The sequence below is a fragment of the Seriola aureovittata genome, chromosome 9, assembly GCF_021018895.1.
Source record: "Seriola aureovittata isolate HTS-2021-v1 ecotype China chromosome 9, ASM2101889v1, whole genome shotgun sequence".
Taxonomy (NCBI): Eukaryota; Metazoa; Chordata; class Actinopteri; order Carangiformes; family Carangidae; genus Seriola; species Seriola aureovittata.
Window position 1 is genome coordinate 17173190 of NC_079372.1, and position 72089 is coordinate 17245278.

A 72089-nucleotide genomic window follows, 5' to 3' on the forward strand; every position below is an offset into this window, starting at 1 on the left:
AAACGGTCTCATGCTGAGATGATTGAGAGTAATTCTACAAATTCCCATGGCTCTCTCTGGTGGTATGAGAAACTCGTTCTTATGAGCATTATGGACAATTAGGGAGAGTGCCGGGGGACCATATGTTAGTGAGTAAAATCACAGGCTAATCTAAATGCACTTCAGCCAAAGAAAACTGGGCTCATGTTGAAACCACAGGTAATACATCTGGTAATTTATGAAATGTCTGAAGTGGGATTCCCAGCTTAACCCATACCCAAATATAATATATGTACATATATTGAGTTTCCATATGTCAAATATATTGTGTGTGTTGTCTGTGTTTGTACTATGCACCCATGGTTTGTACAGACTATGTCTAGGTGAGCTACTGGTGGCTAGCGAGCCACCTGTTGGAGACCCCTGCCTGTCCAACATATGCCACATGCAACAGTGACATCTGGTGGTCGAACTCTGGTGACACTGTGACGTTAAACATTTTTACCTGAGCGTCACTAGGGAGCAGTGCAGGAGAAGCTATGAGCAGGATGAAGGTTTTCCTTCAGTATGTTTGAGCCTCTGTTCATCAGTCACTATATGAAATGAATGAATTCATTATGTCGTGGTAATTATACCTGCATTGACCAAGAAATAAATAATTTACATAGTTGAATGAGCTCCAGGAGTTGCACTTTTCAGCCACTTGACTTAATTAACATTTATTATATTAAAAGTTACTTTAAACTATATCAATAAGTGATAAGTATTTATTTGTGTGTATTAGCTAATGTTTGGATTCTTAAAACTATTGCTCTTGCTACAGAAAGAAAGTGATACTGGGCTGATATGATACCAGCAGCTCAGTGTCACAAGGTTGTCATGTTATTTCATATTAATTTTCACATGATTAAGTTTGTGTCTGTGTGCACACCTGTACCAGCATATTAACACATCAGTCACACGCCTGTTTCATGTGCCACTGTCACACATCCACTGCCAAACCCAACCGGTTCAATGACTTCTCTGTTTTGCCCAAAACTTCAGCTTTATCTCTTTGTTTGCCGGCATTTCTGAAGGACAGGGTGTGTGTGTGTGTGTGTGTGTGTTTGTGTGCACGCAAACGTCTGAATGGGGATGTCCACATGATTGTGTTTATAGGGGCCCAAATGTGTATGAATAAGAGGGTAAATGTGAAAGAAGAGGCCGAGAGAGCAAAGAAAAAGTAGACCGGCTGAGGAGGATTTTCTTTCTCCTTCACAGATTTTTTCCTGCTGGTCATCAAAACCAAAGCCTGAAAGTCTTAGTAACTCCCAAACAGTTCAATCATTGTTTTGACAACAGTGACTCCCCCAGACATTCCAGCAGTAGCTGCAGGACCTGAACTACTGTAGACTTGATAGTTTGATATGTCTTTCATTAATATACCACCCAGGATTTTCTTTCTTCTCTTTATTTTTTTTGACAGGACCTGACTTTGTTCAGTCCTCCCTCCTGACCATTACACTTTCTGTTTGGCTGGTCATACACTGCGCCCATTATCAGCCGTCAGAAAAAGAGAAAAAGGGGAAGTCAATTTAACTGTGACAGAAAAAACGTTACTGTAATGAGAAAGCGATCCATTATCCACCCAGTCGACGAATCTGTTTTGCAACCGTAGTCAAGACGGTCACATGTACAGCACTTCCCATTCATTTTTCATTGTCATGACAACGCTTGAAAGCACAATGCACATCAGAGTTACATATCAGCACCAGACAGGAAATAAGAGATTTATTCTTGGAGTTTTGACATTTGTGTAAAGGAAACCTAAAGACAGAGAGAGAGGGTGAGAGCTTTGACACTAACACAGTTGAAAGTGTGTTTTAACAGCTCTTTAACTCGTTAAAGGTCCCATACTTTAAACTTTCCAGTGTTTCATTTGAAGTATTGATCCACATAAGAAAATATATTTGTGGTTTTAAGCACCAACAACCATCTCAATGTAGTTTTATACCTCCTCTCTCGGGCTTCTCTCTGGAGCTCTACTAACAACAGGTCGGTGAGTCAACTATCTGTATCTAAGTGCTTAAAGCTTTTGTTATCATTTCTGGTGATAAAAGACACTTCCTTCAGTACTGTGATCACTCAGATGACTGTTAGATCTTTACTCTTTTTCTGTAACACCTGAAAAACAAATTATCTGTACATTGTGAGAAAGTTAAGTGAAGTTGAGAGAGTGTACTTACATACTGTAAATATGTAGATGTATGTGTCATCTGGTCAATTTAGAGCTTTTAACTAACAACAGAGAGGCTCTTTCATGTGCCTTTATCTCTCATCTGCTTGTAAGAGTTATGACTAACCAAAAGACACATGGAGCCTGGAAATGAGATTGACACACATAAATTATTGTGCTATGAATAGACTACATGTGTGTATGGAGGCTATGTGTCTACCTCTCTGTGGAAAATTTCCCAGAGTGGTTTTGACTCTGTCATTTTTTCCCCCACTACTCTGTTTCCAACATTGAACTTCCAATTGCAGAAACCTTACTTATATGAAGCTAGACTAAACTAGAGACTGAAGTCTTCTTTTAATGAGTAGTAATATATAAAATGAAGCCATGTTGTGATAGTGATGAAGCTCCAGTCATCGCCTTCCAAATAAATTCTACCCTTGACTATTTCAACAACAGCTCATAATTAAGCTCATATCGGACCTATTAAGTTTCCATCATCAGCTCATTCTATATTTAGATATTCTCATAAAAGCTACACAGTAAATGACAGTGTATAATACCTGATGTTATGATGATGGGAATAAAAAATGATCATGTGTTGAGGTGTGTTAGAGGTTGAATGGAGGTGCAACAGCTGCCCTCTCGTCAGCTTCGGCACTGTGTACTCTTGGTAAATAAACTTATATAACACTGAAGCAATTGTTGGATAATATGACATGATATAATGTGAGAGGGTCTGATCTCGCAACTAGCTGGTGAACATCAGTGGAGCATTTAGCAGCTAAAGATATATATACATATATATAATATTAACGCCACATTACGTTCAATGATAATGATGTTTTTTTTATTCTCCAATATCTGCACATTGCAGTTGCAATATAGTCGAGGGTTATAGTTACAGATGATGGTTCCAGTTAATAAAAAGGCCAACATCAACAGCACGATGGGAAATTAACTCTGTGTCCAGCTAAAGCACACACTACCTCCTGCACTGGCACAGTATGTTGCTGTTGGATGTAAATCAAGAGGTGCTGAATCATCCAATATGGACATAATTCCTACGGATACTCAGCTCCCAGAGACACGACTCCATGTTAAGGCTAATGTTGCTCCATGTGTGTTTTCGCATGTTTAAGTAGCAATTGTTAGTCATGTTAAAGATGTGTCTAGTTTATTCCACTGTCACCAAGTGGCCAAATGAATATCTGTCATTCCTGCATCAAGTCATTGTGCAATTTTCCACATGATTTCTTTTACAACTTCTCTCTTAATCATAATTCTTTTGCCTCCAAGGGAAAACAAGTTGAATGCATTGAACGTTTTGTCAAGGCGCTACGTCCAGTGGTGACTGGCTGCAGATGCTAGTGTAATTATCCCTCTGGACTGGAACAGGTTTGATTTGAGTAGGATCACTGTGTGGTTTCTGGCAGGATCTTCTCTTATCTTCCTCATCGTGGAGACACTCTGAAAGACTCCTAGCTGAACTCAAACTGAAGGGCTTTCAGAAATCCACATTCCCCCGACCACATTACCCCCTCTGTGAAAGCCAGGCTGCGCTCTGGCCAAGCAGTGAAAGAACCATATTGTCTGCATCTTTTTAGAGTCCGTACAGAACAAATGAATTTGCTAAATTGTTGTAAATGTTTTATAAAATATCCTGGTGTTAGAGTTTGGTTTGAAGGATACAGTATGATCTTTGTAGTATTTGAATTATATGAGTCAAATTTAAGTAAACACTATTAATCTTGCCCTTGGAACGCTCTTAATGCCATACTAGTAATCCACTCAGACAACTGCCTGTGAAATGGTAGAATTCATGTGTTTATCAGTATATCAAACTTGCAGGTGTCAAACATTCTTACATGTTATTTTCTGTAGCGTCATTGTGTGAGACCCCACAGAAAACACCTCGGTTAGAATTACATAAGAAGTTCATAATTGGTGCACAATTGAGAGAGGATTTGTCATTTTTCACAGAAAGACCAGACAATGCTGAATTATCACCACATTGAGATGCCAGACAGAGGCACTCATTAGTTTTGCAGTCATAAACCTTTAAGACTTATAAATGCAAGAAGATGAGTTACTACAAGCTGTGACAGGATTACAAACAGAACGATTAAGGTAACGACTTGGCTACTGCATGATAGGAGGGGATGATCTCATACTTGATCTGCGTCGCTGCACAGACATTTGCTTTGATACTGTAAGATAAAACTGGGTTAAAATAAGGTTACAATGCCAAGGACAGCTGCTTGAAATAACGTCTGTGTGCTTATTTACTGTAGTAATAGTTTAACTTTTTGGGAATTCTTTTTATTTGTGAGTCAAATGAGAAGATCTCTATAGCTCTAACTAGAGCGAGTGATTAGCTTAACCTAATATAAAGACTGGATATGGGGAGATAGCTAGCCTTTTACGTGCTAGAACTATTTTTCTTTGGGCTGTGTGAGTGAAATTAAGTTTTTAAGGTGAGTCATTTCACCGGGAGAGAAAAAAATCCAGCACATAACACCATGACAATAATACACAAATTGTTGTTTTCAGATTTTCAGTTTGTGTACAAATTAAAACAGGGCCAAAAGTCTACAGTCATGCTAGCTGCACTTTGAAGCTGCCCTCTTGGTGCTTTGAGCCAAATGCTAACATCCTCATGCTAAAATGCTGACAATAACAAACATGCTGATGGTTTAATTTTTACCATACCAACACCTTAGTGTGTTAGCATACCAACATTGTCTGATTTGCAATAAAGAAAAAATAGAGCCGGTAAGCTGATGGGTATGTCATTAGTTTTGCAGGTATTTGGTTTTCAAAATATTTGACGAAGTGAAATTCTGATCTGAATGTACCAAATATAAAGAATCTAACACCAAACAGCAGGCAGACACAGTTAGCGACTCGCTGGTTAATATGGTGGAGCACTTAGCAGCTAAAGAGCCAGATATTTTTCTCAGGAGTTGGGCGAGACCAAGAACAGAGCTAAAAGATAGTGAACTGGACTTAGATTTGCCAGGTAGCCAGAAATACGACTCCAAATGAATGATAATGTTGCTCCGTAACTGCTGGATGTGTAAATAGGCAACAGTTTGCTAACACGTTTGCCATATCAACTTAAAAGGTGATGATATGTGTCAATGTTGTGTTCACAACTTGTTTCCACTGTCCACACTTGACCAAAAAAAATCTGTTATTGCAGGTTTAATGTGCAATCCATGACATTATCATCCTTAGCGGTATTAGCATAGCTGAAAAACAAGATAATGAGCTCCAGAGATGCTGTTTCTATACAACTGTACGGTGAAAAACAAGCATGTGGACTTCCACATGCTCTGACAGCATATTACTATAATGCTGGCTGTTGCTTTACGATGATTCCCTGCAGAGGTACAACTTGTTTGTCGTCTCATTCCGCACCATATGAAGCGATTCAACTGAAAGGCTTACGTTGGCACTAAGTCATTTTAATTAGCAGCTACCATAATCATACCTTCCCTTATCTCAACACTTTCTGAAACACTCCTACCTCTCTTCCATCTCCCCTCTCCCATCTCTGTCTTCCACTCCTCTCCCCTTTCTTGAACCTGTTTTTTTCCACAAACCTGGCAAGCAAACAGGTCTCATGAGGTTTTCCAGAGGTCCGGCTCACGGAAATGTCAGTTTGGTTCTTATTCTGCTTGAAGTGACGAAAGACATGCATAAGAGCATGGAGGAATTAGATGTCCTTTTTATAGCCTTGCATTTATTTATCCGTGATTTGAGTCTTAATATCGACTACCCCAAATATACTCCAAAGCCAGATAAAACCATCTATTATCCCCTGAAAAGTTCAAGTTAAAAGTGGTAAGTCTAAATATTTTTGCAGCTGATGAGACTATTGCCGTGTTTATGGATTACATCACCTGTGAACACACACATACCGTGTGAACCCCCACGTCAAGAAAAGCTCGTAGGATTATAGTATCATACACTGATGTCAGAGGGAGAAAGGTGCTGGGTTGTACAAACTGACATCATCGTCTCGGAAAGATTAGCCAAACATTCCTGTTAGTATTTCATTTGAGTGGCAAACTAACACTCTCTTTGAGACAACGTCTACGTCATGCAATCCTAACTAACCTATTAACTGTGGGTACAGATAATCAAACCACTTAGAAATTTCAGTGGGGAACACAGTGTTTATTTTTCCACCTCAGTCCTTCCATCGTTATGAAAAGACACAGTAGTAAGACCTGTATGATTCTGTCTGATATCTCTTATTTATTTGACTTGTCACTATGTTGTTGTCTGACATGCCCAGGCTTTTTGTTGCGTCGGGACACAGCAGACAGTGATCTCAGTTTAAGGCTGGGTTGGCTTTATCCAGCTCTTAGCCTCCAGATTATTTTGAGATTGGCTGGATTGTCAGTTTGAGTTTGGGTGAGGTCCCATAAGACGGTGTGTGACTTAGCTTTATACAAATGTCCTTTTGTGTGTGCAGCTCATAGTATAAGGGAAAGCTGTGGGTGCCAATTTGGGGATTCAAAGGATTTCCATGTCTCTATGTTGGAGTCTACAATTTAAAGCAAATGTTTTCAGGATAATCTTGTCCAGTAATGATGATGAATGAATAAAAACACAATAAAACATAGGGATAATACCTTTACCATAGTTAATAACAGACAATGCAGCCTGAGGCAAGCAGCCAGAAAGGCTTCAAATGGGTCTTCACTCTTCTCTGTGGGGTTGTACTAAAAGCTATTGTAATCAGTAATTTACCGGATCAAATGCCTACATGTAATGTGGAAGGTGTCACTAATAGTGACGAACCCACAGAATCATCACGCTCAGCACTTTCGTCTCTGGCAAACCTGACTGTCCTCTACTTGTTCAGTACTAAACAGCAGATAAGACAAAGTTAGTGACTAGCTTGTTGGAACATTTTGCTGCTAAAGAGCCAGATATTTCCCTCAGGAGTTGGTCGAAACCAAAGCAGAGCTGAAAGAAGAGATCCATTTGGTAGAAAGACAGAAAAACAACTCCAAATATATGTTGGTTTTTTGTCTCGGATGTGAAAACTGAATTATTTAACTTTATATGGGGAAAATATGTCACGGTTGTGTTTACGGCTTGTTTCCACTGTACCCATATAACCAAAACAGTCTATGAATGAGGGTTTGAGCCCAGTGGTGCTGGGAACTAAAAGCTAAAGTCAGTGTGCTACTGCACAATGTTTACATTTTTAATTTAGCATGTAATTGTGGTAACATTTGTTTTTATGCCATAGTTGTTGAGATACAGAAACTCAAAATATCAAACTCATGTTGGCACCAGATGAAAAATCAGAGGATCAACAAAGTAATTAGGATTCATCCTCTGGGGATCATGAATGTTTGTACAACATTTCCTGTAGTTATTAAGATATATCAGTTTGGATCAAGTAGTGGACCAACAGACTAAGGCTGAAAACAGAGGCAGAATTACTATGCTGTGTTGTCTTTCTTCTTCTTCTTCTTCTTCTTTATTGTCTGTTTTTGTATCACATTGCGTCTGGTTCCAGATTTCGGAGGTTTGAAATGTGTCTGTCGCTTTTCTTCGAACCAGAAAATTGAAGTGTTAATGCTCCCATTTCTGTTTTCATATTTTGCGTCAGAAGTGAACTAAACACAGGTTTATTCCTCTCACTCGATCATTGGAACGCACCGCAGAGCTGGACTCTCCTCTCTGCTCTTATAAGGTAGGCTTGTCGTCAACTTAGGCAGTGTAAATTGAGCGTTGACGAGGATGAAAAGCTGTGTGTATGTAGAGATGAGCCAGCTCCAAAGAGTTTTGTCCTGACTTCACCTAATCTGGTGAAGTCAGGACAAAACGTTTTTTTAAAACATTAAAGGGTCAACTTAGTGTGCTCACTTCACCAAAATAAAAGATACCTTTAAAATGAGATCACTGCGGGAGTCTCCCTTACATAGCCTCAGTCCTGTCTGTGTTCAGAAGCACAAAGTTGGCCCCAAATACCACAGGAAGACCAGAGCGCTCTTTAGCCTGCTTACGTAAGAACACAGTATCTGGGCCAAGACTGAAAGTTTGATGCTCTTTAAGAAGCTGTGATCAAGCTGTCCGCTGTAATTTAAATTCATTTCCTCTCCCTCTCTCACACTCTTTTGAAGTTGTTCCTCATTATTTTAAGGATTTGTTTGCACAGTGCGATTAGAGAGGGCATCGACCAGAGGAAAAGATCAGTGCTCGGTCTTGAAATTACCTCAGCTAAGACTGTTACTCTTCATATGTTACTGCTATATCTAACATAGCTGTCATGTCAAGGTCCAGGACTGTAAATGTTTGCCAGGACAGATAAAATAACTCTCTTTGCAGTGTTTTCCCACATGCCTACAATGCATCAGGTAGACAGATCGATAGATATGTTAATAATTACATGTGTTTAACAGATCCAAAAGGTCTCATCATCTAGCTAAAGGTCACATGCTCACATGTACATACACTACCTATCCGACCCATCCCATCTCCCTCATTTGTCACAGTTTTTTTCGTTCCAAAGCTCCCGTGTTGACCTTTAGCAGCATTTTGCAACAGTCCAACCCCACGTGGGTGAGAGATAAAGGCCGGATTCCCAGTAGCAGTGAACAGTGAAAGGCCTTTTTTGGTCATATCACAGCAATCGGAGGCCAAATAAGCCAGCTGCTGGGAAGAACTCTGTAGACTCAGCACTGAACTGCATTATTGCTGCTTGACCTAACACCAGCAAAATTTTGTCGGCATGCACTGGCTGTCTTAGTGGGGTTGTTTTGGAGATTTGGATCAAGGGAATAGTTTAGATCCTGATCATTAAGTTAAGATTTATAAAACAGTAGAGTTTTTTTTTTTTTTTCCTCCAGGCCATGACATCTTAATCTTGAATTTTGTTTGCCGTCTTGTGTCTTGTGTCTTGTGTAATGTCTCTGGCAAATACTGTGAAATAGATATGACTGGACATTTTTGGTCTTCTCTGGAACCACTCAGGCACAAGGGGGAGTGAAGTGCTAATATTTGCAACACATAAGTAGCTCTGTAAGCTAGCCTTTCCCAGCAGAATCCTAATATTCACTTATAATCTGTCTGTCATCTGTCACAGAAATGAAAGTCAAGTCAGAGAATAGTGTTGAAATCCAGCAGCACGTCCTGTATAGCACTTACTGGAGGAAGGAACAGACTGTGGCACTTCCTGTCTCTTAGTCACTGCTAATAGTGACCCCCTTGGGAACAACCCCACCACAGCAGAGGATGTGCTAAAGAATAGGGGAGCAGGGTGGAAGTTTACCACCCTGGCTGATTGATGTTAATATTTGAGCTAAGTCAGGTTTTCCAACGCAAATCACACAAATCTAAATTACAATCCCAGATTAAACATTCAGATATCTGTTAACACCCAGCAACACCCAAGAATTCAGGAAAAATTAGTAATATGAGGAGTTTTAATGTGTGTGTGTGTGTGTGTGTGTGTGTGTCTACGTCAGGGGTTAAGACGGTGTCCTGCATGACTGGCCTGCAGAGGACTGTGACAGTGTTGTCACCGCCCTGTACTTAGTGAGGTTATGGTGAGGTGTTGTTGTGATGATAGACACTGGTTGACCTCTGTTAACACTGTAGATGGATCGTCATGCACAATTGGATGCACATACAGACACAAAAAGACAAGATAGGACACACACATGTCAAGGATGCATTTGGAGGAGACTTTATGACACACAAACAAAAGTCCATCCACTTCTACATCTGCTGTTCGGCAGCTGGCTTATGATTTTTCTCTCCGTAAAAACTAAATAAACTTCAAAAGCTATTATCTACTGCAAGGTTTTGCAACCTTTCTAAGCGTTTCTAATCTCTCTCTTGTCACTGGGTTACCGTGACAACTCGGTAAACACAGTGCAACAGGATCCCTGAATGAACCTGACCTTTGACCCACGACTGTACAACACACCAGCCAGCAGGATTAATAGTTTTCTCTGTGTTTTCTCTCTGACATCCGAACCCCCCCAAAAACATCCTGAGTCAACAGTGATGTCAGGTGAGCCTCCGACTGCTTTCTCTTCTCAGAGAATATATAGGCAAGTAAAAGGTTTCGAAGAGAATACATCCTCCTGAAAGGAATGCTGAGGGTGTTTTTTTTTTTTTTTTAAGACCGAGGACTTTCTCAAAGAACAGATTTAATGGTGGGAATAAGATGCCGAACCTACTCTCTAATCTCTCTCGACCACCAACAGCAGCAAAGCCTCATAATGATGCTCAGGTTTACAGTGTGCTTTAAAAGTCTGACATGGGAACTGACTTTCCGTTGTCTGTAGGTCAGGTGCAGGACAGGTTCATATAAGACTAAAAGACAAAGGAGAGAGACAGCAAATCTAGTATACAGCATGTTATTTACACATATATACTGTATTTACATAAACTGTTTGATGTCCAACTGTCACTTTTACATGTAGGTTTTTATTTTATACCTACAGTTTGTGTGTATATGTATGTGTTTCTGTGTTTCTTACCTTTATTTATCTATCAGACTGAGCTATCCCAACAACTACTGGAAAGTTTACCATGATACTTTGTGCGCTCATGGTCCCCAGAGGATGAACCCTACTGACTGTTTCAACATAACTGGCCTGAGAGAAAGTGTGTAGAAGTTTTTAACTTTTGAGTCTTTCACTTAACTTTCATCATACAATGGCAGATTTGTTAACACATGTCCAGGGGGCAGATAACCCCACTGTCCTAACCTGCCATGTGGAAGCGAAATGCAGAGTGAGTAGCACAGTGTGTGGAAATGAATAGAAATTGAATCATGAAGGTAGCATACCTTTTAAGATGAAAGACTCCGCTGGGTAACAGAGAAAAAGATTTTTTTACCCAAAGGTTTGGCTAAGGAACATGTAGCTGAGTTATGGAGTAAAGTATAGAGGTCCTGAGGCCACAAATGGAGCTAGAAAGGAAATACAGCACTGATCAGCTTATGATATTGTTTGGACTAATGTGTTAGCAAAAAGAAAATCTAGCAAAAAAATCAATATTATCTTCTTACATCTACCTCGGATGAATGGAAGTTCAATATTCTCTCTCCATGTGGCTCTGGGTTGGTCTTCACCAACTCCTGAGAAATAAAATCTTGGTCTTTCGTTTGCTCACAAACAACATTATTCACCAGCCACTCAGATTATTTGTATACAAATTGGTATCACTTCATGCAGGTTTAAGTAAAGTCTGGTTTGTGTAACAGTTATAACACTTTTACAGTTGTAGACCAAGGACTTAAATTAAAGGAGTCTTGATAGAAAAGACCTCCAGAAAAACAACATTACGTTTTCATACTGTTTAAAATTCCACATGTGCCAAAGCAGGAAGTTGCCTGATGTTCTCAGTGCAGTACAAACTAGTAAAGTGAGGGTGTGGAGGAGGTGATGGATGGATGAACAAGAGCCGTGTCCCATTTCACAAGGAAGGTGGTCCTTCACTTATCATTACCCATGACCATGATGTTCCCCTTATCTTGACAGAATTTTAGTTGCAAACAGTCACCCTACCCTTAATGGATCATGAAATGTCATTTTGGAATGCAAACATCCTGGAGTCCCGGAAAATTGTTTAGTAGATGCCCATTTCTAACTTTTATAACACGTCCCCTATAAAGGCAGAACAGGGGAAAGCATACTCCCATCCAATCCTGTTGGGGGATGTAATAAACTAACAAAAACACAAATATAGTTTTCATTTACTATGTGGGAAACCATTAGATATTAAGTGATGAATCATTCTGGGTCTCCATTGAGATCTCAACCCACTCTTAAATCCCCCTAGTTTTAGTGATCATTAGAGAGAAGCCTCAATTGTGTAGTTCCCAGAATCACACTCTTCATGTTCCCTCTTCTCACTCTCTGTTTAGATTTAGATTTCACATGGGGAAACAAGCCAAAGCTCTGTCAAGATCATGTTACATAGGACTTTTTGTATCCTAGCAAAGGGCTTGAAAATTGAATATGCAGGTGTGCACCTGTGTGTGTCTTTTAACCATGTGTGTGTTACTGTGTGTCTGTATTTGTGTTTGTCTGGGCATGCTGTTATGACAGAGGGTCATTCCAACCTTTGGAGCTCTTTAAATGCGGACTCTCCCTTCCTGTGATGGAATTCCTCCCGTCAAAAAAATTCTCCCAAACAATCTCTATAATTAGAGTTCCTTGTCCGACAGCATTCTGCGGTAAGTGGATTACCTGGGGTTAAATAAAGAGAATTAATAAGGAAACAAAGAGGTCTCTGTACAAAGCATCATGGCTGTCAAGAAAAACTCATCAAAATCTGATGGTGGATTTAATTCCTTTTTTTTTTTTTTTTTATTCAACAAAACTTTTTTTAATGTCCTGAGTTGACAAAGTTGTGAGCGTGTTTCCAAAACAACAGCAGAACTGCCTGTCACATTAAAAAAGCTACAATTCATTTTTTTTTAGTTTCAAAGAGGATATGGGAGTGAGGGGGTATTTTGTATTTTGTCCTGCCAGGTTCACATTCACATATTTTGCGCTTAAGCCAAATTTACTCCCAGATTGTCCCAAAATGACCCCACTTTTATTTGCCACTCTTTGTAAATGATTAGTCTCTTCCTGCCTTAAGTCAGAGACAAACATCAACAACAAAACACAACATATTTTGACCAAAAGTCAAAAGTATTTTCTTTGTTATTTACATTTTTACTCTTTTCCATGCCACATATCACCGCTAAGAACCAGGGAAATGCAACCAAACTACAACCTGTGTTTTGTCTACAGCTATTTCTTGCAAAGCTTAAGCTAGCTCCCACACTTGTGCAGCAAAGGTGGGTGATTTTATCCGTATTTCTATTTATTTTTTTGACATAAGTAGCCAACTGTAGCTAGTAGCATACGCTGTAGCGAACTCTGATTGTTGTTAGCTAGCTGATTGAAAATCTATGGTTGGCCCACTGCTTCCACTTCATATATATATATAAGTAAAATAATAAGTTTTACTATCGCTACATAGCCATGGTTAGCATATAATCTGTTTATTCACCAGTATAGAAGAAACGTTGCAAGTTCAGCATCAAACTTCATTCCTTTACTCGCCAAGAACTGTCTCCAGCTCCAACTAGAAAGCAACCCTCTGGTCTTTCTTCTATTTCTATCACTTATTTTCTTGTACTTAAGTTAGCATGCTAACCAGCTAGTCTGCACGACAGGGTGGGCTGTCTCATCACTTTCCGATACCGTGTCACTGTTGCGTCAAGGTTGCACTGAGGATGTAGCACTGCTCAGAGGACATATTATTACCCTTATCTTGTAAACGCAACGATGGCTGAAGCTCTTGCCAAGACTGGTAATTAAACAGCTGTTAATGCTAACGCTGACTATGTAGGAATTACACATTTAGCTTAAACATATTCTGTATCATGTTAGCTATAAAGTATATTGTAATATTGTATGCATTAATGCACGTTTGCCATCAACAGGCTCGTAGTAAACAGCTAAAGTGTTTTTACTGGGAGAAGTCAGGAAGTGATAGCAGCTTGACAAGCTAGACCTTTGGCTTAGCTTATATCTAAGCTTTGCTAGCTTTTTATTTCATATTTTAGGCTTGTGGCATATTACAATATGATGTTATTAACATGTAGTTAGTAGTGGGATAAATACAGTATATTTCTCAATGGTCATCATAGCTTCTTAGCTTATTATTCATGTTTCTTTTGAAAATGTAGGATGGTACGTTCTGTCACTCACTCCACAAAGCTATGGGCCACCATGGAGCCTGTGGACAGGAGGGTGTGTGAGCGAGGTTGGAGAGAAAAGTTAGGGTGGAGTTGGGTCTGTGGCCTTGAGGAGTTTATAGGTCCTTCTTGCCACTGAGTGTTGCTAAAAACTCCACATGGCTTATTTTTACACCTCACACTTGTAATAGCCTATACTTTGCTTAATCTTCATTTTTAAAAAAAACTTTCTAAACACTGTATTTTTAAAAATTCATAATAACAATAGCTTACAGTGAGTCCAGCATTGATGTTTTTGGAAACAAAATTTATATTTTGGTAGAATCTATTTGAGATTGTTTTATCCTTTTGCCTTCTGCACAGATTATGATGATTATAAAACCATGAAAATGTCATATAGCACACCTTTATGATACATTTGTTTTAGTAAACTATATCTTTTAAACTTTTACAACTTTTACCTCAGAACAGAGTGACACAATCCCACTTGCAGTTTTAATTATTTACCACTTGCTCTGGAATGTGAGTTAGTTACTCATTCAAAGAATGTCAAGGTTACTGAAACTGCTTCAGATAACAAGATTTAAGTGTTCGTGAATCCAAGAAGGTCACTTGTCTGGAAGGGAAGAATCGACTCTGCTACTTCGTGAAGCCAAAGTATTTGCTTTTAAATAGTTAAACTCAGCGACGTCTTTCATTTCAGGCGGGATTCATCCACACCAGAGAGCTGCACTGCTGTATTTTTAGCAGAGGATAGGCGGCAATCATCTTACTCCTCTGGGTGTACAGCTTGCAACTTTCTGGTCACCAAGTTCTTTTGGTTAGTTTCCACGGAAACCAGACGAATGAGTCACTTAAAGAGTTCAGCCAATTCAGTTGAGGAGGCGAGCCCTGAATTTCCAGCTCTTTCCCCACGCGGCACGACTGGAAAATGAAAATGAAGGGAGAGAAAACGGTGGCTGGAAGGTGGCACCCTGCCCAGCTCTGTTCTTACTTAATCTGCCCTCTGCACCCCCTCCTTCTCTGCCTCCTTCACATGTCTGCTCTCCCACACTCCTGTTTTCCCTCTAACTTTTCACTTTCTTCCATTTTTCCTCAGATTCACTTTTTTTCCCACCCTCCCTTGCACCTTTTTCATCTGTGCCCTCAATGTGCACCACTCTGAGCACATTTTTACTCTTGCAACACTTACAGTAACTTAAAAAATAATCTGTTTTCAGGGTTTTTTTTAAAGGTGACATTTATATGTTTACCCATGTGTCATGCCTGTGATGGTGTGAGAGGCCAAACATCTCATTTTGGTTAATCATTGGAGCATTTACTCTCCACTGTTTGGATTTTGATTGCAGGTTTTGATTATGAACACTTCCTGTGGGCAGTCTTTATCTAGAACAGTGTTTACTTTGCTAATTAGAGTAAATCCACTGCAGCTTCAATTCTTGGATTGTTTTCCCACCATCATCTCCTCTCTCCTGTCACTGCTCTTATTATTACTCTCCCTTTTATCTCATGACTTTATTCCACCCCTTTAAACCTGTTTTCCTCATGTTTCCCAAATGTGTCGTGCACAAACACAAAATGCACGCAAACACACATGGACACACACCACACCCTTCAACTTCCACCACCAGTCCCTAACTTTTCCCCCTGTTTCGCTCCCACTGGGAGGAGGTCCGCTGCCTTGGGAGCACTGCATGACTGACTGACTCACACCCGACACACCCAGCAGATGTGTGGGGCAGAGGGAGAGATCAAGAATGTGTGTGCGCGCGTGTGTGCATGTGACAGACAGAGCGAGAGATGATTCACGGTCCATCTATGTAAACTGTTTTTCTACAGAAAAGGGAGAAAGAGGTGAAGCAGTGGTTGTTTATATTAGAGGCCTTTGACCTGTCATGACTAACACATACACGACTTGGAGAAAGTTCTGAATGAACTCCGAGGTTCCAGCTAAAACAGTTTATCTTAACTCGTGTTAGCTGCTGATAACCCTCTATTGACCTGCTCTTGTTAACATTAAATAAAAGCGTAAAATCTGTCAAATGAAAAACAGAGGCAGATCATGAATTTCAGCTCTGGGTGATGCAATGTGCTTGCAACACTTGGTATGTTGAGTTCATCTCTAACATGTAAAACAAACGATTGCAACATTTATCCGGCACATTACGTATTACATATCACCACTAATACAGATTATAATATTTGGCTTAGTTTGTTACAGTTTTTCCACTTTGTTGAAACCTTTTAATTATAATGTCTGTGAGTCTTTTCCTTGTCTCAGCAGCAGTGAAATGTAGAATTTTATCTTGTTCTGGTTGCAGTTGTCACATGTTTAGTTTTATTGATTTTTTCAAGGATAAACTCTTTCAAGACTTTTCAAGTACGTCTTAATACAGTTTTCATAAGGAGTTATGAGTTGGTGTAATCAGTCTTCCTGTGCACACTGGCTGTGAAGTGATACCTTCCTATTAGGACTATGGGTGCTGGGGTGGGGGTTTCCTGAATGTGTTCAAAATGCATGTTAAAGTTCAGCGGAAACTGATATGAGGCTTCAGCATTCAAACCAAGTGAAACCCCAAAGTTGCAGTAGGGTGGCCGTGAGAGTTCAACACACTGAAGCCTAAGAAAACACATGCAAACGGACTAAATGCAATCAAAGTCAGAAAACATCTTCATCCATCCGTTTGACAGCATATGTGCTGCAAATACTCCCAACACAACCAAGTGTGTTGCAAGTAGCACAGACGAGAACCCAGCCAAGTTCGTCACTTGTTTGTGTCACAACATGAATATTCAAAGACGACCCCCACTTTTTATAAGCTAACTTCCAGAAAAAAATTTCTTATAATCAGGCCAGTATGGTACAAATGGTGTGGTGAGAAAAAAGGTGTCAGTCATATCGATGCAGCTGTGCAGGTTTTTGTAAGTTGACTTATACCCTTTTTACACCACAATTAGCAGGTTTAGCTGTCTAGCTAGTCCGTGCAGACTTGTTAAACGTCTCTGTTGCGTCTCATCCCTGGGTTGGTGCCGGCGGGTCAACTGTCTCGGAAAAATAACAAGATGGCTTGAGTCACAAAAGCAGATTGAAGTGCCGTGCTTTTATTTACAAAAACAGTAATTAAAAAAAAAAAAACTTGGACATCCACAGAAAAAACAACCTAAATTATCTACAACTTGCAAAAAGTCACCTGTCTGGTTCACAGCCACCCTCAGAGTCTTGCACTACTACTCGAGAGCATTGTTGGCCAGGCGCTTATAACTGCTAAGCCCCTCCCTCTGGACCAACCAAAATCTAATTACATCAAGCAGCTGCTCTGTTTCAGACCCAGGGACTGTGGAGGAGAAGAACATCTGATTATGGTGACACCGGTCGAATGAGATTGGTATGAATAAACTGACCTTAATTGACTAACCTGTTATGTAGTGTGTTTCTTTGGCCATATATATTAGTGCAGGGGATTTGTGTACAGTTTTGATTGTGGTTTTTAATGTGGTGCATGCACTTACCACAAGGAAAGAGGGGAATTATGTGTCTGGATTACCATTTGAGTGTGTATTACTGAGTGTCCTCTTTACCATGTGCCGTCCATAAACAGTGATGAGGTTTTCGTCATTTTTCCATTACCGACAAAAGCCAAAGAAAAATATGAACTGCTCCTAGCAACTGCTAACACAGCTTCCATGTCAAGTGAAAATGGCAGGGACGTGAACATCACTCACTGCTCATTTATTAGTACTAGACAAAAGAAAATAAACCCATCTTTCAACAAGGCTCCTGTTTGACATGACAACCTTGCCTCACAGTCTGTCACTGTCAGCACAACTTTTAGTTTGTGAATTAGTGAAGAAATTTAATGTTGTGATTCCTGTGCATTTGCAGGATGTACCGACACAACGTGTTTATGCATATTTAACCAATACCATCATCTTGCCTAAACCACAGACCAAACTCTGACTGGATGCAAACCTGGGTCTCCACCTGTCTCCTGCTGACTCTGCAGCTGTTAATGAATGTAGTTCTTCATTCATTCATTCAGTGACAAAAAACGTGGACAGTGTGTGTCCAATTGATTAAATTTCATGTGAACATGAACTGACTTGCACTTGCTGTCTCTTTGTTCATGTTCTTGCAAAATTCTGAGGAAAAATATTTTGGTAATCGATTTAAGAGTAAGAATTTACTCCACCTACTTTTTTTTGGGTGAGTAATCATGACTTAGCATAGTGAATCTTCAGAGGGTCTCCTCTCTCCGTGCAGAGAGAGAGGTATTGTTCAGCCAGCCCTCTTTGGGGCCCACTGAGGAATCACAGGCATGCAGTACAGATATGCACTCCAGTCCTTTTTTTTCTATCTATCCTCCCATCTATCTCCTGTGCCTGTCAGTCCTACCACCCATCCTTTTCTACTCTGCCCCCCCCCCCCCCCCCCCTCTGGTTTGTCTCCTGGTCCTCTTTCAGAAGGGGGCCAGAATATGAAGCATCTGGCTTCAGGGGACGAGCAGCCCTGCAAGAAAGGCTTACAGAGTGTAAGGGAAGACAGCTTTACAACATAACAACAGATAGTGAGACTGTCAGGAGGAGCCACTCACAGCAGACGCACTGTGACGCAGTAATAGCTTGATATTGCAGTGGAAACTGGCACAAATTAGGAAACTATTACTTGTCAGCTTCGGTTTGGAAACCAGTCCTTAATAAAAACTGGCAGGATGAGTAATGCTACTGTCTAAGAAATGTTGCAATTGTATATTTCCAAAAATCTTGACATTATGACGATGAACAGTGCATTGATTTGTAAAGAGTTTTAGCTGTAAAATCACCCCTGACTGACGAAGAAAAATTCCTAGCCAATTGCTCTGTTGACAACATATGAACAGCCTATTAATGTAAAGTTATGCAGAGGTCAGTTTGTATCAAAGAGAACTGAGGAAGGTTGACTAATGTGAATGTAAATAAACAGAAAGCAGAGACTGGACTGGTCTGCTCGGACATGGCATGGGAATAGGGGTGTTCTGCCTATAATGGGACAAGGCTAAAGAACTGCGGGTCAGGATGTGAATTTCTCAGAAGCTGAAAGAATTTCCCGCACTCGCTGCAGACGTGGGTGTGTGGGAGGAGGATGGCAAGAGGCCAGGAAGCCATCACTGTGCATGTGCTTAACAGGGCATCTGTCTTACATAAAGTCTGTGTGCAAGTCGTATAATGAAATATAAAACGTTGAAGCTTTTGCTTCTGTGTTTCATTAGCAGATTATAAAATTTAGAGTCCAACTTAAAGGAATATCTCGAAATTTTGGGAAACAAGCTTATCATCTTTCTTACTGAGAGTTAGATGAGAATACGCCACCACCCTCCTGCCAGTAGCCAGTTAGCTTAGCTTAGCATGAAGACTGCAACGAGGGGAAATTAACAGCCGGCTTGTCTGAAGTGTGAAAGCAGTTTCGGTTTTACTGCAGGTTGTTTCTTGGCTGGGGCTGTGTCTTCCTGGAATCTTGTCGTCGATGTGAGGTTGCCAGGCAACTGACTCAACTGAGGTCACTCGTCCCAGCCATAGAAATAGTCCAGCAGATAACTGCAAGTTAAACAACAGCGTGGCTTTTTTACACTTTAGTTGTTGTACGCATAATTACAAGATAGACAATATGTAAGTTAGGGAACTTTGGAGGTGCTGTAGGAGGATCTTTTGATAGAGATGGGCTAGCTGTTGACACTTTTTTTCAGTGTTTATGCTAAGCTAAGCTAACATCTGACTGTAGCTTCGTATTTTATTTGCTATCATGAAAGTGGTATCAATCGTCTCATCAACCAACAACAAGGAAGCTTTAGAACATATTTCCCAAAATGTCAAACTATTATTTTATGTGGATTATAAATTATGAATATGAAACAATAAAAAATATGGAATATGTCTTATGCATTCATAACCTATCCACTGATTATAGCTGTGATTGTAATAATTGCCTTACTCCTTTAGACAAAGCTAAAAACAGTCGGAGGCACACTGGTACTTTTTGTTCATTTTATTTTTGTTACAAGGAGCTTTTTTTCACTTTCTAATGAACAGCAGCATTTTCACTGGATTTAACGTTCTTGCTCTCTGAGACCACTTTGCCGTCCACCAGGGTCTGAGTGACTGTCACCACTTGGGTCGAGACTTTCCTCTGATCAATTGCATCCTCCAGTCTGGAAAAATGAACAAAAGACAAACCGTAGTTAAAGTTTGTTTTTTTGTTATGAAAATAATTAATACATATAAGAGTATATACACTGGAATAATTGCTGAAATTCAGCAGCAGAAAATGTAAGTGATATGAACAGTATTGCTTGGATGCAGATGAAGTATTTTTACTTTCTATATCAACGCCACTTCATGTTTGCATGAAGCTTATTTGAATGAAATTTGCAAATCCCGCCCTGTAACGAACAAAGCTCTGATGTCACTTGGTTCACAATGCAGAGAATTAATTGTTCGGTCACCTGCAGTCTACAAGCAGTTTTCACTGTTTCTCTCATTCTTTCTGCCTCCGCTCCTCATACTCACTTAAAATCCGCCCCTCCGTCCAGCAGCCTCCTGTACTCGGCGATCTCGGCCTCCAGTTTCACCTTGATGTTGAGCAGCTGCTCATACTCGCTTGTGTTATGCTGGATGCTGTTGCGGATCTCAGTCAGCTCCTCCTGCAGCTTCAGGATGATTTTGTTGTACTTCTCTACCTCCATGTTGTAACGCATCTCGATGTCATGGAGGGTGGCCTCCAGGGATGTTTTCTGTCAAGGGATGAAAGACTAATTTAATTACCCAACTCATTAACGCAGAAGAGAAATGACTTGATGACAGATAGATGAGAAGATTGATACCAGTAAGTAGCCATTTAGCTTAGCTTAAACGTCCCTTGTTGTATGAAGTGACATTTCCATGTTTTCTTTGATAATAAAGCAGGTCTAGGCACTTTATTAATACTGTGAAAGTATCAAAGCGCTCAGCCCACAGAGAAACACACACAGCCTGTATTCAGAAACTGAGCCTTAAAATGAGCCGTCAGGTCTCCTGTAACTTTGTGATGTCACAACAAAGCAGCTCTCAGGCATGCACCAAGCCTATCCCACCTGTACCCACCATCCAACCTTGCAGGGTTTGGTTTCTCTGAGTGTTTACCTGAAATCTGCTACATTTTTATTCCATCACTCAGAAAACGGTGAGCCAATTAGAAGAGAGGCTCAGAGCTTCCTCTCTTCTGATTGGCTCACCGACCTGTTGTTACTAGAGCTCCAGAGAGAAGCCTGAGAGAGAAGATCTAAAACCACACTGGGATGGTTTCTGGTACTTAAAACCACAACTATATCTTGTTATCAATCAACACCTCAAATAAAACACAGGGAAGTGTCAAATGAGACCTTTAACATAAAGACAGAAATAAATAAAGACAGGGAGACATGTAGCCTAGCTCTATTTGTAGGTAACAAAATCCACTCACCTGTAAAATCCATGACCTTTTTACCTTTGAACAGAGCTAGGCTAGCAAAGCCAATGGCCTCCTGTTTGCATTAAAATGGTGCTATGACCAGTTGTGACACTATGAGAGTTCAAGTTGCAGTATATATGTAAACTTACCAGACTAAGTGCAGACTGCAGTTCAATGTCCAGTCCCTGATACCTCCTCCTAGTTTCAGTCACTACACTCGTGGCCTCCTTCAGAGCTTCTGTGCTCTGAGTCACTTGGACCTGCACCTCTGTGATCTGGATACAGGATGAAACATAGAGAAGATACTCAACCAATACAGCTAGTCAACACAAACTGTGTGGAGCAAATATGCACTGACAAATTACCTGAGATTCATGCCATGCTTTGAGCTCCTCCTGATTCTTCAGTGCTATCTTCTCATAATTAGCCCTCATATCCTCCATGATCCGGGCCAGGTCTTGTCCTTTAGGAGCGTCGACGTCCACGCGGACGCCAGCTTGTGTGATCTGGGTATGCAATTCAGCAACATCCTGTTGAGGAGGAAATAGTCAGGGAGTGATTTTCAGAACAAGGTGAGTGGCGTTATCCTGTGCAAAGGTTAAGGAACAAATACATGGCAGAACTGTAGAACTATATGATCTAATTGTTCAGTTGGATTGGAGCAAATACAGTTTTTTTTTGTTATGCGTGTAGTTTCTGTCTAATGTCACTCACAGTCTCATGATTCTTCTTCAGGTTGATCAGTTCTTCCTTTAGAGACTCAATGTCGCTCTCCAGGTGCAGACGAATGACATTGGTGTCATCCAGAATCTTCCTCAGTCTGTTAACGTCAGCCTCCACTGTTTGACGCATGGCCAGCTCATAATCCATCCTAATGACACATACTGTGTATCAGATATGCTCAAGGAGGATTGATTGAGAGTCAGTTGCAATTTGCATATAAAGCCAAACACTACTCACTTGACTCTGAAGTCTTCTGAGGCCAGACGCGCATTGTCTACAGCGATGGCAAGATGTGCGTTGTCCTTGGTCATGTCCAGTATCTGAAAGAGAGGGGATTTTCGGATTTTCAGCCTGTGAAACACAAACAAACTGCGAATACTATTGTTATTTTCCCACAGTCATTTTGATGGACAGCAAAGTATAATTTCCCCTTTGATAAATGGTGCAGGTGAAAGAACGACCCAGATAACACAAAATAAATCATAAAAAGAACAAAGTAGTTTGTCTTTTTGATGCTATCTGTCACAGCCTGACATGGACATGGAGATAAGAGTCAGATTACAGATAATAAATGTTATGAGATGAGTCAGTCAGAGAGCTGCACGAACACTTTGAGTAATTTGACCTGCACCTCCAACATTATGTGACGTTTACAAGATAAGGAAAGTGGAAGATTGAGAACTTGGTCAATAAAACAGGCATTTTTGAGCATTAGCTTGTCATAGCTCCCACACCAAGAACTATATTAGAAAAAAATTATATGATAATATGACCACTAACCACTTCCTTTGCTTGGAGACCCTGCAATGTCTGTAAAACCAGAACATTGAAATGGACCCTCATTTGTAACTGCAATTTTCTTTGTGCATTTCTTTTTGCAGTTTTGCATCATGTTGTGAAATATATGCTATAAACCAATGTCTTTGATCTGGATTGTTTTGCTTTCCATTAAGTAACCACACTAAACAAGACGAATACACTGTAAGTCTCATAAAAACTGATTGATTCATTGACTCACCTTGCCCCTCAGCTCTGCAATGATGGCGTTGTACTTGCTGTAGTCGCTCCCCTCCAAGGGGCCTTTCTTTTCGATGGCCTCTTGGATTTTGATCTCCAGCTTGCTGTTGGCCTTCTCCAGATTCCTGACCGTCTCCAGGTAGCTGGCCAGACGGTCGTTCAGGTGCTGCATGGTTACCTTCTCATTCCCGATGGCCATGTTTCCAGAAGTGGACCCAGAGGACAAGGTTTGGTAGTTGTACCCACCGCCGAAGCCACTGCCATAGTTCATGGAGATCGTGGCCCCATGGCCACCTGCTCCTCCGCTGACACTGTGGGCATAGCCCTGCCGCATATGAAGAGGTCCGGAAACGGGTGTCCTATAGGACTGCACACCAGCAATTTTAGAGCTCTGGCGTCTAATCAGGGGCTCCATTGCTAAAAGAAGTATGCTGATCAATCAGAGGAGAGGTACGTCCTGGCACGCTGAGAGTGGAGGACTGAGGAGACCTGAGGTCTTATATATCATTGTGAAAGCAATATTCCCTTCTGCCACTCCTCTCCTATCTATATTACATTTTTACCTTTAGCCTTCCTGCTTAGACTTTGTCCCCCCAACACACATTGTGACTCAATTTGTCAAAGGCAAAAAGGAATGCCGACATTTTCATATCGATTGTGTGTTGTGAATAAATTGTATCTATGGTAACTGTGATGCCATAGAACCAGTGTTTAAACTATTGAAGACACTTCGGTGAATCACATTATTCCATTGGTTGACACGTTCAGTCATTGCACTGAACATGGCCATTTAGTCAATATGTACACTCCATATTTGTGGTTTTAAGAACCAAAAACCATCTTAATGTAGTTATACATCTTCTCTCTGAGGTTTCGCTCTGGAGCCAACGAGCTCTGAGCCTCTCTTCTGATTGGCTGTTTTCTGAGTGATCAAAAAAATATAGCAGATTTCAGGTAAATACTCAGAGAAATCAAATCCTGCAAGGTTGGATGGTGGGTCCAGGTGGGCTGGGCCTGGAGCATGGCTTAGAGTGGTGACTGCTATAATGTGACATCACAAAGTTACAGAAGTCCCGACGGCTCATTTTAAGGCTCAGTTTCTGAATACAGGCTGTGTGCATTTCTCTGTGGACTGAGCTCTACTTTCACAGTATTAATATAGAACCTAGACCTGCTTTATAATCAAAAAAGACATGGAAATCTCACTTCATACAATATGGGACCTTTAACCCACAGTTGAAAATAGTCCCCAACAAATACACTATTTCCTCATGTTTAAGTAAAGGTAACAATGTTGTTGACGATTAGAAGCAGCTAAGATTACAGCAGCCTGATCCATTAACTGTGTGTTCAGACCAATAATGTGAGGGGTTATGCTGGTGGGGGGCATGTTGCTTCAGATACCTGGGAGACTCAGCGGTTTCTAATGAGGAACAAGTTTACAACTTTTGTATCTTATCATAGCAACAATCAGTTTATCCTCCATCACAACAGTAACGAGGGTAAACAGTAAACTCTGGTAAACTCCACCTGGAGTGTGCACTCACATATAATTGATTGAAAATGTTATATATGTACCTGTATTGAATTTTCCAAATATATATGTACAAATGAAATAAAAACGTGTAGCCGAGGCTGGCTGGCGTTGGGAAAGGAACAACTAGAAACTCTAGAAAATATTTCTCAAATAACTAGAGTGGCCGAGGGCAAGTCTACCGCTAAGTGGACGGAACAATCTGGCGATGAGTGGAGGGGTGGCCAGGATTTTTGATCAGGTTGCTTGAGGAGTTGATGTGTAGCAGGTGTGGAATGATGTCACGAGCCAGGAGAGAGAAGCCACGCCCCCACATATATTCACAAACACACACACACACACACACACACACACACACATACACACACACACACACAGACAAGAGGGGAGGGGGAGACACAAGGGAAAACAAGTAAACACAAGAGAAAAAACTATATAGAGTTGTGGCAGAGACGTAATACCATGGGCATTTCATATATGTTATAAACATATATCCAGAGTATGTATATATGTGATATAAGTGGATTGACTGAACTGAATGAGGGGGCATGTTGTTTTCACAGTGAGGTATGAACATAGCTTTAAAAACATAGCTAAATGTAGTTTTTGGAGCTGTATTGATTATAATATCAGCAGAGCACCAGTGGAAGTAGAAAGGAAGAGTAGGGAGCTAAATTATTAAGCAATGCATTAAGAATAAAGGATCTAAATCAAATTATATATGAACTCTGAAGCTTAATCTGCAGGTTAGATCTTCCTATTTATAGTTTGACAAGAGTTCAGTGGCTGCCTAGGGTTTTATTCTAAAGAATTCATTGATTGCTATTGTGAGTGAAAGCAGTGACTATTCCTTTGTCACCATCTGCTTGATTGATTGATTGATTCATTATGTTCATCAAGTTATGGTAATATGAGCTGATATATTTGACATGAATGATGTGTAGTTTTAGACAAACACCATGTTGACACCAAGAAAATTTCCTCAAATGGACTTTATTGAAATGTTTGAACATGACAGCACAACAGGGCAGACTTAACTGGACAGAAAGAAAACCAAAGATGATGAAGTATAAAAAAAAAATGTTTTGCATTTAATTAAGACTCTTTATTTATTACTTTGAAATATTCAATGTCTTGTATCTGTTTTTCTCTAAAAAAGCTTGGAGTTCTCCAATTGTGAATTCTGAACATCTGCCGGTCAATACAAAAACACATAAATAACACCATGATGAAATAAATAAAAGATGATTTAGTTTTCCTCTGATCCAGTTTTTATTATCAGCCTGTGGAAGAGCTGTATACCCAGGAAGTCAAACTAATGGCAGCGACAGCTCAGAGGGGGTTAGTGCTGTACGACTAAGAGCTCAGAAAAACCCATTGGAAATAAAATTTTGGCCAATCGTTTGTTAGTGTTATGATGCAGGGAAAGTGATGGTTGGGAGGTGGCAGGTGGTTGCTTCTGGTGTTCAAAGGTCCTTGGTTTTTGTGCTGGAGGAAACCACCTTTCCATCCACCAGGGTCTGTGTGACAGTCATCACTTTGGTCTTCACTGTTTTCTGGTCTTCCAAAGCGTCCTGGAGCCTGAAGGAAAAAAAAAGAGAAAAAATACAGAACACTTTAATCGTCACATCGTTTCTACTGTCAGATTTTTAAATGATTGGTTGGTTATGCACCAAAAAGTGAAATGCAGAGTAATGAATCTACGCACTTGAAGTCTCCGCCGTCCAGGAGCTGTCTGTATGTTGCAATCTCGGCCTCCAGCTTCATCTTCATGTTGAGCAGGGCTTCGTACTCCTGCGACTGCAGCTGGATGTTGTTACGCAGCTGTGTGAGCTCCGCCTCCAGACTCAGGATGACGGTGTTGAGAGACTCGATCTCCATGTTGTAACGCATCTCCGTGTCCCTCAGCGTGCCCTCCAGAGAGACTTTCTGTGAGTGCGGGACAAGCAAAGGGCGAAAGCGGGGAAAAGGAAGAAAAAAATAAGACGGGTTAAAATTTTACAGTGAACCTGTCTCGCTGATGACAGCTCCATAGCGACGGGTCACCAGAGTGTAAAGCTTGTGTCAACAAAATAAATGTGAGAGACTTGAAATGAAAGTGCTGAGTGGGGTGAAATGAAGTGTGTGCTGACAGAGTGCTTCTCACCAGGCTCCTCTGTGACTCCAGGTCGATCTCCAGGGTTTGGATCTGTCTGCGCAGGTCATTCACCTCTGTCTGGGCGCCCTTCAGGGCCTCTGTGTTCTGGCTGACCTGGGTCTGCACTTCTGTTATCTGCGATTAAAAGATTAAAGTTTTATCTTTCACACCTGCTCGAGAAGGACTTCTTTGTTTGTTGATGACTTGATTTCTTTTTAATCATTTACCTGAGTTTCGTGCCATGCTTTCAGTTCTTCCTGGTTCTTCAGTGCCATCTTCTCATACTTGGCCCTGATTTCTGCCATGATCTGAGCCAGGTCCTGTCCCTTGGGAGCGTCAACATCCACGTGGACTCCTGACTGGGCAATCTGGTTACGCAGCTCCATTACTTCCTAAATAAACAAGAATGGATAGAGGAATTAGAAGCTGTGACTCCTGGCCTTTTCCAAGCATAAGCCCATGTTATGGTCAGGTAAATATACAGGGAGTAAATCTAAACCTGCATCTAGGGCCTTAAACACTTCATCCAATATTTCCCCTCAGTAAACAAATGGTTGTGTTTTGGCTAAGGCACTTAAATGACAGTCATTTAAATTCTTTGGCATCGTCTCTGTTGCCAAATGTGGAGGGGAACCATTTTTACGATGAGGCTTCCCACAGTATTCACATACAGACATTTCAGATTTCTTAACAAACATCCCTCTTTCCACTCAAGCTTGTTTTCCAGAACGCCTCCCTGCAGCCTGTCAGGATGTGTCGGCTGCAGTCGTGGCATAGTGTGCGACCTATATATGTGTGACTTAAACACACATGGTGATAATGTTTGTTTGAAGAGATTATTGAGATGAGCTGATAAGCAAATATGAATTTGCCTCCTTTAAAGGTGTGCGTGTTGCTTAAATGATGTCCAGGGGTGTTTTTTGTTTGGGATTCATTTGCAGCACTAACAGTCATTCAACACTCAAGTAGCATGAATACAACCTTTGAGCTTGTGTTAAAGGTCCTGAAAACCTATTTTGTAAATGAGTTTGTGAGGATTAGTTATGGGGCAACTACATCAGTGTAAGTTTTAGGCCAAAGTTTGAACAGTCCAGGTTATTTCACAGGTGAGATTTGTGCATTTCTGTTTTTGACCTTGAGGTTTTCACTAATTTAAAATGGGCGGGGGCTAAATTGGAAAAAAGTGATGTCATCGTGCACCAATTAGTTGTTGGGTCTTTTGCTAATGTACTGCAGCTTTGTCAGAGCAATCCGATCACACCACATTCACACAGGTCATCATGAAACAGATGAGCTTAAAATCTTCATAAATAGTAACTTAAGCCAAACTAAACCAACTAAACCAAACTTAAACATTGGTTATTACTTATTTAATTTAGGGTTTCTGGGGCTTGAAAGTCGAGGTTTTGGATTTCAGAGCCGTCACACTCACATTTTCATGGTTCTTCTTGAGGTGGATGAGTTCCTCCTTCAGGGATTCGATCTCGCTCTCCAGATTCATGCGGCCCATGTTGGTGTCGTCGATGAGCTTCCTCAGACCGACGATGTCGGCCTCCACAGACTGGCGGATGGCCAGCTCAGACTCGAATCTAAACGGCACAGGGCAGGGAAGTGAGGATAGCATGAAAGCCTGATACAGTTGCTCACATTCATGTGCGTTAACCGTCCTACTGAATGGTTAATTAACATCTATGCTGACATTATTTGGTCTGCGTACAATATTGTACCGTCTAGCAGCCAGCTGTGTTTGCTATGACATATAATTTGTGACACAACTGAAACACCTCCGCACGCTACGATGCAATTGTGATGATTAATGACCATCTCTTTAGATCATGTTACTACGTTTTCATCACGCAACCCATTCAGGAGTAAGACAGGGTGTGCCCACAGCTATCTGGCTTAGTGTTTTACATTCTCAGCAGCCTTACTTCACTCTGAAGTCATCGGCTGCCAGGCGAGCGTTGTCGATGTTGAGAACCAGGCGGGCATTGTCGGTGGTGGCATCAAACACCTAGACCAGGTTTACAAAAGAAAGAGCTTGTTTAGCTTGAAAATTGAGGACAGACGACCGACAGCTACAACAAAGAGCTGACGTAAGGGTGTCACTTATGTCACCAAGAAGTAACACATTAAAGCAACAGTTCAACATGTAGATGCTAAGATTGCTCCCCCTCTAATATCTGCACAGTAAAAATAAAGCTACATCCAGCATCTAGTGGTACATTTAGTGTAAAGACAGGAAAGCGTTTTCTCATCTAACTCACTAACTCTGCTCTGCATCTGGAAAAAATAAGTTTAATTAATCATTTGAAGAAAAATAAGCTTATGAAATTCAGACTTTATTAAATGTCTGTTTCTGTTGTACGAGCACAGCGTACTGTACATGTATATATGGGTGTTTATTCCACTGACATTAGCAGTTATATGTTTAGTGTTAGAGAAGAATTCTTGTCTGTGTGTGTAAATGAGGACAGCACCGGTGGGCCGCTTCAAAAACCAGGTGGTTGCAGTATTTGCTTTAGCAGTCACGGTGGGGCAGATAAGAGCTGGGATGGATGGCGGGGGACGCATCCATGTGACAAAGTCCAGGAGCCAATCAGTGGCTGCCAGGCAGCAACTGTCCTTTCACTGCTCAGGAACAGGATCTATCCTGTCTGCAGGGCAGGGTGGGGGCAGGTGATTTGCATGAGCAAGGTGGTGATGGTGGTTGTGTGTTGTGTGTGCCTGTGCCTGTGCTCGGTCAGGTGATTGCGTATGTCTCTCTGTGTGTTTGCATGGGTAGTTGACTTTGCGTGCTTTTCAGGACAGGGCTGTTTTAATGCTGCCGTGGTAGAATAAATAAGACCTAATTTCCAAGGGTTTTGCTCTTATGTAATGTTATGGGAGCGATAAAACTTTGAGAAAATAGATGGTAAACTCCTTACTTCTTCGTCTAGAGTCTACTGACCTTGATGCTGTTATCACTCCCAAAAGGAAAAACATCAGTACAAGACATGCTCTATGTGGGCATGAACTCTCTTTCCTACAGTGAGAGCAGCATTGGAGCCAAACTGGAATGTTCCATTTGGAAACTGCTCTTGACTTAATTGAAAGGGAAAATGCAGTTTTCAGTGAAGAGTGGCAGCAAGTGGATGGTTGTACACCGTCCATTTTCTCTTTCACAATCTTTTGTTGTTGTTGTTTTCTTTGTGGCATTCAATGGGGCAAAACCTAGAATGAATGATTGACCAATGTTTCTGGTTGTGTAACGCCTTTGTTTTCTTGTACTTCTAAAATCTCTCTGCACTAATTAACTCTGCCACTTGTGTAAGAGGTGTGTTAAGTAATATAAGCCAAAAAGAGTTTTTTTTTTTTAATCAGCTTGTATTGTATGTGTACACAGTCGCAATGACTGTACAGTATGTTCTGTCCCATTGTCCAGCTAACAACATATTGTTTGAATCAGACGAAACTAAGAGGAAAAAGGTAGTTAAAGTCGTGATGTATGAGGCTGCGGAGTGACCCTTTAATGTCTGTAAAGTCCCCGGACTCCTGTTTTTGTTTCTCTGTGCTTTCCTGTTTCTCTGACCCCTGACGCTCCAACATTCCTCCTCCATACTGTTTCCGGTCCAGTCCTCGGCCCCCCGACCCACAGAGTATCAGTGGGCACGGTGCCAAAGACCAGCAGAAACCAAATCAGCCCTCCGCTGTTAGGAATCTACAGAAAGTCAGTAACTCACAGTACAGATCACAGAGTTACATTTATGTACAGTCTGCAGTGTAAAATGCCTTCCAGATGTGTCGTGCCACAGTCTGTTTTACCCTTTTTTTTTTTTTATGATATCTTCTCAAAACATTATTCATCTCATAAATCACTCTGGGTTTCATTTTTCAGTTCTCTCATTCACCAGCTCTCCTTCACTTCCTCCGTCCAACCTACTCCCACCCCCTCTGCTTTTGTTCAACACTTAATAAATCAACATATGCATATTCCCCAGTCTGCTGTCACCCCCCCCCACCCCCCTGCTCACCTTCCTCCTCAGGTCGTCCAGGATGGCCTGGTACTTGCTGTAGTCTCTGAAGTCGGGTCCACTCTTCTCCAGGGCCTCCTTGATCTTAATCTCCAGCTTGTGGTTGGCCTGCTCCAGGTTCCTCACCGTCTCCAGGTAGCTGGCCAGGCGGTCATTCAGGTTCTGCATGGCGAACTTCTCATTGCCCATGATGTCGGCGCTGTTCCCGCTGGAGCTCACCTGGATGTTGCTGGAGAAGCCCCCACCTCTCATGGAGCCCATTCCCATCCCAGCTCCCATCCCAGATCCCAGACCGCTGCGGACGCTGGAGGAGATGCTGATGCGGTCCCCACCGGCCCCACCGTGGATGGAAGGGGCCTTGTAGACAGGAACAGAGGTACGGGAGATTGATATAGCAGGAGCCCTGCTACTGGTGGAGGAGCGCATAGAGTATGTAGTTTGCTTGGAGGTTTTCATTGTTGCTGTAGAGTGTGAGACTCAGTGAGAGAGACTGTGAGTAAGAGAGAGAGGAACAGGCTGGGAAGGCAGAAACAGGAGCTCACAGACACAAGGCAGGAGGACAGGGAAGCTGTGAAACTATATAAACCTTGTGGGCCCTCAGGTCCGCCCCTTAGACCACTCCTCCTCACCCTGAGTCACCTCCCTCTTTTCCACAAGCCTAAACCGCAGGACTGCTCACAGCGTGCCTTTGTCCTCCACAACCTCCAAAGTTGGTCAATTCTGAGGACTCAATGGGATTCAACGAGTTGGAGATTTACAGAATTTAGAAAATAAAAATACTTTTTTTTAATTTTAAATATGAATGACACTACACATCATTTTAAATATTCATTTCAAAAATTCCCCCCAAAGATTTTAAAACCAACTTCTTCCATGTGTTTTTAATAGTTTTTTTTAAGACAACAGTTGAGTTAACTGGCAGTGAGGCATATATTATATCAGCTAATGTTGGTAGAATAATTGTCAGTTTCATTCTTAAGGGATTGTTTCTAAAAAAATAAAATAAAATAACAAAAGCCAAATTCTTTGAAGGTTTTGAAACTGGACTGTGAAATCGATTTTTTGTGTTGGCACTGGTTACAGAGAGGAGAGGTGGGCAGCAGAAACTAACATTTCTCAGTTTGACACCCAGATTAGACTCATCACAACATGTTATCAGTAGCTCCACCCTGCCCCCACCCTAAAAAAAAACAGTTGTGACATGACAGAGGGATCATCACTTTCAGAGAAATCACATGAGACGTGCCTTAGGGTCGGTTCAGTCAAGTTTACTGGAATGATTTCATCATTGATTTTTCGTCACAGTGCGTGAGATCAGGTGGTGTCACACCTGGAGGGGCGACATGTCTCATCTGACTGTGGTAATCACAGAAAAGAATGAGTTGCAACACTTCAGCAACGCCATAAATGTCTTCTTTACATCACAGCTCAACACTTTCCCCAGTTGTGTGAGTGTCTTTTATTGATTTTGACGCCCTTTTGTACAATATGACAATCAGTACAGAGATAAATGGAAACTGATGCTTCCCTGGAAGTGAATGAAAACGACATCTTTAGAAGAAGATAGAAGATTTAAAGCAGCATAAATTTAAAAAATGAGCAACAAAAAAAAGTAAGGTACATGATTTGTAAAGATAAAAAACAATCTGGGATTTTTATGGTGTGAGGCAGCTCCAGATGTTGTACAAGACATCTATCCTACATAGCCGGATGTGTGTCTGATTGTCCCCCTCCCATAAAGGATATGGCCAAACAAAGGAACAATTCTGCTGCCTCCTTAGTAGATACGTAGGAACAATGACTTTTCTAAAACAGTAAACATATCCCAGAATCCCCCCTGCAGCTTTTTAACACAAGCACATTCCTCACACTGTACCTTTAAAGCTGCCTGTTATGGGCTCATATGAGGGACAGAAATCCACTTTTCCTTTCTTTTTCCTACTTCTTTCTTGTTTGGTTTCTTTGCAGTTTTTTTTTTTTTTTTAATGGTTATTTAAAGTTAAAAAAAAAGGAAGCTTGTGTTTGTGTTGGACGTCAGAGCTTAAAATTCATTTTTCCAAGGTACAAACTATGAAGTAACAACACTCAAGAATTATTTTGAAATCATAGCTTTCCCTCCCATTGTACCAGCATCATTGCTTAATAGTTTTCAGTTTGTCTGCAGTCATGCTCTTCCTTTGAACTCAGTTTTTTTTTTTTTTTGTTTTGTTGTTTTTTTCAAGAAGGAACATGCAGTGGGATATTAAAGTATAAAAGAGCTCCTTATGAAATCAAAACAGCTCTTGTACTGTCACTGAGAAGGCAAACAAAAGGGATTCCTGCTAAGCATAGCAATAAAGTGGCTTCATGAGAGGCTCCTTCAAAAAAGTGCTGTTGTATGCATAAATGATAGAGAAGGGGGGAGACATATAAAAAGAATCAGAGATAAAAAATAAAAAATAAAAAAAAAAGAATAAAGGAGGGATTGCAGACAGAAGACAAAAAGATGTATTTTTGATTCCAAGATAAATATCGGAGCCTGAATCCTTGGAGTGAGTAATCCCGAATTCAGACAGAACCAGCACTGCGCCCTCAGGGTCTTGTCATGGCTGCAGGGTTGCTGTTTGTCTAGCAGTGGCGGTGACGACTGCAGTGTTTTGTCTGGTCCTGATATCTGCCACGCCCGGCAGATAAAACAAAGATTAAGGTACAGAGATGATAGCTGTATAGAGCAGATAATGGGATTTGAGCTTCAGACCACCTTAATATGTAAGATAAATGACGGAGATTACTGCAGGCTCCAGTGTCAGCACGTTCCCATGGAAACCAATGAGATACAACAAAGACATTAATGGGTTTTTTTTAATGGTGACACGACAATAAGAAGACTGATACTACTCTCATGTCTGTCTGTAAGAACAGTACGGAGCTGGATCCAGTTTCTATCTTCTCAGCTCACACTCACAGAGAGCAAATCGTCCAAGGACCTGTCCTTTGTTCCTCTAGGCCCGACACCTTTCATCCAGGTGTGTGAATTACAGTAATACTTTCCTCTTTCTTCATGTTCGTTGGAAGGACCTCAGTGTTACTGCATATCAGGTGTCAGTAAACTCAGTTCAAACTCCACCTAAGATCAACAGGGTCATAGCGTTGGGGGGAAACCAGCCATGTTATGATAAGGATGAAGTACGGTGTGTTTGATGACTTTTTGACCTCTGAGAATTTCTGTTGCACACTGGTACAAAATGGTACCGTTAGATTCAAATAGTTACAACTAACTACAATCACCTCTCAACAGACGGACAGGCATTTTCATTTCTTTCACTCCTGTTAGTTTAAACTCCACGTGTGTAATGGTTTTAAAACATAAGAGGCTTTTGAAGACATCCGCACTTGATGGGAAACAGAAATCCTTCTTTTGTCAGGCAGCGACACCACCAGCTTCAAAGCTTCTGGCCCGATGTCAAGAATTTTTGACAGTCATCACCCTGATGGTCAACAGCCACCATGAATGGTTCCCCTCCCAGCTACATGCTAATCTCTGTTCCTACAAGGAGCAGAGCACAGTTTGTTCCTGTGAATATCATACAGTTGTTGTCATGATTGTTTGTATAAATATAGAGTAAGAAAGTTTAATTTAAAATATTTGTAAATTTCTCAGTATTCATTTTAAAAGTTTGACCAATACCATGGGCTAACCATTTATTCCTGTTTTTCTTTTGGTTTATCAGCTACTTTCATTTTTTCTCCAGTTTCTATTCACTTGTATTTGCTTTGAACCTTTTCTTGGCTGTAAGAGTACTTCATTTACTGTAAACTGTGATGAATATCTGGACACAAAAAAAAAAACCCTTTCAAGAGAGTGGGGAGATAAAATCAAAAGTGAAAACCAGTTCAAACCCGTCTGTGCCTTTGGAAAATCAGGGTATTTTTTGGATAAAATCAGGCTGAAATAGGACTGAAAGAACGAGTCTTAATAAATAAAATAAATAAAACGATGCATGGTTGATAAAATATCTAAACTGTAATATAGATAAAGGGATTCCCTCATGGAAATGCAGCTTTAATACTGATAAAAACCTCAGAATAAGTGGCAGTCTTCAGTGTAGGTAGTGCTGGGTATGGGAGGGGCAAAGCTAAGCCTCTGTTTACTCTACTCCACCACCCTTATTAACTTCATGCAATAATGCCATTGACCAGACTGGACCATGAGTCTGGGAAGTCACAGGACAGTCACACCTGCAGTGTGACAAATGTTCTGCCAGGCCAGACTCTTTTTTATCAGACATATGGGTGTGGGTGTGGTTGTGTGTGTGTGTGTGTGTGTGTGTGTGTGTGTGTGTGTGTGTGTGTGTGTGTGTGTGTGTGTGTGTGTGTGTGTGTGTGTGTGTGTGTGTGTGTGTGTGTGTGTGTATGTGTGTGTGTATGTCTATATATGTTATTTATGCTGTCAGAGTGAAAGTCACCTGAAAAGCTGTCACTCTCTCTGTTTGGACAGTCATCTGTTTGGTGAGGTAACAGACTATTTCACAACAGAGTGTGACTCATGATCATCTGATTATGAGTTGAAACTCGTCTTTATCGGGGTAAAATAAAAAAAGAGAGCTATCAACAGATCAGTGAGACTGTAGAGTTCTTGTTTATTCGAACCATCCTCGCTCTGCTCTGACCTCCGTGGTCAGAACACCCACAGATAGCACTAAATCAGAGCAGCCCTGACAGACACAGAGGACAACCACTGAGAAGCCTCTCTCACAGGCCTGGCCGAGGGATCGTCCAGTGTCTGACCTCAGGTCAGCTACTGACCGAGCCCTTGGCTATTTATCACTCAACACCTCATTCAGTAGGAGGACAAACCCCCATAGATGATTTCAGTAAAACTCTCATTAAATCTAAAACAAGGGCCTTTAGTCACAACTTACTCACCCACTCATTTACTCTCCTCACAGCACTGTGACATTTCTGACTGGATGTGAGAATATGCAGCTCAGTCCATACAGCTCACGATACCATTGTGAGATTACAACAGCATGAAGAAGTTCATCATGACTCACTGGGCGGGGGGTGGGGGTGGGGGTGGGGGGGGGGGGGGGGTCGCACAGATGGAAAACACTTGTGTGCAGACGATTTACAGGTGTGTGGAACATTCCCACCAGGTGCAGTGGCCCTGTGTCTGCAGCGCTCAATCACCAACCTGATATGAGACAATGTCTTATCGGGAAATATCTGTGTCAGTGTTCCTGTCTATGTGAGAAAATGACAAGAGCAGACAAAATGTCAGAGGGTGTTTTTTTTTGTCTGTACCTGTTAAACCAAAACAATGTGCACAGAGTGGGAAGATGATTAAAGGAATGACTTGATTCCAGGAAGCCTTGGATGTCGGTCTTCGGGTCTGCAGGAGGCGGATACGGCAGCAGGAGGCCAAGATGAGACAGAACTTGATAAGCTTTTCAGAGGGGTTTAATTAAGTGTATGTATTTTTAAATACGCTTCAAAATGTGAGTTAAGTGACAGCTGTAATCCCTAATAAGCAGCTACTGCCGGTGCCACAGGTTAAATCAGGGTGTCGTCGCTGCTGAAAGGCTGCATGTTTACTGGAGACGAGGAGGAGAAAAGGTGAGGTCAGAGGTCACTGGTCTGGGTGGAGTGAGGTCAGGGTGGAGTACTGATAAAAAAAAGAAAGGTGTGTTGCTAACAGCTGAGTTGAATGTTTTAACAAAGTGAATAAGGGTTAAATAAATAAAATGTATAGGGACAAAACACACATGATGCAGAAACATTTAACACACAGATTCTGGAAAGATGAAACAAAATCAAAGACTGAAGATTAAGATCTCTTGGCATCAGACAGACATATACTCCATCAGGAACAATGGTGTGAAAACATATCCTTCTTGTTTTTCAAACAACCGAAGAGGAAATATTACTTGTCCAAAGAAAGCTTCTTTGTTTTCTGTGGCTGAAATCCTGTCATAAAACTACCTCGTGACCTGACTTATCCTGTGCTCAGCGACATGGAGAAGTGAAGGAAAGACATGTAGATTTATTTCAAAGAATGTACTTTTTTTTTTTTTTTTTATTAGTCAAAGGCGAACTGAAGCCACACTTGTGAAACACAAGGAGAGATTACCATCATACAAGAAAGTCATACCTGAATTAATGCATAATTGTGGTCAGACTTGAGTCAAGTCAGATTGTCAGTGACCTTAAATGCAAAGTTCAGAATGATTCATTACCACCGCTGTCTTCAGCAGATTACTCATTAATTACTCTGTTAAAAATGTAAAAGGTAATGTCACTGTTTAACTACTTCATCAAAGCAATGTAACGTATTACATTTGATTACTTTTTGATTACTTCTCTGTATTATTAATTTAGTCTGTTGGTGCTTGGTAAAACATTTTAAATTGTAAAGACCTCTCTGAGTTAATATTTAATGAAAACACAATGCTGTATTTAGTCAGTGAGTGTTACTTGACCTCACAACTATCATCTTTCAGACCGGTGTTTTCCACAGAAGAAGGTGTTCCTGTTATGCAGCACGATGAATGTTATATTCTGCATATCAGCTTTTTACCGAAAAGAATATATTCAGATGTGACCACTTTGTGATCACCAACATTTTAATTAGTGACTGTAATTTAATTTGATTACTGCATGTTATTGGTAGAAATTGCTACAAAATACGTTTTGGAACATGTTTTCCAGTACGTTGCAGCGCACGGAACTCGCAGTAGGTGGTTGAAGCGTTTCGAAAAATTGATTGTGAAATGGACACTGAACTCCGCTTGTAAACATCATCAGGGATACAGCAATATTTGGTTGCATGTTCCTCTCACCACTTAAGATTTTCAGTTGTTTTGGTGAATTGACATGATATTGAGTCACAGAGTCAAGGTTGAGAGTTGTGAAACCTACAGTGTATTTGTAGGTTGGATGGGTTTAGGGCAGATGCTGGGTGGGGTGATTCGGATGTCAAAGATGGGAGTGTGTTGAGGAGCTGTATGTGCATGTTCTGCAGATGAAGATGCAGATTAAAGTGTAGGATGCTGGGAGGGGTGGGGTTGATTTATGTAACTGTATAGGAGGAAGAGTTCTGAAGAAGAAAAGTATGTTTTCCTTCAAATAGTTTATGCGAATAAGGATTTGTAAGGATGCTTCAGGAAAGGCTCATGGCGGGTGTGTTGGGTTTTGGAGAATAGGGTGGAGTTTAGTTCAGTGTAGATTAGTATTACATGAGCATTCAGGGAGCTCTGGATGGGTGTAGTGTCTTAAAAAACAAGACAAGGTCAGTATCTGATACATAGGACCTTATTTTAAGAGGAAATTACAAGGGTTGGGCGATTGGAAAAATGAATTGGCTCTTGGTGGTTTTTTTCTTTGGGGCCTCAGTAAATAATTAACCTTTAAAGTGCAATTCAAAGTTTGCACTAAAAGAAACTGGAAGTTGGAGATGGGCCATATTCTGTCTTCCACAGAACAGGGCAATGGCTAAATGACAACTTAGCCCTGTTTAGTAGTTTCTGAAAAGCAATGTGAATTCATAAATCGTATTTGAGACCCAGACCAAAAACAGTAGGTGCTGCTGTGCACCCTGGTCATTTATATAGCATACTGTTATCTCCACCTGTTTGTTCACTTGGAGGCTGCAAGCCGAGGCATCCTTCATCTGATGCCATTAGACTCTTTTTCAAATAGAGTTTGGCAGATGTTCAGCCCGTCTTTACAGCTTATTGCTTATCACCTCATTGTGATTTATTTATTTTAGGCTGTAATGTGTCAGTAAAATTATATTTTCACATAAAAGACCACGGACAGAGGATAAGGCGAAGGCAAATTAATTGAAACATTCACCTGTACAAACATATCTGTTGTTTGACTAAAGGTAGAAAACTTACCTTACATATATTAACTCTCTGTAATAACTCAAACCAAAGAGACTTCCGGTAAGCTAGAGAATCACATGCACTTTATATCCACACAAGTAATAGCGAATGTGCTCTGTCTGAATCATTTTCTTTTTCAGTCCTTCAGTTTCTTTCTTTCACACACTCAGACATTCTTAGCTGCCGTGTCTCCTCCTCTTCCCCTTCACAACCCACATTCCCGCTCTGTAATTGCTCCCAGAAACCCTCCCTCTGACGCAGAGCGCTACCAGGGAGAGAAAGTTCCAAACTGGGTTCCTTACCCCGTTGCCATGGCAGCAGGAAACAAATTTGCCGAGTTCATTTTGGGAAAGCGCTCTGCTCGGACCGTTATTTTATGGCCCCGCTGGGCACGCACGGTGGGCCTGTATAGAAGCTTCTTGGCAAATCCCCGTTAGAGTCGACACACCACATTTCACAAGCGCGTGCGAGAATGCACTGAAGTAGTCAGGGTCCAGTTTTTCAGAGCTGTTCCCTGCTCCCCTCTGTGTCCGAGCTGCCGGGATGGATGTTTTAAGACACAATGGATTCATTTGAGTGGACAGGCACAGTGTGAAAAAATTTCTCCAAAGCGCTCTCAGTCTCAGTCAAGGATAAAGAGAATGAAAAGAAGGGGGAGAGAAAGAATGACCACTGTCTGCTCTCAAAGAATGTTAACACGGGCCAAGTTTGACTCCTAGAAGAATCAGCCATTGATTGTGAGGGACAAGTGTTCCTGTTAACAACACAGGCTTTTAATGTGAAGCCAATTACATGGGGCGTATCAGTGGTGGACAACTTGGTGGTTATGCAACACATGTAAATGTCAACATATCAAAAGCTGAGTTCATTACCAATGAAACGCACTCTCTCTCGATTCAATACACTGCTCCAATTGGTCAGGTACCACCAGTAATGGTGGCTGATATTTGCTAACGTTAGCAAACCATAGACAGACATGCTGTATAACTGACATTACTTGTTAGTTTGCTGACTTTATGACTCTTCTGTACATGAGCAACGGTTACATCACATTAGCATGTACAATAGCATGTACAATTGTGTTGACGCAGAATGTGGAGCATAACCAGCATGCTAGCTTAGCAGCGCCAGCAATTGCACTTATCTATTAGTGCTTACACAGTATTGAGTATACACAATCACTATAGATACTGTTCGTCACAGAGTTTATTCTCTGTGGTAATCCAAAAGTAATCCCATTGGCTTTTTATCGAAGAGAACCAGGGTGACACTAACATCCGAGTTGGCCTACAAAATCCCTGCAGCACTCGGTGCGATGTTCTCTTGTGAGACTGATGGTGGCTGGAAAGCCTCTTTTGGCTCTTGCCACTGTTGATGTAAGCAAAATGACAACGTTTCCAAATTGGTACATAGTCCAGAATATCAAATCAAATACCGTTTGGGGCTTGTTTTAGCTTGACACAACTCAGCATGTCCTGTCACTGCTCTGCTAGCATCTCTCAGGTGTGTTGCATCAGTGTCTTATCATGAGTCACATCTGCCCGCAATGTCCTGACCCTCCAAACTCTTCCACTATATGCTCTAATCAGCCAAACTAATAGAGTAATCATAACATCTGCAGCTGCCTCTTGTGGTCATAGTTCATGGCTACTGTTCAGCAGAAGTTACATAAGATCCCTTTAAAGTGACCACAGATGCTAATAGTAAGATAATAGTGAATTCTAAACCGCAGGTTATCAGCAGCAGAAGTCAGTGATTTCATCTACCCAGCAATATTTATTTAAAGTTTCCCAACACATACTCATAAATTCCTAACACCGATATAACTTTTCATTTGTAAGATGTCTCATGTGCTAAATCTTTAAAAGTTGCAAAAGATTACATGGCCTTGCTTTAAAAAGTTTCAGACTTAATTAAAAAATATTGCTGCTGAAGGTCAGATGTCTGAAATTACGAACAGTTTGAGATCGTATTACAGAAGAAACTAGACAGACATTCTTATTTATGAGAAAGAGATTCATTCTGTCATATAATGTACTTGAAAACAGCCAGAAAACCCAGAAGATTAATTGGTTTACCCTTATTTTTCCCTTGTTTGCATTGGTTATGAGACCCTGTGGGTATATGTGTCCCATCTGTTAACAGCTTTTTGCAAGCTGTGTGTATTTCAGGTACAGTGGCTGACTCATTCCTCCCACATAATTACCAGCTGCCGCCTCGCAGATTGTACAGTAAATAAAACGTGCAGCGAAGGAGGAGGCCACTTCAGGGAAATCCCTCTGAAAAGGGGGTATCCCCATATCGATGGAACCCTCTACATCCCTTTCCTCTCCTTGTCCTCTCCACCCTCAAACATCCACAAAGTCCATATGCACTTCTGGAAACTATTACATCTTCCTACAGCTTTCCACTCCTTTTCTGTTTGTCTTTCCATCGTTTTTTTTCCATGCCACACCACTGTGGCTGTGCATGGTTTTAATTCATTCCAAATGGCGGGAAAAGCATCGCTCTCCTCTTTGTCAGTATTGCTTGTACCGTGTTGCTTCTATATTTAACTGACAAACACACTGAAGTGCACGTACTTCCTTCACACCTAAATGCACTTACACTCGTGGAGGGACAGTCAGAGTTAAAGCGGGAGCAGCGGAAACAAACAAAGCAGGAGGGAAAGACAGGAAGAGCCAATTTTGGGAGTTGATAAATATCGCATATGTTCACTAGTTGCAGCATGTGAGTATGAAAATGCTAAATGACAATCTTCAGCCACCTCAATGTCTCTCAGTCGGTGCCGATGTCTGGTCCTAGAGGAATGTGTCTGTCTGGTGACCATATGTTGGCATGTTGGGCAGTCAGCCAATGGGCCATTAGCTGACTTAGCCCCTCCCTGAGCTTTCTTGTAGAGCTATGGAAACCCTGTGTGGCACAATAAAATGTGGCTGCATCACTGAATATTTATTGTGAACTGATAGAAAGGCAATGCATTCATGGAAATTCTCAACCTGAAATTTGAATTCTTTCTGAATTCTTCTTCATTTCTATAAGGAAATATAAACTATAATGAAACTAAAGCTGTTGGACACTTCCAGTTTTAAAATTAAAACTTTTTTCACAAAGTATTTGTTGAAACTGTGTCTTAGCTTCAAGCCTCTTGTTTGGCGGCTCCCATGGCAGCGGGTAACAGACATTTGAGGGTTGGTGTTGCTAGGAGACCTGCTCGGACATGATTCTTTCCTTACTCAACAAGCCCACATGACATTGGTTACATAACGTCTGTCCCTTTACAGTATTTGGGACGACCCAGTGTGCTGTTACGTTTTTAATGCACTTACAAAGTGGAAGCTAGCTTGCTAATGTTAGCAACGTTTACTATTAGACATCAATTTTCATTCATGTTATAACATCCACTGAGTCTGGTAGATTTGTACACTCAGTGCTGTATTTATGTTAGTGAGTCTATAGACTCCCTCCTTTAGCCAAATATATCCGGCCCACACTTAGGCTACATGCTCGTTTTCTTCAGGCCCAGTATACGCCCAGTTTCACAGTTCAGATGCTACTTACACATCTGGACCCATTCTGGCGCACGCAGAGAAAATCATATGGCTGTCAGTCAATATCAGGGGATACCAGAGATACCAGCCCAGATATGCAAGTATATGGGCCAGACTTGGGCTGAGGACCAAGATTCCTGTAACCTCAGGACTCATGCTGCCAACATGGAATTACTAAAGTACAGATTCATGGAGAAATCACAGATTGCATTAAACAATGGCAACTAACAATGTTGGTCTGTTAACTGCTTCTGCTGACCTTGGAATATAAGTGAGTTTATAGCTGCCCACACAGATATTGCATTAATTAAATTACAGCACATTATCTGTTAGAAGCAAAAAATGTAGCAGCTAATATCACGGCAGGAAAATATTTTTGGTAATCATGATTTTGACCAAATACACAAATCAAAATAAACACCAAGAAGACACAGTAAAAACAGATTTCCTAGCAAAAATAAATGTTAATTTCACTCCAAATTTACTTGTCTTGTTCAGTGTGTAAATTCGCTACAATGTGAGTATATACACAGTATGTATGTACTGAGGATATACGTGTCGTGTACATGTTGGAGAGGTCCTTTTTTGTGTCTTCATGTGTGCATGGCTGTCACCACACTTATACAAACATTCCTGTCTTTTGTGTTTGCACGTGTCGATCCATTCGTGTTCATTTTGTTGCATTCATGTGATGACGTGTAATTTCTGGGTGTGGAGTTTATATCAGTTTGTGTTCTCTTTTGAACTTTGACCTGGGAGTGGCAGCAGATGACCGGAGATGGATCGAAAGAATGCAGAAGTTACCAGACTCAGGCCTCCGTCCTTCATTTCCCTTGCAAAGTTGTCTCACTTGCCTCATGCTTGAAACTCCCTCTTTAGTCTTGAGGATATATTTTCCTGTACCAACCCTGTCCTCCTCTTTGTGTCCTTTCTCATCTGCTAGTTGTAATTCTTGCCTCTTATCCGCCCTTCGTTCCATTTGCTTCCGACCAACTATCTCCTTTCCGCTAACTTTTTCTCCTTCTCTCCCACGAAGCTATAACTACAGATTACATTTTGCTGTTATAATCCATCTCTGCTTACTTTTCTTCCCACTGCCATCAATCTTCCAACCACTCAGTCTGTAACTCCCTCTCTTCCTTCACCCCTCCAGATCTTGTACGCAGTATTGTGAATCCTTTAATCATTTTCTGGCTCCTTGTGTTTTCTTTTTCTCTCTCTCTCTCTCTCCCTCCATCTTTACCTCCCCTTCTCCTTGCATTTTCCCCTGACCTTCCAGCTGCAGAGCTGTGCGATGTGATCCAGTCTGTTCTGCACGCCCGTCTCCCCCACAGGAATGTGCCGTTTGTACGTAAATACAACAAGAGGACTGATAAAAACGTGTCTGCACAAGGACAACTTTCTGACCAGCAGCACAATACTATCAGGGGATCTGTGGAGGAAGGAAGACATGATTAGTCATTAGATTCAAGGTTTGATTTCTACAGGGGGGAATTCCTTATTGTTGGTTCAATGATGCATCCAGTGTGCCAGTCCAAAAACATTTATAGTGGGTTTAAACTATTATTATGTGGTAACTATTTTAAGAGGAATTTCTTTGTGAAACTTAATGCTTTAAGTTTGAATTGGCATATATCATTTCCCACATTGTTTTCCACCTTGTGATTGGTGCTGCTTCAATGTCATCATCTCCTTGCACCCTCTTCTTCTGCAGTGGTTTAATGGCTCTCAACTGGAGAATTAGCACCACCAGTTGATTATTTCAGTGAAGCAATTCCTCATATTCGCATAACAGTGGATGGAAATGCACATTAATTTGCAATTTATTTTGCAATTTTTGGGGAAATTCTATTAAAGTATGCGTTACATTTGGATGAAAACTTGGTTGCTGTCACATTCATTTGCAGTTATACAAAACAATGCGCATATAATTCAAAACTGCAAAAGGTTCACAAGATAAGTATATGGCTAGACCACATCATAGGCTATTTGCATTCTGCTTAGTGTCAGCTGGTTTCAGCGCTTTATCTGTTTGCTTCTCTCCTACTCTTTGTGCTCACATATAAAGTATTTTAATACAGCCGAATTTCCTATGAAGCTGTTCTCATTTACATGATTTTCTGTTTCTGTTGTCAGACAACGTAACAAGCATGAAACAGTGACTGAAACACATCCCATTAAGACAAAATGTGAACTTCCAAGCCATTTCCAAACTGCCATGTCTCTTTATTTTCTTGTGTGAAGCATGGCATACCTCAGGGGTCAGTTTTGGGACCAATTTTATTCTCTTTATACATGCTTCAACTTGGCATATTATCCAGACATGGTGTCTCTTTTCATTTTTATGCTGATGATACGCACATTTTCCTGCCTGTTATATCTACTACATGCCTATTACTACAATCAAAAATCATTTGCAGACTGTACAGAACTCAACTGCCAGGCTTTTAACCAGAACAAAGACATGACCATATCACTCCTGTTTCAGCCCCTTTACACTGGCTCCCAGTGCATTTTAGAATAGATTTTAAGATTTTATTGATTACTTTTAAGGCTCTGTGTGGCCTCTCTCCCTGCTATATCTCTGACCTATTAGTTCTGTACACACCAGTACAGTACATATCTTGAGGTCCTTGGGTAAAGGTGGCTTAGTCTGTGACCTCTTTTAAGTCCCTTCTTAAAACATACTTCCTTTTTTTTTCAGAATTATTCTGTGTTGGTTTTTATAAAATTGGTTTATCTATTTTTTTTCTCTTTGAAACCTATTGATTTTATGTCTCGTCTTATTTTGCACTTTGTAACGTGAATTTTCTCTATAAATGCTCTATAAATAAAGATTATTATTATCCTTATTTAAAATAATCAGTTAAGATCATTCCCGTCTGCTGCTGTGCGGTCAGCATAAAGAGGTGTGTCTACAGAGGGAAAGCCCAACCTTGTGCTCACAGGGCGACACTGGCGACTCTCTTCTACAGAGAGTAGCGAAGGTTTCGTTAGCTCAAAATAGCAAATTGGGTCAATTTTGACCCAGTAGTTTTTTAATGTGTAACTATTTTGCTTGTGAGCAATTATTGGAAAAATGAGCAGGTTTTCCAGACATGATCTCAGTTACATGACATTTGTTCGCTTTGTCAGCACTCAACGACAACACACAACCCTTACCCCTCAGTTATTGACCAGTGGTTTACTCAGTTAGGAAGAGAGAGCCCCTGAAACAGAGTGAGCGGCAGCTGGATGTTACCACTTAGTCATGGATGCCTGAGCCTGTCTCCCATAACATGACGGGTAGGGACGCACCAGTCTCCATGGAAACAGGACGTACCAGCTGACTCATTGACCCAAATGGATAAACCTTAAACTTCCCTTCAAAATAGGAAATGTTGCTCATTGCTGCAAACATCCAGCCTATTCTCTTGTTGATAGACTTAACATCCCCAGGATCTCACTCCTCTGGGGCAAAATCTCCCAAGTAAGGCATTACATAACGGTATCGGATTACATGCAAACATATGCAGCCTGGCCACACAATGGCTGCATTTTCTTTTGCCACTGTGCTGAACAGACAGCTGGACATTGCCATACAAGGAAATAACTGACCGACATTTTTCACTTACATCTGCAAGATTTTACTTGAATCATTTCAACTTTAATGTTTTTTTTCAACATGCAACTGCACTGGTTTGATGGAAAAAATAGTTTCATGAAAGTAACTTTAGGGTTTCTACCTTTCAGTGGCTCCATATGTTGTAGCAGCAGCTGTGGCAGAAGGGGGCAGTATAGTGCAGGTGTTTGGCGCACAGGTAGAGGCAGCAGGTTAAGTGTCAGGTGAGGAACATGATTACCCAGCCCCCTTTAATCTTTCCAGACCTTTGCATTCCATTGGTTTTACTGGTTGTTGTCTGTCGTTGCGTAATGTTTGGCTCTGCCCCTTGTGCCCATGTGCGCTTATCTGATGTAGGTTAGTTCTGGGCGATAAAATCTGTGTGTGTGTGTGTGTGTGTGTGTGTGTGTGTGTGTGAGAGGGAGAGGGAGACGGAGACATCCAGTGGAGAACAGAAACTACCTCTTTGGTGAAGCGTGGGAGTGGGTGTGTGTGTGTGTGTGCGTTTCTTGGAAGCAGTGTTCTTATCAGCAGCGGGGGAGCAGCAACATTAAAGGTGTTGTGACTGGTTTCCAAAACAATACCTTATAGAGAAAATAAACCATGCATTCCCACATGGTGATAAAAAAAAATGTGTAACTGTTATCTCAACACAGCATACAGACGGGGTAGGAAATAACAGGTCTGCACATTGCAGACCCTCCCTGTTCCACTGTTGCCGACCCTGTTACCTTCCCCTCACTCTGCCTTGAAACTTCTATTTCCATTTCACTCTTTTCCATCTCTTTGTGTCGTTCTTTCTCCCCCTCTGCCTTGCCTTTAAAACTTCTGTCGAACCTTTGTCCGGAGAGACAAATAGCTCGCTCTTTGCGTGTAACCATCAGCAGGACATTTTCCTCTAATCTCCAGGTATTCCCCCTGAGGCCACGGCCTCTGCTGTTAGACTCGTCTACCTGGTTTATTCTTTGGGAAGTGGTTCTTGGCTGCCGTGGCAGTTTTGTTAACATGAAGTGTAGACGCATAATACAGTGCAGCACAGTACAATGTGGAAAAGAGGCCAGGGCAGGATGACTATACTGGTGTAGTCGGGGGAGGTGGAGTTAATACTGGTGAATCGTCAGCTGCTGTCATCTCATTTAAAAGCAGCAGAAAGTTTAATGGCGCATGAAGCTTCTCTGAGGAGAAAACAAATATACTATATTCCACAGCTTAAGTTCTTCAAGTATCTGTTTAATGCAAGAAAAAATTTCATTTTCAGAGACACTGAAATTGCTATGTATAATCATTGTTTCCAATGCATGTACAGTATAAGCAGCATACTGTGTATATAATCCCCTCATGCCCTAATGTAACATGGAAGACAATTACAACATCCCCTCTTGTGTTCTGTCTCTTCAGAGAATGCATCAGCATCTTTACTGTCATAAAATACTGGCTGCAAAATGGACCTTACTGATCATCCTCAGACTTGTTTCACATTCCCAGTCTTCCCTGACTGTTGGGCCATGGGTCCAGGTGGTCTGGGCTTGGGGCGTGGCTGAGGGCAGTGACTAGTTTGCTGCATGCTTTTCTCTGTGGACCTTTTACGTACAACTACATGTAACAGCAAATATCAACGACAAGTGTTTTGGAAAATTAGCAATGCACCTTTCAGTTGCTCATGGTCTCTTTATAGGAATGTCACTCTCTGTCTTCTTCGTCTTTGGCCGCTCATGCGTGCAGTGACTGAGGAAGTGTCCTGTAAAACATCGCAGAGCAAACTTTGCCTTTGTTGTATAGGAGTTAGATGTAGCAGCTGAACACAGAGAATGGACCCAAAAGCAGAACTCTAGACACTCAGCAGGTAAGGCCATAGTCTTTACTTGGAAATATAAATAACCAAACATGTAGGGGAAAAGGTTATAGCCCTGACACAAGTGGACAAACTGGCACAGAGTGAAGGGAACTGGGGCAAGGGAGACAATGACACACAGGTGCAACACATTAGGGCGGGGTCACATAATCACACTAGAGGGAAGCACAGGAGGGCAGGAAGTGCAGGGACCTGGATGAGACAAGAGGCCAGTGACAAAATAAAACACAAATTGAAATATGAGGGAAGAAGACAAAAGGGACTTAACTGACAAGATGTGACAGTTAGATATAATTATATAGTATGTTAAACACTGGCTGTTTCCCAATTCAGGTGCCACTTCCTTCAGCTGACACGGTCCACGAAGGTGTGGTGTTGGTAGCCAATGTAGACCGCAAAGGCCGAAACGAAATGAGACGGGGTGGCCTATGGTAGATCAGCCGATTGGAGCCTTTGTTGCACAGGAAAAGAAGGCCGCATTTGAAGGAGCCTTCGAAATGGGACAGCCTAGTCGCGTCGAAACCCTCAAGTGAGGCTGGAATTCATAGTTCTAAATGCACTTTCATGTATTCGTGGGTGTGAAGGTGTTGACACACAGAGCAGGTGTAGACCAGCATCAATGATTGACACTATCAGTAGAGAGACCACAAAAGGTGTTGAAGTGTGAGCAGCAGTCATGTATTAGTGTACAAAGAGCGTCACAAACATAACACTCTCACACGGAAGCATACCTGCACACAAGCATGCAAAGACACCACTACACACACACACACACACACACACACACACACACACACACACACACACACAGTTCATCCATTTCAGTAATCATCAGTGCACAGGCCTTGTTATTGTAACAGAATGGGTGATTAACTAATTAACTATGTAAATAAAATGAAATCATTTAATTAATTCAAATTGGACTCGAAGGCAAATCAGCTGTTCATCAAGATTCTTTTGAGTAAGTTTGGATTTGATTACTTGATGAGTGATATTTTCAGGATATAAAAGCAGAACAATGTTGAGAGTTACATAATTTTGTTACACAACGAAATCCAGCCTCTCCAGCTGTCAAATGAATCATTTTGGCTCTGTGTGGCCCCTCAGACTCTGGCTGCATGTGGTGATGTTGAGTTTAAAAAAAAAAAACCCAAACAAAATTCCACTCCCCTGCCATCACGTCACTGAAAAAGTTAACCTAGTATCAACAAATGAACCCTGTGGAGCGAGAGACAGAGAGAGCGTGAGAGAGTGAAAATATTTTTAGTCATCTCGTCTTATATGTATTTTCTCTCGTTCAGTGGCAGAAAGAGAGAAAATTATCGTGTTTCTGAAGCTAAACACACACACACACACACACACACACACTATATGCTAATTCAGCACTGACCCATTTCAAAGGCAGTTTTGTCACCAAAATCTATTAACATCCATCAGCACTTCAGCTGCCATAGGATAATCACTTGTGTGTAGGTGTGTTTCATTTGAACCTGTGCAACTGGATGTAACAGGTTATACATACAAACACATTCACGCACACACACACACACACACACACACACACACAGACACAGACACACACACACACTCATACACACACGTAGACTAACAGGGCGGGGGAGTTAAGTGGTCAAACTATTTATCTGCATTGGACTAGTTTGGTCAAGTGCTGTTGTTATGCGGGTTTGTGTCTACATGTGGCCACATGTGCATGCAGGCTCGAGGGTGCACGTGAACACACACGTGGTTTTGGGTGCCACAAACATTAAAACAATGGGACAGACTTCAAAGACAATTTGCCTGTTATAACAAATAGGTTAGGTAATACCCGCAGTCCAGCCCAGCAGGTTTCCCCTCCGAGCACCCCTCCCCCCTCCCGACCCTGAGACCTTCCCCACCCCCCACCCGTCTTCCACTCACACACACACACACACACGCATAGAGACCACTCCCTCCCTGACAGACCCTCTTGCTGTGGGTCAGGTCAGTAATAATTCACTCCAAATGTCTGACTGAATTATTGAACCCGGGTGTGGTACTTCACTGGGAGTAATGCAAAGTTACGTAATGAATGATAAGATACATTACAAGAGCAGTAAGTATAGAAAAGTAATATAGAGCAGACAGTATGGAGGTAATTGTCTTGTGTTCAAAGAAGAAGAAGAATAACTTTGTCACAAAGACAAGGCTGAACAACAGATGCACGCGCACATTTTAAAACATGGACAACAAATAGAAAAAAAATTGTTAAAACTACGGTTGAACTGACAAGAACAGCGTTAAACAGGTCGGAGTACAGTGGCTGTTTTAGGTTGTTCATGGTGATGATTGCAAAGGGGGAACAAAAGATTTTTTACAGATTCTACTTAAAGTAGATTTAATATTGCAAATGAAACTAGATGAGCACTCAGAGCGCAGATATCCGCCAAGGCCAGTATCAAACAGCATACACCAAACTTCTGAGAAAAAACTTCTAATTCAAAATGATGAAAATTATATGGGTTCGACTCTGGCCCACGACCCATCTCTCCACCAAGTTTGGCACAAATCAGTTCAGGAATTTCTGCGCAATCCCGCTGACAAATAAACAGACGCAGGTGAAAACATAACCTCCTTGACAGAGATGATGATTAACGGTGAGAAATTATTTTTTTTGAGACTTTTTAATCATCTTAAAGCAACCAAGAAGCAATACCAGAGGTCAAAAAGAGTCTCTATAAAATTCACCAAACAGTATGTCTAATCTTGTCACAGCATGGTATGACTACAGTCCAGCAGCACAGACCTTTACCAGCAGAGAGGAAGATTTCTGGGAGAGGTCAATTTTTTCCTTTCCTTTATCAAAAGTGGTTTTGCGTCCAAAGCTTTGACCCCAAAGATAAAAAAGGTCAAACGGCAAGTCTGCTCAGGTTAAAATACCTCCTCTTCAGCCAGCTTCTGAAAGCAGGATTATGGGTTGTGGACAGAAGACAAGTGAGGAATTGGACACCTCACATTCTTCCCTGAAACCCATAAATCTGGCTGTCCCTCCACACTGGAGCTCTTGTTTGGCTCTGACTCTCTCTCTTTTTTTATTGCACTTTCACTTCATTCCACTCCCACTGCTTATCCCATAATCCATGCTTGTATTCCCTGTCTCACTGTTTGCATGAGAGACAGTTTGTGAGGCTGTAAGGCCTCTTTTTCTCCATCCCTCTTTCTCTCTCTGTTTGGAGTTTTCTTTTTTTCTTGTGGTTCTCTGTAGCACCCTCTATTGCCTGTGAGTCATTGCTGATTCATGCTAAAACCTCTTACCTAAATAAGTAGTTTGAGATTTTGGGACACTCTTACTCCCTTTCTTACAGAGTGATAGATGAAAAGATCGATACCACTCTCATATCTGTCAGATAAATATGTAGCTACAGCCAGGAGACTGTTAGCGTAGCATAAAGACTGGAAGCAGGGGAAACAGCTAACTTGTTTCTGTCCAGAGTTAACAGAGTACACATAAAACCAAAAACACAACAAGGCTATCCCTCATCTTCCAGCCTTTATGCTAAGCTAAGCTAACTGTTTCCTGGCTATATAAATATAAGGCAAATATGAACTTTGGATGACATTTACATGCGTATAGCTCAGTTGAAAAATGTGTAGACAAGCCAGAACGCAAATGAGCGCATGTGCCAAAATGCTGAACTGTTGCTTTAATTTTCAGAAACACATTATGTGCTTTTAAAAAATGCATGTAGAGTCATGGTTGTTTTCAAATTCTCTTCATCTAACAGAACTTTTGTTCTACTTCTTCACCTCCTCAGTCCTTCCAGCACTCACCTATCACCGCCCTTATCTACCACTCCTACAACCCATCCTCCTCTCCCAGTCTTCATGCCTCCGCCCTCCTTCCCTTCCATCCTAAGTGACCGTCTCTCCCTTTCCTTGTCTTCCTTTGCTCCCTTTGCCCATTCTGCCGCATTCCAATCCTCTGCCATCATACCTGCTTTTCACACAAACTCTGCTTTTCCTCTCTGCAGTAAACCAGGTTTTGGACAAAGACTCTTTGGTGCTGTTCTGGACTCTTTGCCCACTGTTCACAGCTACTGCACAGTGAGAAGGAGCATAAAAAAGTGGATGGACCTGCCAGTAAACTTGGTTTATTTGTTCATTTAGAACATTTTTGAGCATGCTCATCTTGTATATTCATTTTCTTGAGATTGTTTGGCTTGTGAGATCATTTTCATTGGCTTTTATAAAGCATCGGAGTAAAGCGTCAAAGTCTCAAATACTGGTGCAGACAGCAGGCACAGAACCTTATCCACTCCATATATAATAGCCCTTTATGAGTCATCCGTGGTCAGGACAGGAAGCACAGATCCAGATTTGAGTTTTAGATTTTGGAGATGTTCAGTTGATTTTTTTTCCTGCCACTTCTTTTTTCTCTTCCTCACTGAGGAGTAGCCATGAGGGAGTGACTCACGTCAGCTTTATTTCCCTTTCGTGAGTGCCTGCTGTTTGGCTACACCATTGTGTTTCTCTTTTTATTGTTCTCCTCTCATCATGCCAATGTACAATTTTGCTTACTTTGGAGGGTGTTAAAAGCCTAATTGTATAACCACATTTCAAGTTATGTTTTTAGGGATGAATGCAATGTTTGCTTGGGCAAGTGGGAAATGTTCGCAAATACAAGATGAATTGTGATGTTGAACGACCAAGCCTGGGTCCATGCAGGAATCAAAAGTGCTTAAACACTTCAGAGTGAACACCTCAAAGGCCAAATACTGGTTGTTTGATACAGATAATGTTCCACCAGCCACAAAAAAATACACCTTATCTGTGTTAATTATCTTACTGTCTCAGTGCCAAAGTGACACACCTTGGCATGAGTACAATAGCTGTCAGATTACCCTATACCCCTCTGTTTATATTAATTATTTGATCTCTTTTGTCACACCCAATGGCATATATTATGTATCACAAGTGAAATTCAATCACCTGTTTGAAAAGAACCTCAGGGAACTCAGCTCTAATCATGATGTCCCATTTTTCCCATAGGCCGTCCATTAGTTTGCCACTCAGCCATGAAGGATTCCTCACACTGCAGTAATCAAATACAACCATCCTCAATGTCATAGAACAGCTGTGTTTGCATTCAAATAATATGGTGCACACTGCTGCTGACCATGAAGCACAAAGTGAAGCCTCACTTGCTTGTGTTTCCTCTCGCTGCATTTCCAAAGTGGAGCTTTGTGCTTTTATGGTGAACAGGCTAAGAGCTCTGCTTGACCTTTTTGGCATTTTTCTCATAGCGCTGTTATCTTCTCTCTGGGAGGAGGATTTGTCGGAAAACATGCCTCTGCAACCCAACACTCAACTTTTATAGTTTTTAAGTGGCTTTACGCAGAGTTTTTATATTCATATCATCACAATGGAACATTTTGTAGTTTTGTGTTCTCCATACTCCTCCGTGTTTTGTGGCTTAGCATACTGCACCTTTCCTCTGAGGAATACTGGAACAATCATATTCAGAAATCACAAACACCTCAAAGATGTGCACTGGGGCAGTGGGATCGAGTAGAGGTGTGGTCTAAGTTACAGGATATTGTTTTAGTTAGCTGGGTAAGCTGATAATAGGGTGCCACAGGAATGAGTCTCAAAACCTGGAAATTTGTTTTTATTATTCTAATTTTAGCACTTCCGGTTCCCGAGGTCTATGGGATTTTTTAATAGGTTTTTGTTTAGAAATAAGGTCTGTGGTTAGCACATGATTAAATGTGTCAGTAAATACCCCAGTTATGATATTTTAAAGGTTTAACAAGTGGTTAAATGAGACTACAGAGGTCATTGACTGTCATCACACTGAACACAAAAATAAGTTATCCCTGCAGCATTCTGTATCATTAGAAAAATCAAGGACAATCACTTAAAAGAGCTGTTTTTAAGTCTTGCTATTGCTACATAACTAACGTTAGCACTGAAAACTTTTAACTTACCATCATAAGAAATGTTGCAAGTTCAGCATCAGACTTCATTCCTTTACACACCAAGAGCTGTTTCCGGCAGTGGAAAACAACCCTTTTGTTTTGCATTTCTTTAGCATGCTAACCAGCTAGCTCAGGCCCGGTCGCAGTGTCTTGTCACTTTCCGATACCGAGTCACTGTAGCGTCGAGGCTTCCCTGAAGAAGTAGCGTTGCTCAGTGGGTGTATTATCACCTCTCATCTTGTAAATGCAATGGTGGCTGAAGCTCTTGCTAAGACTGGTAAGTAAACAGCTGTTAATGCTAACATTGGCTATGTAGCAATAGCAAAACTTACAAATAGCTTCTTTAAAGGAGATGTTGCTACACTGCATACAACTTATAATGTTAGCAGATAACACATTTACCAATTTAAAGCATATTAAGAAATTATAAAGACTCAGGTTTAAGCTATGATTTATTTATTTATTATTTATGCATGCATCACATTCAGCGTTACTTTTTCATGGCATGGCAGATCTCAAATAGACCCACTAATGGTGTCTACTGTACAATATATATCACCTCACTCACCAATACATACAGTGCTTAATGCCATAATACAGTTCACAGAAGATAAGATATGATCCAAACTGTCCTCACCCATGCCTCCCACACTAAGTGGCGTCCATTTTGTCTTTAAACCCAAATTACCCCACATTACACCAACATGAAGAAGGCCTCACTCAGCAGCCAAATATTAGAGTGGGCCCAGCTTAAACACTGCAATCAGGCTATGTGCTTTTGTGTTAGTTTAAACATAGACACACCCAGCAGCAACATACTATGGCCAAAGCAAGCAGCTCCCACACTGGAACATGAATAGCCTATATGGTATATATTTACTGGGACATGAATGTATATATATTTATATGTAGAAAAATATTTTTTTAATGAGAAGAGAAGAGAAGACACAAAAAGAGGAGGAAAAAAAACACAACATGTTTTTAACTTGCATTTCTGTTCACCCGCTCATACAGCTCACCTGTGATAGACCCACCCAGCTCTTCCAAGATCACACAGTGATAAAAAAAAATAAAAATATGTGAAAACATGTTGTAGCACTGAGATTGCACATGGGATCTCTCTGCTCTGCACAGTACTAATCTACTGTCTGCTGGCTGAAGGCTGTCTGCAGGATAATGTTACACAGAATACCTGGCTGTTAGTGGCATATCCTTGTTTCATACAACTTGTTCTGGTGCTAATCCCTTTCTTTGTACTGTACACGTTGTTTATTCCTGAACAACATACTTTTTGAATGGCATACTGTGTGGTTCAACAGGGCTGCACGTTAAATAGCACTTCAAGAGTTTATTTGATGAATAACTACATTGTTTAGTTTTTTGAAGGATTCAATGTAATGTAATGTTATGTAACTCCAGAAAATATCTTTTACAAAAACATAGATTTGAGTTTTTATCTTTTTCTTTTTTTTTTAACTTATTATTTATTCCACACCGTTGAAATACATGAAGATGTACCTAAAATCATATTGTAAGTTTTTATCTTTTATGGAGATCATGTGGACTGAGTGGAGAGACTCACAATCACATTGTGTTAAAATAATGACTGAAGCACTAAAACTGTGACCAAAGAAAATTATTTCAAATTGAAATATGCTGATATCCACAATAGTAACGTGGAGCAGTCACCTGTCACTCCTTGCTAGTTCCACAGGGAGGTGGAGCAACAGCAGAAGGAGGGCGAGGCATGTAATTTCTTGTGTTTGAGAGTCCAAAGACTTGGTCTCCATCTCTTCATCTGTGTCTAGACTTCAGCAGATAGTGACCAAAAGTTATGGTTTCCAGCGATAAAACTGTGACACGTCTGATAAATCTCACTTGCTGTTCGGTGAACGCCTCGAAGGTCAGTTCAAAGACGGGATTTGCACCCTCATTGGAGTAAAAGTCTAATGATGCCTTGACACATTTTATCTGCAGACATGACAGTGTACCACTGTAAAGATAGGTTAAGGATCGCTTTTATGAATGGAGCTCTCACACATATCAGTCAATAGCATTGTTGGAGTATGAATCATACAGCACGTGGAGTTAGCAGCTGCGCCGGCTATGAGCAGATTTAACAAGACATTTGTAATTACATATAGTCAAACATATAATTATTCACACACACACTTGCAGAAGAGGAGACAGAAACAGTAACAGGTACACACAAACACTATCCTCATAAACCAACACATAGTTCGATGTGCTTTGCCCAAAGGCCTACAGCAGCTCCTCTTACATGCATAGGTTTCACCAAACCTCTAAAACATTTTGTCATTCAGCTGTGACATGAGGATGAGCTAAAGCTGCAGTTTTATCAGTCTGATAAATACCACTTGTTGAAGTAAGTGTCACTTATCCCTGCCAGGTTCTAAAATCCTCCTCGGAGCGTTCCCACTACAACCCAAAACACTCTCCAGGCTTGGCTCCAGTGTTTTTCCTGTGACTTTTCTTTTTCCGTGTTTTTTCTCGACACCACTGAGCCTTTTGGATGTAAAGTGCTGGCATTTAAAACACACTGTTGGTATTGTTCTGGGGCTCCATGGGGGTGGTTGCTTTTCAGTTTATGATGCTTTGGAGAGCTGCAGTTATATAATCTGACACAAAGTAGAAAGTGTAAGAAACAGCAAGTAAGTGCGCAAGAGGGGTTTCATATACCCCATGTATAATTATTGCATAAATCTATCTATATATCTTCATGAGTATAGGAATAACATACCCCAAAGGACCAATAATTACCCCATTGTGGCAATACTACAGCGCTGCTGTGCAGGTAAAGCCTCCAAGTTTTCCAATGCAGCTCTACACATGTTTGTGATAATACAGTGGCAAATTTACCAGTTGAAATTCAAGTGGTGGTTATGCACGAAAAAGACAAAAAACATCAGAAAAAAGACAGTGTTTTACGGCGGCACCCAAGGATTTACAGCATCTGATCTACTGATCGCAATTCAAACAATGCAGCAACCGTTTTTTTATTTGATTTTAAAAGTAATCTCTGCCTTCAATTCTATTAGTTTGCAGTAATTCATATAGTTTGTGAAGTGGCAGTGGTTGGGGGCCAGGGATCGATGGATAGAAGGAGGTTCTACTGAAAAAGAAGAGCTTAAGGCAGCTCATTAAAAAAAAAGAAAAAAAGAAGAAATTAGTGCGAACTAGTTCATTTTAAGCTGTGTGAGCTGAACTTTGAGCTAGCTCTTGTGAAGTGTGAACTTGCACAATACTGCATATACATTTCATATAATTATTGTTTAAATGCACTTTGATAACTATATATGAACATGCAGAAGGTTGTGGAGGATCTCCAGGACATATTTTTTCTGCATAGGGGGTTAGAAAGTGAAATCTTTTTTTGACGATGCTGTATTTGACTACGGTCTTGTCAATAAAGGTTCTTTGAATTTAAAATAATTTCCATACATTGCAGCCTTTACAAGTGAGTTTACTTCTGCCTACAACCTGGATTAGTCTATAGTCTATGTTTTGGAAACATGTTTTTTCTTTTCTTTTTTAATCAAATCTTCATGCCAATAAAGATTAATTGAAATAAATTAAATGAAATAAATCCAGAACATCTATTGTCAAAATATGATGAATTTATCTCATGAATTTTAACTTTGATTACACAAGAGCTTAGGTTCCTTGACTTACCACATATTTACATGTTTGCTATAACATGTCCTCTGCATTAGATTTAATCTAAGTGAAGCTTAAACACAAGTCTAAAAACTGCCGTCACCATAATCACAGAGAATGAGTTTGTGTATAAACTATTAGTCAGGCTACCAGGTTGCATAACACTCAGCACTATCTTCCTACATTTATTTTAAGCATTTCTGGTTTCACTCAAACATGAAAAAAACCAATTATATAGACAAACCACATGCCCAGACAGCTTCCACCAGGGGAGCAGAACACACATAACTGATCTCTGTCTTGTTGAAAGTTTATAGCCTGAGGGACACTTCAGGATGACTTTTGACTGTTATGACTTGTGGAACAAAAGCAAAAGACAGGTCACTTTAATTGCTTTTTTCTATATATATATATATGTATATATTTAGGTATATATTTATATGTACATATCTGACACCAAATGTTACATTTATTATATGTGAGTAATTGAAACCACACACTCCTGCTAAAACAGCGGGGACTATTGTGAGCAGCACTTTGATTGGAAACAGATTCAACACATAAAATCTTCTGGACTTGTACTCAGGTTAAAAAAAGTAAAAAAAAAGAAAAAAGGGAGAGACTAAAATTCATAGACTTCCTTTTCCCATTTAAAGCCGCTGCCGCTGTTTATTTGTCTTTGCATTGTTCTTCATCCTGTAGGGACTGTTTGGGTTATCACATAATTTCACATTTTTTGTGCTCAAAAAAAAAAAGGGACAGGGGAACACTCAGGCTCAGAGTATGAGCCTCAGTACAATATTATGAATCTGCAGAGTATGACGATTACGTGTATGACTGAGTCTGACTGTCCAGTATCTTGCTCGGAGGAGAGGGCGACTACAAACCTCCAGTGACTCGCTCGCTGTAGTGTTTCCACAGATAACACAGCGTGACTGCGCTCCATACGTAATTACACATTGTATGGTTTTGTCCGTGTATGCCCGTATCCATGGCAACCACACCCAAACTGTTTCCACGGCAGTTGTATCCCCGTATCCATGGCAACCACGCCCCAAAACTATTTCCATGGCGGTCAGTAGTCGCGCATGCATCTGGCAAACTCATCGCTGCACTATGGTAATCCCCGTTGTCATAGGAACATAGTGGGTGTGGCGAAGGAAGGGGGGCGGGGGAGGGAAAACTGTTACAGAGGGATCAGTCAAGGACGCACACACAGAGAAACATAAGAGGAACATGTGGTTTCTGTGTGTGTGTGTGTGTGTGTGTGTGTGTGTGTGTGTGTGTGTGCGCGTGTGTGTATAGAAACAGAGAAAGATGAAATGCATATGTGAGTCCTCTCAACACACACGCCGCTACAAATAAAGTCGTTGTTTCATAAATTAGAAAGCGGTGCTGTTAAAAAAGAGAGGAAAAAGAGAGCAGGAGGCAGAAAATCAAATAAGGAACCCAACGTTTGTGGGCAATGGTAAACTGGGCGCGAGGCCACTGAGCTGAGTAGGACCAGGTTTTTCCATGGAGAATGTTTGTTTTCTCTCCTCCCCCTCTTCTCCCTCTTCATTTTTCTATCCATACTTTATTTTATTTGTCCAAGCTGCTGTGAGAGAGTTATAAATATCAGGCAGGAGTTGGTAGTATAGTAGAGAAAGGAATATCGTAGTTGGTTGGTTTCTCATTGTGTAGCATTGTAGTTGAACCTTTAAAAGCCAAAAGTTATAGATAATGGTAGCTGGAGTTTCTTTAAATTTCTCCAAATCTAATAAAAAGCAGGACTGAGTTGGTAATGTTCGCCTGAAGTCTGATGGCATAGGACCAGCTTCCCCACAGTGGGGAAATACTAGCATTACCTGTAACTTTACTACTGCAGGTAGTAAGCTAGTTAGCTGGGCAAGCTATTGAATGAAAACTTTAGAGTGCTGCAGGGATGCTGTATTTTCGTAGGCCAAGCTGGATGTTAGTGTCACCCTGGTTCCCTTCGACAAAAAGCTAATGGGATTTTTACACGGGCTTTTGGATTATTGCAGAAAATAAACTCGCTGCAAAAACACACAAACGACACAAAACGTTTTCTTCAGCAGCATAATCTTCACTAATGAACACCACCTTTTGAATAAATACAATCGCCAGAAGTAAAAAAGCTAACGTTTGGCTATAAACAAACTACACCAGCTGCATGATTTCAGCATCACCATCGCTAAACTTCCAACAGTGCTAAAATGCTAACTCTTCTCTGGGTTTTAAGACTTATTCCAGCAGCAAAGTAAAGAACATTTAATCTATTCTTTAAACTTTTGCTCTTCAGTTTTTAGTGAGACAGGCAAAAACGAATGCACCTTCACTCCAAGCTCTTTTTGTACCGAGTATCACTCTCACTTCTGTATGCATGCTGCTCTGACATGTGGAGACTTTCACAGCCTTACAGACCTGCTGTTCCTCATTACAGTAGCAAAGCTCTGATTGGAGAATTAGGCTACTGTTAGAGACCAATCATTGTTTGAAAAAGATTTCCCATCAAATTCTACTCATGTGTTTTTTTTTTTTTTTTCCAGAACAGACATCTGAAAGTAAATTCTGATTTGAACCCATTTCAGTTTCCCCGGGTGCTAGTGTTTACCTGCCTGACGGTAACTGTAACAGAGCTGCCATGTGGGAGTTATGAACAGAACTCAGTGTACAATCTAGTGCTTGGGCAGAAATGACAGGCATGCCTGAAATAACAGGTCAGAGTGTGTTGTGGAGGATGATTCTAGCTCTGCAGAAGGATTTACTGCTGGGGAACAGACCCTGGGCTGCACCTGTGCATACTTGGAGCTAGTGCTGCTGTAGCCATGGATGTAGGTCACCTAGACAGAACCAACTTGCTTCTACCTGTCTCTCCTGCCTGAAGCACTAAACTGGCCTCACAACTGGAATGCATACAGAGGATGATCTTAATAGACACTGACATGGGTGTTTTCAATCATTGTGCCTGATTAGACTTCTCCTCTGGAAGGTGTGGATGACACTCTTTTAGCTCTGGTGCACCTGTCAGACAGGACAACTTACACCTTTATCATTTATACTGAGTGTGCTGTGAAAGCCTGACGGGCACGGTGCTGGTGTGAGACAGGTGAGCATGGTTTCAGTTCCGTTTTCTGTTTGGCACACAAAACAGCGAATGTCGTTTATGCCAAATGGGGTCGTCGACAAACAGAATGCCACATGCACCAACAGCATTGTAAACGACACAGACTAAAAACATATACCTTACATTGCTGGTAGTGGAACATGTAGTTTGATAACCACATGCATGGCATAGTTCAACCTGACTGACCTCCAGTCAGATATAATAATTATGTGGAACACCAGACTGCAGCGTTTACACCCCATATAATGAAGATATGAATGCATAAGTAACAGCACTAATAGTACTTATTTACAGTGTATCCCTTAACTTTACAGCGTTTCACTGGAGGCAGGGATCATGACAATTTGCATTCAAGTATCATAAAAATACTCCAAATATATTTGATAACAGTAAAAACGTCAATAAGGCCTAATTTATAAATTTTGAAAGTTAATACAACATCATTAAAAGCCCTATTAAAAAAATATTTAATATACAACTTCTAACTTCTTCATAAATTACAGTGTGTACTTCTCATATGACATTAGTGACACCATTCCTATGTGATCTTTGCGGTTGCTGTTTTTGTCTGATTCATGATTAGCATTCATTTACCGTTTTTCTGACACGTGATTTAAATCTTCAACACTGAGTCGCACATCTGAAATGATAATTACCATCATCCGCTTTTTACTGCGTAAATGACACAGGGCCGTCAGTGGCAGGTTTGACTCCCGCTCTGTTGCTCCCCACTTGATGACGAACATCGGGATTACATAGCATGCATGTTATGTTTGTTGCCATTACATTACTGGGAAAGAAGCTGTCTGCTCTCTCACGTCTCTCCCACGAAAGTTATGTCACACATTGAAAATCATATGAAATGTGGAACACCCTTTAATTCTTATGGGTAGTAGTAGTTTCCTGCCACAACTCCCATCAACAAAATGCTAAAGGCATAATTTAGTCAGAGTTAGATAACACCAGTATTAAATAAACAAGATGTTCTTCCCAAGATGTTCAAATAACCAAAATTGTGTCTTTTAATAGTGTTTATTTTAATGAATATGTAATGCAGAGAGGGAGAAAGAGGGAGAGAGAGAGAGCCTATGTCTGCCTGCATGGGCGTGTTTGTCTGTGTAAAATAGTCCACCAAATTCTCCTCATTGAGGAACCAAAAATTAACTATTTATATGTCAGTTCTCTGTTTTTATGCAGCACTGCTTTGCTTACCAGCTTCCACAGACTGGTTTTGCAAAGCATCACTGTGCTGCGGAGACCATGGGGCAGACAGGTAGACAGATAGTGGTGCAGTGGTTAGAAGTGTTGCTTAACAGCAAGAAGGCTCTGGGTTCAAAGACAGGCAGGTTTTCGTTAATTGGTGACGTTAAATTGCCCAGGTGTGACTGTGAACATGAATGGTTATTTGTCTCTATATGTCAGACTGGTGGCTAATGAATGAATGACTTATGTTTTGCCATTATTTCACATTATTTTACTTAAGCAAGGATGTAATTAATAAAATCAATAACATGCATTAAATTCACAGGTTTGCAAGCTTGCTGGCTCACTTGGACACCGAATAAACTGAGCCCAATTTACTAATGTTATTAGCTTAACCCGTGCTTTTCTTATCATGACGAGTCAACACGTCCCTCCAGTGGAAGACGTAAAACTCCAGGTGCAGTTTTTTTGTCTTTCTCTGCACTCAGGAAAATCTTCACGGACTGAAAGCACCCACAGCCCTTTCACTTGACACATATGAACTTGTTTGCACGGACTGTAATTTCTGGTTGTTTGTTCCAAATTATTTGTATAAAAACTGTAAGATTTGGATTCACTCTGAAGAACAAGAAAAGCACAACAACATGAATGTACAACAAGTCCTCCAACATAAACATCCATCCAGGTCATTTGTCCCCACCCTCGGATACGACCCGCAGGAGCATACCAGAGGCTCGCATTCCAGACCTCTGTCGTCATGGTAACAATAATAAACATGCAGTTAAGGTTATGGAATCATCACAGTTTGATTAAATAAATAATTATGACAAAATAAGTCCAATGAAAAAAATACACTTTAAAATTTACCTGAATTAAGCTTGATATGAGCTTCAGCTAAACATAATTGTAATTTTTACACAACAACACTATATATTGTCTCCCATCTTTTACACTGAAATCATATCATAAAGGATGTTTTACTGGGAAATTCATAGTATAAATTATATTAAGTAGTGACAAATTGATATATGAGTTTTATAAGGATTCAATAAACGATAGAAATCTGTGAAAAGTTTGATATTTGACTCATAATGATCAACTTCGAATTTCACCTTCTTAAATCTAAGTTCCACTGTAAAAGTGCCAAGACTCGCTCGACAGGATACTTTACACAAACCCACAACCTGCTGTTCCTGAGGAAAGTGAAGTAAAACAGGTCTGTGCAATGTGAGAGAGAGGGTCGACTTTCACTGCTTAGTGGTGTGGATGCTTCAATTGCAACACAATGAGGCCTTAAAAGACAAAGGGCTGTTCAAAGTGCAGGGTGATTTTGAGTATCCTGCCAGGAAGGTCTGCTGGACAACCTGTGCATTAAAACCACAGTGGAATCAGCCACTCACAGTAGTGTAGTGATGATGAATTTGATTAGCAATGCTTGTGTGAAGAGAGAAATCAATATAACTCATGTTAATGATAGATTTTAGCGAAGGGTCACGACGGGTTCATCCTGCAGATCCTACTATTTAGATGCATTTCATATGATGATTAACACAAGAAATGATCCTCCACCCTGAGTGTGTTAAGGTCAAGTGGAGCACAGTGGGGTGAGAGAGGGAGTTACACCCATCAACACACCCTGACTGCCTGCCCCCCTACCCCCCCTACACACACACACACACACACACACACACACACACACACACACACATACTACAGCAGCTTGTGACACTCAGTCAGACACGCCTTGTGACGCCGATAGGTCCTCGAAGATGTTTATAGAGTGTTTCAGCACACACGGTGTAAAGGTCCATCTCTGTGTACACTCATTTATCCTGCTGTAAAATCCTGCTCAGTGCCACACCAGCCCCTGCCAAACAGGAAAAATCAGTCGTCTGCTCAGCATACAGTATCAAACTTTACACACTATTGATCACATCCAGCAATGTGACTGGTCATGATGAAAGCCTCTTTACCACTGACTGAGGTGAATGGAACGAATGGCAGCCGGGCTGTGATACCACCCATTGCAATGTAAATGACTGAAGGTTGTGCAATGGGTTTGGCTCATCACAGAGATGTTGTTACTATTGTGTGTAAATACTCAGGTTAAGAGTGCAAATAGGATCAGTAGGAGTGAACCAGAGGTTTCAGTTGTGAGCAGTTTTGTTCCAGTATTGAGTTACAGCTGGGTTTATCTTTGGTACTTATCTTACGTTTAGCACACAGTGAGACCTTGAAAAATTTCAATTAGACAAATCAAATTGATAAGGATCCTCTTCATTCTTGTGTTTTCAGGTGTTAAATGTAGGTGCTTGGACTTGAGAACAGTGTTTAAACCAGGGCCTGTGTTTGGAAAAACCACTGATAAAAAGAAGAATGTCTTCAGAGATCTGGGAGGTGTGCGTGTCGCCACAGCTGCCCACATCACCCTTCTCTGCGTAGGGATACTGAGGCGTTTATGTGCATCTTCTGAGAAGCATAATTCTGCCATAACCTTACAGCTACCGTATAGCTCATTCTTACTTTCCACAAAGTGATATGTTAAAAAGTATTTATTACTCACTAATATCTCCAACGGCAATGAACATATTCATACGTCACAAAATTAAGGAACCAATCCGTCTAACTCCGTCTAATAAACCTGAAACCTGAAAGAGACCTGTCGAGCTTTCTTTGAAATAGCTTTTAGTCTTAGCTTTGTGAATAGGGGTTTACCTTTTTCTCTCACTCAAGTCTAAAATCGTACTTTTAGCAACCTGATAAAGGCAGGCCCTGAAAAAACATCAACAGACTATTCGGAGTCAGAGTAATGAGAGTCATATGATCATTCAAAACATGTTTCATAATTCATGGAGGAATTACTGAAATTCAATTAAGTTCCTGGCGCTCTGAGAAAGATCTGTGCCTGTTCATGTGGGATTAAACCAGCATACTAGGTGATTCAAAACCTGGTGATAAAGTACAGTATGATCTCTATGAGTTCACTGCAGTCATGTGAATTTCACAAAGCAAAAGCAGGAGTTCCCCTTTTGCACTCTTTTATTTTCATAATATACCAGATTTTTCGTACGTGGCGTAAGCTCAAACTCAGATTCACGACATCGTATCAGTGTTGCCACATGTTCTGTTTTTAGGATGACTGACTCAGTCCCTCTGCGCTTTGCAACCCTGTACATGGCAGACGCAAAATTCCCCGCTCCTGAACTGGCATCCATTTTGGCTGAATGAAAACGGGAGTGTGTTTTATTTCGGTATGTTTCCATGATGATAATGAGGCCAAGAGCCACCGGCAGGAAAAAGAAGATGGTTAGCAAAAGATGGAGGAGAGAGGGTATGGTGGAGGGGGTCAGATCAGCAATGCCAAGACGCTCATGACTCATGGTGGTGAGGGACTGGAAGAGGAAATGAATGAGGGAGGAGAGGAACGCAGGGTGGGTAATGGTGGAAGGGATGTTGTGTTCTGCTGTAGTTTCACCGTGCAGCAGCGTGAGAAACGTGCTGAAGCTACAGTTACAGGCAGGAACGATAAGAGTTGCTCTGGTGTTTATAGAGATTAACAATATATCACAAGACAGTCATGAACACACAGTTGCATTTAAGCATAAATAAACTTTGACACTTGTGTTCATTATTTTTTAAAGCCTTGGGCTCAGTTGCAACATTAACCTAAAACACCTTTTGTTAAACAGTAATGAAAGCCAGCTGGTTGGTGCAGTTCACCTGGTTTGCAGATACAAGCACACAGAGACATGTGGAGTGTGTTGTATTCAGAACAAGACTAAGAGTTGCATACAGGTCTTCTGCAGCAGCCAGAGATTCCTAAATCATCAAAAACTGCTAAAACCAAAATGTCTTGTTTTAGGACGCTGTGGCAGTAAATATAGACACGACAATTAAACAGTTACTGTTGAATTTCCCAATTGCTTGTCAGCATCATAAGCTATTTAATTGGTGTGGGGTTTTTTCAACAGAATTAGTCTCATCTAACATCCCTTAGTGAGTTTGTTAGTGGATGCTGACACACATTGCAGAAGGCCCCATTATTTACTGTATGTGACAGAGTTTTGCAAACCTGCACCTGCACCGACCCCTTACCCACAATTATCTTTACATCTAATCAAATCCAAAAGTCCCGTGACCTGACCTGTACATGTAACATTAAATAGACACAGTCACTCACTTTAAAACTCATCCAGACTGTATTTATGCACGGCTTACATGATGGCTGATCTGAGGTTATTTTGTGCAACGTACTATCCCATTCAAACGAGCACTCACTCAGTCAGCTCCCATTTGTTCCTGATGTAAGAAGTGACACACAGATTTTGGAGTAATCTTCCAAAGTTACTGCCCTGTTGCTGCATCCTAACTTATGGAGTCATGATGAATTGAGGGGTGAGAGCTTGTGTCGTAGACATTCACAAGTTAAAAATAAAACATAGCGGCTAAACTGCTCCTTTATTTTCATTTCATTTCATTTTTCTGTTTAATTTTTTCTGCTCTAATGTTTATTTCACCTGGTTAACCCTAACCCCAACCCTGCCGCCCACATTGAGATCAATTTTACCTGTGACCAACAGGTGAATCAATACAAACATGGTTCTTACCTGTTCCACATATTTTTTTGAATTTTTACACATATGAAAAATAAGATATAACACTTTATATAACATGTTCATTTGTGAGCTTAAGAGGCGCTGGTTGGTGGATTTTGATACCGTCGGACTGACTGTTTTTAACTGTTTTCAGTCTTTAAGATAAGCTCGACTAACCTGCTGCTACAGTACAAACATGAGAGTGGTTTCAATTTTATCATGTAAGTCATGGCAAGAAAGCAAATAGGTGAATTCCCCAAAATGCTGAACTGGTCCTTTAAGAAAACGAAGACAAACTGCATTCCTGGAAGCTAACAATGAAAAATTAGATTTGTTGGGAAGAGTTTTGAACTGTGTCCAGAACGACCTGTAGTCAAACCTGTCCTGGTGTGTATTTCAATATTCAAAACAACTTAGGAAGGCTTGTCGTCCTAAACTGTGTGATGGACCCAAGATAGAAATAGGCATAGTAAGTTAATCTGTAACATTTCTGTGTAAACAGGCCACAAAATAAACTAACAGAAAAGAAGGTGAAGAGAAAGGAATGTGTTACCAAATTTACTATAATTAATCAGACACTATTGCATCACACTCTACATTCCACATTGATTGCTGTATAGTCCAAATAATAACCAAAAAGGCTTTCAGCAGAACACACAACACTGGCACGGCCAAACAATGCTGCACATGTCGGTGTGGCTCTAATACTGGAAAAAATAACAGGGAAAAAGGAAGTAGTCTGACAATGTAAATGATTTATTTGTCATAAAACAGTAAGTCATTAATAATAAGTATAATACAATATAATATAAAATACAATATAATATATAGACCGTCAATGTCGGATTTTTTTATTTTATTTTTAATATGAACTTCCAAACATTATTTCCTGTGAAACTGACGCAAATGTTGAGTTACGTGCAGTTCGGTTCAGCACTTGCCTAATCCTTCTGACAAACACACAAACAGTTATGAGTGAAAACATAACTTTCCCTGATCAGCAGCCCCTCCCTCCTTACACACAGACATACCTTATCACTGCATTATAAACACACCTTCATTTACCGATGTAAAGCAGAATTAATACGTAAGGACAATTTAACCTCTTATCAACCACCCACCAGCTGACCCGCCCCCGCACACACACTCTGCATTTTCTGTGAGACTGATCATAAACGATTATTTTTTTTAATCAGACCTCCTGATCCTGCTTTGTGAATCAGCTGTGGTTTCACCGGCAGACACACACACACACACACACACACACACACACACACACACACACACACACACAAACACAGAAACAGGAGATAAAGCAAAGAAATTTAACTGCTGACAGTCCTCTCAAAAGATAGGGTTTTCTCTAACAACACAGAGAAGCCTGTAGAAAGACCAGGTAATGGTTTTGAATGACTGGACAATGTGTCATAGAAGTGTAAAGTTACAGCCCTGCCTCCCCCTCTCACCCAGCCCTGCAGCCAATGGCAGCTTAGCCCAGGCCCCTCCCACACCACCAGCCTTTAAAACTCCTCAGAAGTTTCTCCTCTTTCTATCCACTCTGGTCTGTCCCCTCTGCCTGCCTGCTCGCCTTGCCAACCGAGCCCTTCGGTCTGACCTTCCCAGACTCAATTCATCCAAAAGAAGAAAAGATCCACTCCAGATTTCAGAATGTCTTCAGCATATAGGACCACCTCTTACAGTGTGAAGAGTTCCAACGCCCCACGGAGCTTCAGCAGCAGCTCCTATGCTGGACCAGGCGGTGTCACCTCCCGCAAGAGCTACAGTGTCAGGAGTTCCTTTGGAGGAAGCAACAGGGGCTATGGAGGAGCTGGCATCACCAGCTCCTCTTCCTATGGCCTAAGCTCAAGCGCAGGCATGGGCATGGGTGGTGGCTATGGTGGTGGCTTTGGTGGTGGCTTTGGTGGTGGCTTTGGTGGTGGCATGGTTGCTCAGGCCCCCATCACCGCCGTCACAGTGAACAAGAGCCTTCTGGCCCCCCTGAACCTCGAGATCGACCCCACCATCCAAGCCGTCCGCACCCAGGAGAAGGAGCAGATCAAGAGCCTCAACAACCGCTTTGCTTCCTTCATTGACAAGGTAACAGAGGCAGATACGTGTGTCTGTGTGCGTGTGTGTGTGTGTCAAATCCATTGGTCACAGAGGCACCAGTCTGTGCTTCATTCTTCTCTTCAAAAGTTCAGTCATGCTGTAGTCAAAGTGTTTCAGTGCTGTGAAATTGTTATGTAATATTGGATGTAGAGGCCCATATGTTTGCCACATGCTCTGTAATGCTGATTTCTTCACTTTGGCTGTGCAGAGAAAGTTGATTTATTCTCTCAACTTTCATCACCTCCCACAAATGCGGTCATGGCAGAAAAGAATGAATGTGCTCAAACTTTAGGGTTATGCTCTTTATCTTTTGGCTCCGGCTGCCTTTTTTTTTTTATAGTGATGAAAAACAGACGTGCAGAATGGAGAGACAGAAAGACAAAGAGAGAGAGAGAGAAAGCTAAGGGTGTGTCAGGGCAGAGCTCAGGGCTTGTGATACGAGTTACCTTGGGACTGGTCCCTCCCTTCTCTGGGGTGTGGCTCTTTCTACTGCCCTGGTGGCCCCCACCCCACCCCTCCCCAACACACATACACACACACACACATACAGTCAGTATTCAGTGCCATCGTTACCTTAATCACAATACTTTCTTTCACAGTGACCTATTTCATAAGAAGTGTCTTTTCATTGACTGACTTTTAATCATCATCACCATAATCGGCGTTAAAGTCCAGTATTTACGTAACACTCCTGTCCTTCAAGGCCTCAGCAGCGGGTTAATATTTAAAAAGGCCGGTTGGTTTCATGTTCTGGTCATTGCCAGCTGACTGGCTGCATATCAGCTCTCCTTCTGCATTCAGCGCAATGATTAAAAGAAGATGTAGTGCATGGAGTTTGCATACTTAAACACACAACGACAAACTCCTATTGCGTGTTATCTCATGGCGGCAGTAAATTTGGAGGCGCTTTTATTATCTGTATTTCCACCAGTTCAAACGAAGTTCTTGTTTAGATGTTACCTGTGGAGTGGGGCAAGGTCCACTGTGTCACATATCTGCTTTCACTATCTCACCTTTACTGTTCACAAAATATGCAAACTCCCCACCTGCTCATCCTCTACCTTCACATCTCCCCTCCTCCTCTCCTCAGCTGCTGCTGAAGGCCTCCACTTTCCCCGCTCCACCTCCAGCTCACTTTCTACTCTCCTGTCTTCACACCTATAACACAGTCAAATATTTACTTCTCTGCAGCTGCCTGTGGATGTAACTTGGCTTCACCCCTCCCCCCCTCGTCTCTCCCTCTCTCTATTTGTCTTCTATGGCTGGGAACCTCGCTGTACAAAAACAGGAAGACATGGAAGATGAAGGGTTAACTAGCTCTGTTACTCCATCACAGGCTTTTTCCAACCTTGTCTTGTTCTCCCTCCCCTCTGCCTCCTGTCAGGATGCACATACGTCATGATGTTCTTCCTTTGGAAAAGCTCGGCCAGTTTTGAAACGCAGCCAAAAACAGCTCAGAGATCACCAAAGATAGATAAGAACAACAAAGACTGTAGACAATGAATAAACAAGAGGTGTGACAGGTTGATCCTGGGATTGATTATTTTTGTGTGATGTCATTGTATGGTGGCAGAGCACATTGCAGTTACACTACACTTCTAATGGGAATTTCATAATAATCTACAAGTAGTGACTATGAACATCTGTAACAGTATACAAGCATGTAAGTCATTGATTCTTTGTGCAGGCTTTTTGAGTGGTTTCTTACCTATTGATTGACTGATGTTCAAGTCCTCCAGTTATTCATTCAATATTATAACCTTCTTTTTTTTTTCCTCTTTCTGCGTCTTTCTCCGGCCATCAGGTCCGCTTCCTGGAGCAGCAGAACAAAATGCTGGAGACCAAGTGGAACCTGCTGCAGGGACAGACCACCACTCGCTCCAACATCGACGCCATGTTCGAGGCGTACATCGGCAACCTGCGCAGACAGCTGGACAGCCTGGGCAACGACAAGATGAAGCTGGAGGCTGACCTGCACAACATGCAGGGCCTGGTGGAGGACTTCAAGAACAAGTGAGTGTGGACGGGGCAATGGGGGGAGGGGGGGATAAAAATCAACTGTTTTGCGTAGCATCAGGCCTTATTCATCCCATAAGGAAGCATATGGGTCATCTAGGATTCACATTCTTCATTTAGATTGCACTGGAACATTACAGCAGTACACTGAGTTAATCTTTTTGTGGACTCCTCCCTGCATCTGTCCATTGTCTTGCATCATACAAACTCGAGAGGATTACAACACTGAGAAAGCATGTTCTGAACACCCATTACATTACATATGACAGGGAGGTAAAACTCATTTTACAGAGTGGGCTGTCAGGAAATCTCTCCATGGCTTTAGATAAGAAGACAAAAGCACGAATGTCTCGAACACAACACAACACACAAACAACAGTGCCGCACATATTTGTTAGTTGTCCACAAACACATGGAGCGTATGGGCTGAGGAGCCCCCGAGGGAGAAATATCAGTAACACCTCACGGGCTTGGCCCTGAGTCAACAGACAGTGTGAGACAAATGCCCCAGAGGAGGTAAAGAGTAAGTGATGGACTACTTGTGCCTCCTAGTGTTACATCAGTGTATAAACACACAGAAGCATCAGATGTGATTTTCCTGAATATTCAAAATCTGATTTTTCCCTCTCAGGTATGAAGATGAGATCAACAAGCGCACAGAATGTGAAAATGACTTCGTCCTCATCAAGAAAGTCAGCATCCTGATTTTTCTCAACTGCAAATTTTATGTCCTAATTGCATTTTCTTGAAGCATTTTCATTCTGTTCTGTCATTGAAGATGTAAATGTGCGTCAGTCCTGACAAACACTTCTCTTGCTTCCAGGATGTCGATGAGGCCTACATGAATAAGGTTGAGCTGGAGGCCAAGCTCGAGAGTCTGACAGATGAGATCAACTTCCTGAGGTCGATCTACGAGGAGGTACGGCACAAACTGAGCCATGTGTTTGTTTCATACTTTCCTTCCAGACATTAAAACTGCCAACCTCCGAACTGTTTGCTGCTTTCATCGGCATTATTTTTGATTTATCTATCCAGTCATAGCATGCTTGAGATGTTTGTGGTTATCATCTTGGAATAGTTGAACATCTGTTAAAAATCTTGACTCACTTCTTGTGCGATTCTTGAGGTTGGGTTGACTAATCTCTCTCTCTTTTTGTGTCGTTGTTTTTTTGTTGTTCTTCTTCAGGAACTGCGTGAGCTCCAGAGCCAGATCAAGGACACTTCAGTCATTGTGGAGATGGACAACAGCCGCAACCTGGACATGGACGCTATTGTGGCTGAAGTGAAGGCTCAGTATGAGGACATCGCCAACCGCACCCGTGCCGAAGCAGAGACATGGTACAAGACCAAGGTAATGGACGACTCTTACTTTAACCTTATGTCATTTTAAAAAACATTTTAATCACGGTGTGCTCATTAAGAGGCTTTCAGGTTTGTAATATGTTGTTTTGCTGATGTTCATGTAGTATGAGGAGATGCAGACATCCGCCAACAGATATGGGGATGACCTGAGAGCCACCAGGACAGAGATCGCAGACCTCAACCGCATGATCCAGAGACTGACATCAGAGATCGATGCTGTCAAGGGACAGGTATGAAAAATGTGTTTTGGCACAATGATATTTTGAGCTATTATATTATAGTTTATATTCTTAAACAAAATCATCCAACAATCAGGAGAGTAGACAAAGTCTGATTTAAAAAAAAAAATAAAAAAA

At 41.2% G+C, this 72089-nt stretch overlaps 3 protein-coding genes across 3 annotated transcripts in view; 1 reads left to right on the plus strand and 2 right to left on the minus strand.

Annotated features, from left to right (window-relative positions):
* Positions 1 to 19946: 19946 nt before the first annotated feature.
* LOC130174960 (keratin, type I cytoskeletal 18-like) lies at positions 19947 to 23810 on the minus strand. The gene is made up of 7 exons (XM_056385211.1): positions 23135 to 23810; positions 22354 to 22436; positions 22108 to 22264; positions 21759 to 21923; positions 21543 to 21668; positions 20475 to 20698; positions 19947 to 20116 (listed from the first exon to the last, which is right to left on the minus strand). The coding sequence occupies exons 1-7, from the start codon at positions 23546 to 23548 to the stop codon at positions 19987 to 19989; spliced, it is 1299 nt and encodes a 432-aa protein (XP_056241186.1). The 5' UTR covers positions 23549 to 23810; the 3' UTR covers positions 19947 to 19986.
* Positions 23811 to 25640: 1830 nt separating this feature from the next.
* krt18a.1 (keratin 18a, tandem duplicate 1) lies at positions 25641 to 31388 on the minus strand. Its single transcript, XM_056385238.1, has 7 exons — positions 30818 to 31388; positions 28736 to 28818; positions 28237 to 28393; positions 27032 to 27196; positions 26814 to 26939; positions 26376 to 26596; positions 25641 to 26248 (listed from the first exon to the last, which is right to left on the minus strand). The coding sequence occupies exons 1-7, from the start codon at positions 31271 to 31273 to the stop codon at positions 26134 to 26136; spliced, it is 1323 nt and encodes a 440-aa protein (XP_056241213.1). The 5' UTR covers positions 31274 to 31388; the 3' UTR covers positions 25641 to 26133.
* A 36400-nt stretch (positions 31389 to 67788) lies between these two features.
* krt8 (keratin 8) overlaps positions 67789 to 72089 on the plus strand; it is a 5579-nt gene continuing 1278 nt past the window's right edge. The window contains exons 1-6 of the mRNA XM_056385859.1: positions 67789 to 68343; positions 70160 to 70368; positions 71003 to 71063; positions 71195 to 71290; positions 71558 to 71722; positions 71838 to 71963. Of these exons, the coding sequence (XP_056241834.1) occupies positions 67915 to 68343; positions 70160 to 70368; positions 71003 to 71063; positions 71195 to 71290; positions 71558 to 71722; positions 71838 to 71963 (1086 nt within the window). The 5' untranslated portion in view covers positions 67789 to 67914. The remainder of the gene's footprint in view (positions 68344 to 70159; positions 70369 to 71002; positions 71064 to 71194; positions 71291 to 71557; positions 71723 to 71837; positions 71964 to 72089) is intronic.

Coding starts and splice junctions, on each gene's coding strand:
- LOC130174960 (XM_056385211.1), bottom strand. CDS start 23,548: ATGGAGCCCCTGATTAGACGCCAGAGCTCTAAAATTGCTGGTGTGCAG. Junction 22,265..22,353: donor TCAGAAGACTTCAGAGTCAA/GTGAGTAGTGTT, acceptor ATGTGTCATTAG/GATGGATTATGAGCTGGCCA. Junction 20,117..20,474: donor GACGGAGGGGCGGATTTTAA/GTGAGTATGAGG, acceptor TCATTTTTCCAG/ACTGGAGGATGCAATTGATC.
- krt18a.1 (XM_056385238.1), bottom strand. CDS start 31,273: ATGAAAACCTCCAAGCAAACTACATACTCTATGCGCTCCTCCACCAGT. Junction 28,394..28,735: donor GCCGATGACTTCAGAGTGAA/GTAAGGCTGCTG, acceptor TGTGCCGTTTAG/ATTCGAGTCTGAGCTGGCCA. Junction 26,249..26,375: donor CTGGACGGCGGAGACTTCAA/GTGCGTAGATTC, acceptor TTTTTCCTTCAG/GCTCCAGGACGCTTTGGAAG.